The sequence below is a fragment of the Myzus persicae genome, unplaced genomic scaffold, assembly GCF_001856785.1.
Source record: "Myzus persicae strain clone G006 unplaced genomic scaffold, MPER_G0061.0, whole genome shotgun sequence".
Classification (NCBI taxonomy): Eukaryota; Metazoa; Arthropoda; class Insecta; order Hemiptera; family Aphididae; genus Myzus; species Myzus persicae.
Window position 1 is genome coordinate 47,801 of NW_019103892.1, and position 72,089 is coordinate 119,889.

At 30.2% G+C, this 72,089-nt stretch overlaps 4 protein-coding genes across 7 annotated transcripts; 1 reads left to right on the plus strand and 3 right to left on the minus strand.

The window, feature by feature from the left end:
* Nucleotides 1-13,767: 13,767 nt before the first annotated feature.
* On the minus strand, nucleotides 13,768-15,026 carry LOC111036007. Its single transcript, XM_022317872.1, has 2 exons — nucleotides 14,618-15,026; nucleotides 13,768-14,381 (listed from the first exon to the last, which is right to left on the minus strand). Exons 1-2 carry the CDS (start codon nucleotides 14,773-14,775, stop codon nucleotides 13,871-13,873), a joined length of 669 nt encoding a protein of 222 aa, XP_022173564.1. The 5' UTR covers nucleotides 14,776-15,026; the 3' UTR covers nucleotides 13,768-13,870.
* A 4,643-nt stretch (nucleotides 15,027-19,669) lies between these two features.
* Nucleotides 19,670-23,507, minus strand: LOC111036005 (NADPH:adrenodoxin oxidoreductase, mitochondrial). Its single transcript, XM_022317867.1, has 9 exons — nucleotides 23,234-23,507; nucleotides 21,853-21,972; nucleotides 21,578-21,796; nucleotides 21,266-21,481; nucleotides 21,004-21,196; nucleotides 20,768-20,932; nucleotides 20,568-20,705; nucleotides 19,972-20,139; nucleotides 19,670-19,889 (listed from the first exon to the last, which is right to left on the minus strand). Exons 2-9 carry the CDS (start codon nucleotides 21,970-21,972, stop codon nucleotides 19,753-19,755), a joined length of 1,356 nt encoding a protein of 451 aa, XP_022173559.1. The 5' UTR covers nucleotides 23,234-23,507; the 3' UTR covers nucleotides 19,670-19,752.
* Nucleotides 23,508-23,782: 275 nt separating this feature from the next.
* Nucleotides 23,783-25,777, plus strand: LOC111036004 (tyrosine-protein kinase RYK-like). The gene has a single exon (XM_022317866.1). It carries the CDS (start codon nucleotides 24,017-24,019, stop codon nucleotides 25,613-25,615), a length of 1,599 nt encoding a protein of 532 aa, XP_022173558.1. The 5' UTR covers nucleotides 23,783-24,016; the 3' UTR covers nucleotides 25,616-25,777.
* LOC111036006 (phosphomannomutase) lies at nucleotides 25,630-27,506 on the minus strand. Of its 4 annotated transcripts, none has more exons than XM_022317868.1 (6): nucleotides 27,335-27,506; nucleotides 27,168-27,219; nucleotides 26,975-27,092; nucleotides 26,815-26,891; nucleotides 26,033-26,300; nucleotides 25,630-25,966 (listed from the first exon to the last, which is right to left on the minus strand). In XM_022317868.1, the coding sequence occupies exons 1-6, from the start codon at nucleotides 27,391-27,393 to the stop codon at nucleotides 25,746-25,748; spliced, it is 795 nt and encodes a 264-aa protein (XP_022173560.1). In that variant the 5' UTR covers nucleotides 27,394-27,506; the 3' UTR covers nucleotides 25,630-25,745. The 4 variants fall into 4 exon arrangements, with proteins under 4 accessions (XP_022173560.1, XP_022173563.1, XP_022173561.1 ...); XM_022317871.1 differs by having other exon boundaries at nucleotides 27,168-27,259; nucleotides 27,335-27,485; XM_022317869.1 differs by having other exon boundaries at nucleotides 27,168-27,280; nucleotides 27,335-27,476.
* Nucleotides 27,507-72,089: the final 44,583 nt, after the last annotated feature.

The window sequence follows — 72,089 nt, forward strand, 5'->3', positions numbered from 1 at the left end:
TTGTCGTTATTTAATTGATTATAAAATTATGTTCATTATTTACGTTGAAATATTATTGATGATGTTTTATTAAAATTCGTCAAAACCTAATTGTATGATTTCATGTAGGTTTTATGTTATGCATAAAATAGTTCACAGGGGCAGTGTATATTAGATAGTTGGGTATACTACGGACTTATTAAATATTGATATTTAATGATGTTTAGGAATTTCAGAGTATAATTATTATGAGATTTATTTTATTAATTTATCTCTCTGTGTCTACTATAGAAAATTGTGGATTTAAAAAATTCAAAGAAAAAGTTATTTTATACTAACAAAAGTTATATTGCATCTGGTAGATAAACATACGTTTTTTTTCTCAAAACTAAAGCAATGTATTATGCAAGTAGTAGTATAGGTAACTTGTATACCTTGTAGATGTATTCTACAAGACGTGGCTATAGGTAATGAAAAAAAAATAACTAAAGAGAACATAAAAATGGTCTATTTACTCCAATTATAGCTACACCTTATAAAGTAATAAAACGTTATTAATCGGGCGAAATTACATTTATTTTAGTTTTACACGTTTTTATTCTCATTCTTACATTTTAATATAAACAAATAAAAAATGGTATTAAAAAAGAAACTAAATGAAATAAAAAAAATAGTAGTCGCCCGAGGCTTAAATATAGAATACGTATTCTTTTTTTTAATAAATTAAATATTATGCATTACATTTTTATACATAGATGTTATTATAGGCTTAAACATATAATTCTAAATTTTTTTTTATTAGTATTTGGAATTATACTTAGACATTACTGTTAATATAGTCAACTGATATTTTTTTAACGAACAAATAAAAAATGTTCAACAAACATAGTAATCTAAGTCTTGTGTACCTACTCCAAAAAAACCTACAGTCGTGCATTTTTTCACGTTGTTGTTATCACAGAAATCGAGATGTATGTTTTTTTTTATTTCCACTTTCATCAAATTTATATGACTTAGGAGCAAAATTGATGAAAACCATATATTAAATATTATCATTGGAATTTAACTTTCTTTACAAACATCATACATAATACATAGGCAGGTATAGGTCTTTATTGTAACTACGAGATGTGCGATTATAACTCTGTCCCAGGAAAAAAAATGTTCAAAAGGTCTATATAGTAAGCTTGCCCCGTTTTTTCAGGTAAAAAATGATTGATATGTATACTCGGTCCGGATAAAAAATAATACGCACAGATCTACTCGTATGTGATTAATAATTACCGTATAATATTTTTGAAACCATTTAGCATTACCCAGACGCAATTGGGCACAACGAGGAGGCGATGATTCTCATTATCCTCCAAAAATTATTTCATTTTATTTTCATTTTCACGGGTACCTATTATTGAAGTATATATGCAAATTCGTTATAGCTGCGAAATGTAATTATATACCTGACTGATTGTGTACAATTCACATACATACCTATACTTTATAACGTTACCTGTTTATTTTTCTGCTCAGATTAAATGATGTCGTGCTTATTAATGATTTTTATCGATAAAAATTACTATCGGGCCGAGTCTACGATAGACTCCTTTCATCTGCACCCGAAATTTCCGGACCGAGGTTAGGACAAAAAAAAGGTAATCCCGGTTATATTTGACCTATACGAGACTGTGTTTGCGTTTAAGCTGCATTATTTTTATTTCCTATGTGTGCACAATACACGCGGTTTCGTTATTCGTATTAAGGTACGCCTTGGGTACACATTGTAAAGATCCCAGTGCACACTGTGTATACACACTCACCCTCGCAAACTGGCACACACCTCTTTATATACATTGGTATATCATTGCGGGAAATTAGATGAGGAATAATTTAAGGTTTGGCCATGCATTACCGGCGTGAGATTGCGCATTAATAATTTTATACACAATTCGGCAGAGTATTTCAAAAGGGTTATGAATATTTCATAAACGATGAGCCCTTAGCACACACACACACACACACACACACACACACACGCGCCACTTGCAATCGGAAGACATCTCAAAGTGTATAAATATATATATATTCATATATATATGCGCGTAGTACTTACCTACTTTTCTCCTTCGCAGATCATAGTTTTTGCGCCACTTAAATAATCTAAACGCTATCACTTATTTAGACTTTACACTTTACACGCGTTCCGCAGCCCTTAAATGGCATTCAGCGAAGGTATATTTATCAGAGGAACCTACAGTCAATAAATATGTAGAATTATAGCCTATAACCCGTCCAATGAGTGTAATAGTCATCACTATAATTGTGTATAAATTGTTACCAAAATCATTTCTGAAATAACATTTGTTGAGGCTTTAAAGATGTACGACTAGAGGTATAAAATAAACGCAAGACGATTTTTGTCATACCTATATAGTATATATGTATGTACAACCCAAAAAATTTTTATTTTTATTTTTTCGATGAAATTTAAATTCTAAAGGAATAATATTACAAACCCCCCCAGGTAAAATATTAAAAGGATAGGATCAACATATACATGTATAATATGTACAAGCAGGTACCTAATAAAATTCTGTCGAAATTAATTTCATATAAAATGTCCCCGGGAGATAAAAAGAGAGTTGAACCCGTGCCATGTATGCAAAGAAATAAAGAATTAATTTTTTTAAGACATTTTTGAAGGAACAAAAAAACACGAATATCACAATAGTCCTTCTATATGTAAAGTAAAAAGGTATTTAGTTGGATATTTCGGTATATGAATGCGTTATTAGACTAGATAAAAAAAATCGTGGCTTCGTTACTTTATGCGGGTGATTTTACATATTATTTTAATCAACTAATATGCATCGCCATTAATATAATATTGCACACAAATTAAAAATAGACAAACAAATTATATTCATAATAGCAGTAAATAAACAAATACAAAAAACGCCTGTATAAGTATAGCGACTAACGTTGTGTACATTAAGTTTGTGTACAGTCACTTTGGGCAGATAAATTAAAACGCCACAAACAGTCTGTGTACATACACAACATTTAATAAATAGTAATAGGTATAAAACATTAATAAAACATATTATATTGTTATAAAATTGTATACCAAAATATTTAAGTGATTATTCGGCCTAAATACACAACGTGAAATCCAACAATTTCTCGGCAAACATCATCAGCCAGCACACAACACGCTTGGCTAGAGTTCCTTCCGAGTATAGGATTACATCTACCTATAAATAATTTTAGTGTTCTACCATAATATTGTAACATTATGAAACTTTTTCGGAGAATTAATCGCGATTCGTGATAATATTGTATTTTAGTGGATTTTTAAAAACACATAAAAAATAATCCGTCTGACATTTTCTTCGACACTGTGCAAAATATAATATTACAGTATGTATACCTACCTATTACACAGCAATATAAGGTATTGTAAAATCGGTATTAGCCGATTTTTCGATTCCTGGTAATTTCTCGTCATTGAAGTTTGACTGAATATATTGATACCTAATTGATATGTTTAATTTAAATAACTGCGAAAGTTATTTTGATCACTTCTTTCAGTTATTATAGTTTTCAACCACGGTGTGTGTCAATTCTTAAATCCTAAAATGACTTTTAAACCTACTTTATTAGTAAAGTACTTTATGGTTACTTTAGGAATACAGTTGATATTTTTGTTTAAATAACCAAAATTTAATATTTACTATAAAAATCGTAATAGGTTATGGTGTCTATTGCTTTTTTACTATGTAAATAGGTACATTATAGGGTATTGTATTCTCTTTAATTCGTCTACCAACACTTACTACTAAAACCTAAAAAATCAATAAACTTAATACTTACGTGTGAGACAATATAGCATAGTAAATTAACTTTGGAATCTGAAAAAAAATATCAAACGTAATGTATATAATTATTCAAATAACATAAAATATATTTCTTCGAAGTTAGTCTTTTAATAGTTTCATACTTTATATCTTAAAAACTTGTCTAACTCCGCAATGATTTTTTCTGCTAACTTTAAAAGATTATAAACTGTTATATAGAGATATACTTTCCTGTTAGTCATCCTGACCATTCAATAGAGCTAACTATCTTAAATCTAAAAAAAACCAAACTTATTAAATCCTTTCGTGACTTGCATCAAAATAAAATATATGATATTCATTATTTCCAAGCTATGGAACAATAAGTTTACTTTACAATAATCTCCTGCTTGTAATGTTAACTGACCAATATCATAGAAAATAATTTAAAGGCAAACATAAATTATTAAATTATTATGTTATAATTTAAGCTTTGAACTAACACATATTTAATCCGTCAAAAATCAGTTGATTTTTTAGTACATTACTAGATAACTAACCTAGATAACTAACCTAAATGTGTTAAAAATAATAATAAAAGTTCAATTTAAACAATTGTCTATTTTTAAAAATTGAGGTATGCCTATTTCATTATTCTATTTAAGTATTAAGATAATTGAAATCAATAAACCATATATATTGGATAAAAATGTATTAAAAAATACGAGGAAAATTAAAAAAGTACGTAGATAATTATTATTCAATCTTAAGTAAATAAGTATTTTTAAGAAAAAATCATAGAAACACAATCTGTGCTGTTATCAATATTTATATATATATATGTTTTTTTTATCGATCTTTAAATAAAACTCGGTAGAAAGGGACATTAGTTAAAGATAAATGTTTATCGTAACAAATATAACACTTAATTTTTTATTGATCTAAATAACACTGGCATATAACGTCATCTATGGCGTTTATAGTTTTAGTCGTATTTACACCGTTGTATTATATTATTTACAATTTATTTTTAATATATTATTACCCAATTAAGTTGTATAACTTTTTTTCTTTTAAAAAGTTGACTAAGCATAATATTTTTTATTTGATAGTACCTATAGATTTGGCTGTAGACTGCAGTAGTACTTCTCCTGCCTGTTATGCTATGTCTGTTGTGGTATCAATCATTAAATTATTCGTTTTAATAACTGTAAAGAATTGTTTTCATACATTTCACATAATTGATTTTATTTTTATTAATTTTATTGATTTTATTTATACTTTTTTTTTTGTTACGTGCTGTACGGTATGTTAAAAAATTTAAAACACTGTTTTTCAAAGTCTGTCTACACTATTCAAAATCCATTTGTTCGTTGTAATTATTATGATATGAATGCAATGGGATTGTTCTTCGTTTAATTTAATGATTGCATATTATTATACAATTGTTATACATCGACAGACTTAAAAATGGAAAACTACGAGATGTATAAATAGAATGATTCTTCAAGCATGTCCACCCCTATATTATCTGGTGCTTGGAATGTTTAATTAAGTGTACTGAAAGACAATATTTTCAAATATTTAGTTTTGTTATACCAATTTAAGTGTGCTGAAGTGATACAGACTTAATTTTATCAAACTTGCGCAGCTCTTTTTTACCGTAAATTATTAAGCAGATGAATATTTTGAAAATATTGACACTTCTTATCCAATATTTTAACAACTAATTTCTATGCAAAGAAAGAAATAAAGTATATTTTGCTTAAAAATGAATAATAATATTGCATAGAAGTCTGCATAATGTAGTATAATACTATAATAGATATATTATTATATTGTTTTGTATTAATGTAAGTATAATAGGTACTTGCATATTAACATATTGTTAGAAATATAGACTCGTATTTTTGAACAGTAAAATATCATATTTTAATTTTTTTTTTTATATGCACTTAAAAACTACTTTTAAAAACGGAACAGAATAAAATATAATAATGTAAATAGTTTTGCAATTATGAATCAACTAGAAGACATTAAAACGAGTATATCCATACGCCGTGTATAGAATTTTAAGTTAATTTCGCATACTTACTTCTCTATGGTTTTTAAGTAACCTAACTCTAACTTTTACGTGATGTGTATGTATATACTATATATGTATATTGTATATGTGTATTGCGTGATATGATATACGAACACCATTATTGTATATATCATGTATGTGTGTATGTGTAGCGAATAAAAGTATAAGATGACAATTGGAATACAACAAAAAGTAAAAAGATTATATATATATTGCATATATATCATGCCTATCATATTATGTAATATGTATGTAAGTATGTATGTAAGTGTGTATGTATGTATGTATGTATGTATGTATGTATGTATGTATGTATGTATGTATGTATGTATGTATGTATGTATGTATGTATGTAAGTGTGTACGTATGTACGTATGTATGCGTGCATGTATGGATATGTATATATGTATGTTTACTTGAAACATATTGTTACATTTAGTTTTATTTCGTGTGTTATTTTCAATTTACAATTTTATTCAGAATATTATACTGCTCTGTCTCTTGAATCATATTAAAAATAAAACAATAAGCATTTTTTAGTGAAACACTAAAAAGTAAAAACTATCTTCATGAAAAATATTCTGTGCGTCAAGTTGACAAAAGTAATTGAATCGTTTATATATTTATAAATATATATTAAGCTCAAAAGTCGAAATCGGGAAAACCTCAGAAATTTCCAGGCAAATCTCAAACTTCCCTTTAGTACTTGACGTCATATTTCTACTTTTGCCCGGACAAACCTATAGTTGTAGCCAATTTCATTTGCAAAAACCCGTAGCAATTATACGTTTGAATATTTCACAATAGACACCATGTTTTTTTAATATTCGTTACACACATAAATAACTATAAAATAAAATATATAATTACGCGGTTTGGTGCAATGTCACATTTGGACGGAATTGAGATTATTTGACCAATGGCATTAATGTTTGATCAAGTAACATAATTTATTTATGTTAGGTGTGTTTTAAGGCCAATGTCTCTGATATCGATTTGGTATGACCAAATTAATTCAGACATTTCGAAAGTAATCGATACAAATATATACAGCATATGTAATATTATGGGCCTATCTCGACATTGGTCATTTCGAAATCAATAAAGCTTATAAATATATAAATTACTATTAGTATGTGCAAATGTTCGATTGACTATTATTATTAGATTTTAATAGAAAAGTTAAGTTGTTATTAATTATTTTAAAAGTGTTTATTATATATTTTAATTTTGGTCCAAAGTCTGCAGATTTTAGTAATATTTATTAACAATAAAGAAGGCCAATGTGAAAATAAAATAAATACATTTTCTGATTTCACATAATACAAATATTTCAAAAGTTTAAGAATGGAAAACAATTGTATTCATCGAAATTCCAAAACTTTAATTTTAATCGAATAATTATTGTTATAATTTTATTTTTGTAATTGACATATTTCAAAATTCAATTTCTCAACAATGTTTTTCCTTTGACACTGACCATATTCTTGCATCAAGCCACAAAACTATTATATTATACTATGTAACGGTAATGGTGAAATGGTTAATATGAATAGTAGTTTTTTAAACTCAGGTAATTTTAAAAATTAAAAAACGATCGTAAAAAATACACAAACTAATTATTATAGAATAAATTGACCAAATAAAATAGTACATAGATAATAGTATGTTTAATAAATGTAGGTATAGTGATCATAATTATTAGTTTGTATAACACTTGTATAGAAAAATTATAAAAAATGTTTTCCCTCCTAAGAAAAAAAAAATATTTTATGATGTTATGATGACAATGATTTAGAATGATTATTTTAGTGAACTAAGATTTTCCGAAATGAAAAAATGGGAGATTTTTAAATAAAATTATGAGAACACGGAGGCCTAATTATTTGTATATGAGTGCAGAAATGGTGGGTAGGAACTCGCCAGTAAGTGCCAAAGTATGTAATTAGTTTGGGGACGAGTGTATACAAGAGGAAATAATGTACATCAAAATAAGGGGAGATTATGAAACCGAGGATGTTTTTGGGGTCGAGGGTGCGTGATCTCTTACTTTTAATGAAACCATGAGGGAGTTGCGCTGCACGTCTGCACCCATTGGTTGCTACAGAATAGACTAATTGAGTTGCTTGGAAATGGTATGAAATTGGAGTACATAACTCAATATAAGACGCCGTGGGTGCAGAGGAAATTTACAATTAAATACATGTTGGGTTTGTAACTATGTACAGAGGTTGGTACTTTTTTTTTTTTTCAATCGACTTCTTGGTTGTGGTATACCAGATACCAACTATTGTAGTATAGGTACTATAGTATACTGTAATGCGGTATAGTATATAGGTACTATAGTATAATATAGAACAGTCTAGTGCAGTACCGTACGGTATAGGGGGTACAGTATTATCATATATTAATATTATGAACACAATATTATAATGTTAAAAATTGAAAATTTTTTCTTTTTTTTTTATTGATTTTCAGTTTATAATAATTCAGAATAAACAATATTAGTGTACGCGTTTTTCTAGTCATAATATAACAACAATTTACAGTATCTGAACCCCTTTTCATAGTTATCTCGCACGCGTGTCTGCAGCCTGCATTTACGCCATACTATAATAATACACCATATTATAGGCATAACCGTACTCAGCACTTGATAATAATATTATAATCAACAATGCACTCAAATGCAAGATGCACCGCTGGGTTGGCTCCGCATTCGACGACGACAATAATAATAATAATAATAATAATAATGAACAAACCTATAACCGATATGTGTACTTTATAGTATGGCGGCTGAGAACCTATATTATATATTACCGCGCTCGTGCCAAAGTTCCATTTTGGAATTTGGATGAATAATTTTAGTGGCACTCGAAAATATTTGTATTTCGTGCTGTTAAATCTTGCATTTAATGAAAAAAACAGTGAAAAAATCTTAATTATTTATAAATAACACTTATAAAATGTCGAAGGTTTACAACTCACTTCCCGACACAGGCACTTTGTAACAAATGGCTCGTTTTATATAATAATATGTTCACTGGTTATTTGCGTTGACAACATAACGCAGTGCAGTTGTGAATAAAGTCTTTTGAAAGTCAACTTTTCCTCGGCGAATGCAATCAAATCAAAGAATATTACACTGTACAAATAAATGTATAATTAGTATATTAAATACCTGCAGTACTATGTATAATATTTTTTTATTCTTGTGGTTTGTTTGGCGGATAATTAGGTACTGCCTGTATTTGTGCCCACGCCGTTGATGAACACGATTGTCCATTTTCGTCGTCGCCGTAGTATTGTCACAATATTATAATGTGATGCACTCGTGGCTTCTGCCCGTAGTCCATATACCTGCCCTATGGTCTCTTCAAACAATAATAGGCAGGTACAATATTATTATACCATCATCATTATTATTATTATTATTATTATTATTATTGTATTGATATATGATGACGAACAAAAAACCGAGCCCATCGTGTCAAGTCATCACCTCTCCGCAAATGCATAATATATTTCATAAGTGCAAACTGCGATTCGTTGCAAACTGTCGGTCTTCGTAGTATTCGCACATTATTATTTTATCTGTTCTGTGCGGTTTCCGTAAATTATGCACTGCCACAGGCATCGAAGTTATCACCAAATGGGCACTTGCGTAGTTCTTTGCATAGACTTGACCAGTGATTTCGACCAGTTTAAGCTACACTAACGTCGCTGGCCCAACCAGCTGTGTAATATGTATAGCTCATAAGTGACGATATTTCTAAAAAAAATTTAATTCGTTACACTAACATCGAATCGTTATTCTCGGTAAACCGACCTACGACTGTAAAAATAAAATTAAACTTTTTCATTCTTCGGCGCTCTTATTTAATATTCTGTACCGCTGTGACCTGTGCAGCGGCACACGAATATATAGACCCAGACATACTAATAATAATGTGTAACGTTGGAGAAAACTTTTTTATTTTATATTTTTTTTATTCGTGCCAATTCATCTAATAATTTATGTACGATCCGAATATGTGCAGAAGCCCATCAAACATATGCACCCTTTATATTATATATTATACGGTAGATACCTACCATAACGTGGTAACCATTAACGGCCGCGTATACTTGTGTTGTTCTTTCTTTATAGCAGCAGTAGTAGTAGTAGTAGTAATAGTAGTAGTAGTAGTAGAGTGTGTAAGAAAATATTTAAAGTGAACAGTATCAACTGCAAAAAAATCATGTTCAGCGAGTATTCAATTCTTTTTTCTTCAAAGTTTTATTTTGAATATTTTTAAATAGGTACCTATAAGAAAAAGTTTAACTATTATTATTTTAATGATGTGTTCTCATTTGTCCAACCGTACATTATTTTCTACAAAATTAAGTAAAATATTTAATTTATGTTTTTCTACAGAATACAGATACCAAATAATATTATTTAAACACCTGATCGTATTAAACTAGAAAATATTTCATTCAATGGTTGCAAAAACGAAATCGAATGACGATAACCTAAGCACGTCAACGTCATCATTGAGGAGAACATTTATTTGTCTTCAGATGACGAAAATGGCTATGATCTACATAAAATCAAAGAAAATAAGACATTACTTAATTTAGTTAGTTTTTTCTTCTTTTTAGTATAGAAACATTATTGTTATTTTATATTGTTGTATACTGTTATACTATGACGTTATATGATATACGTTATACTTATGACATAGTGTTACCAAAGTATACAGTTTAACAAAAACATTACCTATTTTAATTATATTTTATGGGTTTATGTATAATTGTATAAATAGTAAATACCCCCTAGGGTACCTATGGTCTGTGGTCAATGTGAGTAGCAATAACAATGATGTAATTTTAGATTCTGAGCGGTGCGCTGAATGTATTGATTTTACAATTGTGTGTATTTTTTTCTGGTAAATTTGAAATAGAAAAAATGTTATGATTTTCAACTTCAATATCTTTCTTGGTATTAAAGTGAGAATCGATAGTTGGTACATTTTGGGAGTCAAAATTGAAAATTCTCAAAATATTCTCTAAAACCTAAAAATATTAAAGCCCAATAAGTTTTCGTAGTTTCTTATAATTGGACAACGAATAATTGTAGATAGGTACTTTTGATGTTCGCCAAATATGTATAGCAGCGTTTTCTACATAGTACAATTTTCAAAATATTTTGATTTACAGGTATTTGACATAGGTATTTGATTTTTATATTTATTATTTATTATTTTTTTTTTCTATTGTTTTTAATTTTCCTGCCATTTCCATCTACACTTATAATTGTTGGTGCGTATCTTTTTTGCATTTGGAAAAATAGATATTAATAAATAATAATATAAGTCGATAAAAGATAATAACCTTTACAATAGTTCACCGTAGTTAAGAATATAATAATAATAAACAATATAATATACATTTATAATACAAATACGGTTTAATATATTTACAATTATTAGAAGACAATAATATTATAATTCATATTAAAAGAAGCCCACTACGCTTATAAGAAGGATTGCGCACAAGGTGAATCATAGAATTGTGTACTGCTATAACAGAATTTATGGGGTTAAAACGTTGATTACTATTTTTCGTGTACGTACCAACTCAATTATTGTGGCTAGCTGGAAGCCTTTGTGAACTGTGACATTACGAATAGACCGTGGAGCATTCGATATTGTCCTCAGAACTTTAGATTGATGTTTATTAATGGGTACCACAAACCCATTCACTGCGTTCCACGGCCAGTCGGCACTGACTCAAAAGTTCATAACGATAATCACACAATAATATAGGAAGGCAAATATGTTGATTATAATATCGGTATGTACCATTATGACCAAAGTTAGACAACCGTGGTTACAACCATTGATGTGTGTACGTTTTTTTTTATTTTTTCGCGATTTGAACAACCATGAAAGTTCTGACATCATACAGCCGTAACCGACGACATCGATATTCTATATAATATTATTATTTACTATCTTTGTGTATTGGTCGTGTTATTAAATACTTTAATGAATTATTACACACAATATAGGTTAAATAGGTGCCTATCGAGATTATCGGTCAGTCTTGACACAGATTCTCGGCGGAGAGGTATCTTCGAATCCATAAAAAAAAACCTTTGGGCTATAATATTATAGCACTGTGCTGCGTTGTCTGTGACTGACATTCAGATGCGAACCGTAAAACAGAAACGTGTATTAAAAAAAAAGAAAAAAATGTACACCACCGCATCAGTTATGAAAATGGTATGTAAAACAAATGTAAATCGCATCACACTGCCGGGGCGGTAGGAAGAACAAAGCGACAATATATAATATATAATATATAGGTGGGGTATAGGCGTATATATAGTCTAATTATTATAAAATAAAAAAGAATATCGATCCCATCGGTTTTATGAACCGAATTGCCTGTCTACGTGTACACGATACACATAACAATATATATAGGTAGGTAGGTGTTTTATAAATTTACCATCGTTTCGCGTATAATACAGAGATAGTATAGGTATGGGCGATTCTTTTAACAGTAAATACTGATTACCCGTCTCGGAAAGTATTAACGTTTTTGAAAATAGTTTTTAACCCAACTCAGTCGTTGTACAATTTTATTCTTGCAAAAAAATCAAATGTATTTTCTATCATACCTACCGTTGTCTTTAAAATATTTTTGCTCTCGAATTCGGTTAGGCATGCGCATTTTCGATTTCAAGTCCCGAAACATGATATTCATTTTCGACTGCTATTTTCATAAATAACAGTCGAATTTACAACGAGTATTTAACTTTTTTTTTCAATTCATTTTCATTACGCCGGCTCCTATTAGTTTTGATTTACAATTGTATAACATAATAATGTACAGTTTACGTTATAGTTTATGCTTAAATTAAATTGTATATTTGTATATGCAACTCGATTTCTTTTAAGGAGTTGATGATGTTTGTAATTAATTGGATGTCGGGTTGTATAATGGCTTCCCTCAGTATAGATGTGGTACCTATGTGGTGTTTGTTTCTTGAGTCTTCGAACTTTAGCCTTTAGGTATTTGTTATTGAGAGGAGGAGAAGGACTAAGGAGGATTGACCGCCGAAAAGGACTTTATCCAGAAGAGCATTACAAAGTCTTGTCAGTCTGTTTTTAATTCTTAAATTATTGATTTTAGGTTATAAGATAATAATAATTATTTCATTGCATGTTATGTTGTTTGATTCTTATAAAAGCACAGCCGTACAGATTCGGGAGTATTTAACTACTTAATGTCTTATACTGTACACCTAATTGTACTTGTTAAATGTTAAAATGAATGTACTAGGGGTAAAGGTCCCCCCAAAAATGTTTGATCAGTCCTCTAATCAAAAATTTAAATACTATGTAGTTGGTAACTAATTAACCATTCGTTGGAAATTCAATTTGTATAGGCATCGTGCAGATAATAGTCAATCGACACTAGCGCGCATAGTAGACAAAAATATAAGTTTTGGAGGGCTATTATTTGTTGTTGTTTAGTACCTACAATGCTATTTTTATTACTATTTTTTGTATTTGGATGCAATTATTTTTAATAAAATATCGAAATATAATAACTTTTAATTATGAACGGTGATATAATAATTTATTCGGGATTTAAAAATATTAATATTGGTGAATTTTCGGAAAACGTCAAATTCAAAGGGAAAAAATTGGTTGAAAGTAATCACGTTTTCAATGTTAAAGAAATCACTTCAGAAAACATTTGCTTAATTAGTAGTTATGTCATAAGACAAACGTCTGTTACACTAGATCCATATCTGGTTAAATTAGAGGTAAGTTAACTATTATAATACTTATAAATAATATTATAGCAATATTGCAATACAATGACAACATGTTATATTTTAAAACTATTCTCGTAATAGGTAAATGCTACTAACAGAAATGTTGTAAGTGCATCTTGTCAATGCCCTGCTGGTCTAGGAGAAAAGTGTAAACATTTCAACTGACTGGTAACCACAAAAATATTCTAAAGCTGAATCTACACAACCTACACTAGCATCTACCATTACAGGTTTAAAGTATAAAGTTTCAACATTTACAATATTTGCTTGGGTACTAACACTGTTGTTAAAAAATTCACAACTAAATTCAAAAGTATCACTCACAATAACTGATGAACATTGAATAGCTACATTTTTACATAAACTATTACTATTACTTTGTGATTCTGTGAAATCGTCTGATTCATGTAAAATATTTGTATCTATGGTTGATACTGCAGATGTACTGCAGTTGTGGATAGATCTCTTTATATGACGATCAAAACGGTCAACACTCTTTTTTGATAAATTGCTTTGTTTGTAAATAACAGGAAATAATGTAGGACTGTATGCTGGACTCTGAGGATGTTTGGAATATTGACCACCAATAAAATGAGCACTACATATTCTGGAATAGGGAGTAGGCTCCCATTGTTTATTATCAGCACTGAAAAAATTAGAATATCAACTTGTTATTAAAATAAATCATATTATCTACCTAATATCTATTAAATAAATTCAGTTGAAGCATTACTAAACTGTTTACACAAACAATTATGGCTATTTCACAATATTTTTGGTAAACCTACTGCCTATATAACAAAGATTATTCTGATTGTTGACATTCAAATGTAATAGAACAATCGAAGTTACTGTGAACTTACTTTCTTTCTAGTTACTTACTTTTTTCGTTTGATAGCATGTATCCATTTTCTTCTTTGTTCAATGTCATGAGGCTTAGACGGAAATCGAAATAATTTAATTGATTCCGTTTTACTCTGAGTATTTGTGCAATTAACTACACAGCACATCTGGTGACTTTTACCTCTGATTTTCGACATTACCTCGACAGAAGGTTGAATGCAAAAATAGGTTGAAATAATAAACACCTAGTACTACCTAATTAATGTTTAGAATTATAGTTTTGATATAAATTTTAAATTTTATTTTAATTTAATTTAATTTTACTACGCTAGTACGCTACTACAACCATTGTACCATAGTGATTGCTATGATAAATGATAATAGTATTACCCTCCAAAACTTATAGAATAGTCCACGGGGCGCGCTGCATTACAACTTGCACGATGCCTATAGCCACATAAAAAATCGAAGAAAAATAATCCACTCGGAATATAATAATATGTAGGCCATTAAAAATGGTAAAAAATTATAAAATATGCTAACGACAAAATATAGCAAAACTAATATAACTATTATGAATGGTACAATTTTTTTAACAATTTTAATTTGTAATAATAAATGTGAAAAAAATATTTTCAAATACCATAACACTTTTATAGATATAATGAAACAATACTGTTTACTGTTAAAATAAACACCCTGAATAGCCAGAGACAAAAATTTCATTTTTACGCAGTAAAATAATATTATACATTTTTATTGATTAGGCTATTTTTTACAATGACATAGAAATTTTTATTCAGTTGGTCATACTATTATTGTTATGATGATAATAACAAAACATAAATTTAATTTAATTAAGTCATTAAGATTTAATATAACTGATTCAAAATTATAGTCCTTACCCAGTTGTATTAGTTTTTTTTATTCTGCCTAAGCCATACCAAACGTAAATATTTATTAAATTCTTAATGTGAATAATTTTTTTGTAAAGATTCTCGATACCAATATAAAGTAATTAATAATAAGTTAACTACATATATTTAATAACATTAAATTAAACTAATGAAAAAGTAAAGTTTTAATTTTCTGAAGTCTGAATTAAAAATGTGAAAGATAAGAATCTTGTTCATTAAATTTATTTATTAATATTAAAGTTTACAACAAGAATTATTATAAATTAAAATTCTCCATTCCATAAAAAACTGAGCTATGTGTTTATTATCGGTAGTCAGAAAAATATAAAACGTTTAAAACTAATGCGATTTATGTAAGAATCATATTAGGTACCTATTATTTTATAAGTTATTAAGTTCCTACAATTAATAATTAATAGTTATTATTATTACCGTTGGGGTAAAGTTATTGGACGAGGCTCCACTTAAGCCGCCAAGTCTTGTACATTTTTATATAAACTACCCATTGTAATTTAATTTGATGATACTCGAACATTTTGACTATATTACTGACGATAATATAGTGACGGTTACCTGGAGAATACAAATTTGATGCGATTGAAGAAATATTTGACATTTTCGTAGGTTAGGTTAGCGTATGTTTAGGGTAAAATGCAAAAAAAGACTTAGGCACCTACTTCTTATTACTCAATCACAGACTGATACAAAATTAAATGTTGTACTTAGGTAACTTTCCATCACAGTCCCCGCCAAAAAACCTTTGCTATAAAATCGCATAGCCTTAGTTATAAGGCTAGGGCAGAGTACTTTTAATACTTAGCATTTGAATATATGTTTTGCACGATCACAAAAAAGCAGAGTAAGAAACAAATGCGTTGCATGCTGAAACAATTAACCTAGTTTTGAAATTTTATTTTGCATATAAATGCATATTTCGAGTTTTTTTTTAGTTTTTGTGCATATTTCTTCGATTCCATACGTTAAGATATGCATATTTTCAATATTTTTAAAGTTTTTATTTGATTTAAATATTTAATATACAACCAAAATAATGTTGAATTTAAAATTATTTTAAATTTTGATCATATTAATATGGTTGTTGACTGTTCCCACATGCATGTTTTTCCTAGAGACACTTCTCCGGTTATTAATTTTATTTACGTACCTACAGGTATTGTTCACTGCATATGATATTATCAATACGAGCCACGGGGACGTCGGTCACAGACATCAAAATTTAAATAAAATATACTCATACAAATAATCTTATTTTTTAATGCTTTATAACATGCATAATAATTTTAAAATGCATATTTTATACATTTTAGTGCATATTTAGTGATTTTTTAGAGCTACAAGTCCTCTGCGATAGCTATTACTAATTAACATTTTTATAGATATAGCCAAGGCATTTGTTACGGTTGATCACGATATTCTATTTGGAATAAATAAGTGTAGTCTAACCTGGTTTAAAAGCTATTTAACTAATAGAAAACAAACAGTTAAAATTAATGGAGTCAATGGTAACATGTATGAAATTAAATATGGAGTACCTCAGGGTAGTGTATTGGGCCCTATTTTATTCATTTTATATATTAATGAAATTTGTGATATTAACTTTGAGGGTTCAATAGTAACATATGCAGATGATACCTGTCTGCTCTTCTCACATAATACATGGGAAGGTGTTTATGAAAAATCGGTAACTGGCTTTCGTAAAGTATTAAAAATATTGAAAGAAAGAAATCTATCCTTAAACATAGAAAAAACAGTGTTTATACCGTTCTCTATTAATAAATTCGATTCTACTATTAGCTCCATTTCATTACATGAATGTTCTAATAACAAAAACTGTAACTCAAGTAACTGCAAGCAAATTAATAAGGTTACAAAAATAAGATATCTAGGATTAATTATTGATAATTACTTGAAATTGAACCTACATGTTAACAATCTATTAGGGAAACTACGCTTTATAACTTATAATATGTTCAAACTAAAAAAAATAGTCCCAAAGAAAACAATGAGATTAGTTTACTTTGCTCTATACCAATCCAATTTTCAATACGGTTTATTGCCTTATTGGTATGGGGTGGCCTTCGAAACAATATTTTAAATCACCTGATTATAAATCAGAATAACATTGTTAGAATTTGCCTAAATAAGCTGTCATTACAAGGATCAACAATTGATAATTATAAGGAATTAGGGGTCTTGCCAGTAAAACAATTATATAAACAAAATAGCAATTATGTTCATTATTAAACAACTTGATATTGAGCAGTTACATAATGACAATAGTCACATAAGATAAATTAGAAAATATGATTTCCCAGTTAAATATACCAATAAATCTTTTGGTCAAACATTTATAGATTACCTTGGCCCAACTTACTACAATTCTATGCCTCTGGACTTTAAAAAAAATATTATTTCATGTAAAAAAATTAATAAAAAAGGATTATTATACCTATAAATATATGTTTTTAGAATTGAATAATAATGTGTATTAGTTTTATTCTCTATTGTAAATTATTGCTAAATTATATGTTATTTATATACATAACAGTATATTATTTTGATTGTTAAAATGCTGTATCAACTAAATGTATTATTAATCTATTTTTAAACTTTGTATCACTTTGTCTTTTCTTTACCTTATTATATTTTTTGCAAGTGATAGTATCATGAATCAATAATGTACGTAATATTATAAGAAATTACCTAATTAATTTATTAATTGTTTTATTTTGTCGGTAAATGTAGTAACTCCCCACCTCCAACACAAGCTATTAGCTTACAGGAGGTAGGTAATCAAAACTGTACCTATTTGTTAAACTTGTTTAAATTTGTAACCATATATTTTGATTTCTAAATAAAAAAAATAAAAATAAAAATATTCGATATTTTTATAAAATAATTATTATACAATATCCAATAAATACAAATCATTTAATTTTTTATAAAACATTGATCATTACCTTAGTCACTGGTCTTAATTCCTTTTCTTTAAAATAAGCCATACACACATTTTGAAACTCTTTATTCTAATTTCTAGGTATAGATTTTTATTAATAGGTACCTATGTCATTTGGCAAAACTTGCAAACTAATTTCCATTTATACAATTTTATCCCAAAACAATAATTATTATCATCTTACAATTTACATAAATTTATATCTAAGCACAAATAACATCCTACATTTTTGTGGAGACGTGGGGCTTCTAAATAAGTATTGCAATATAGGAACCTAAATGGCATCATTTTAAATTTATTTAGAGGGGCTAAAACTAACTTAAAAATTACATTCACCACTCCACTGTAGATATTTACCCACCTATCCATTTACAAAAATAACGATATTGAATTTAATTATTTTGTATGGTGGTAATTGGTAACACACTGAACAAATTTAATTAGAATATTAAATTTAATACATCACTATTTAAAACTATAAGGTAAATAAAAAGTGAAAATATTAAAGAGGTCAATAGTTTGATGCAGATAGATGCTATCACCTAATTTATCTATGACATATTATGACGCCATAGTTGATTTTTTAGATGGGGGAGCCTAACGTAAGGTACTGTAAGGGCCCAGCTATGGATTCAGAATTTTATTTACAAAGAATTTAAACTGCATATTTCAAGATAATAAAAACAATGTATGTATGATTAGCTAGGAACAGCTGCTATTTTACATAATAATATATTTTAGTCTATATTTTTTTAGATTTTTTGGTTACAGTATCAACAATATTTTAAAATAATTTACAACAAAATAACTAAAATTGTTATTCTTTACTTAATTATCCAATTTCGTCCAAATTTTAACTTAAAGTATCAATAAAATAAACTTTTGTAGAGGTTTATTGCTTTATTTTAAGTGCTTTTCATTAGTTTTTTATTGCTTCGAAATCCATACACTTGTTATAATAATCAATGATGTTGTAAGATAATAAACATTTTATAACACAATTAAAAGTTTTTGGGAAAATTTCGAAATACACTATGCTTTTTAAATAAGCAATGAATTAAAACATTTTAAAAATAAATTTCTGTATTAACATTTAAAATCAAATACAAATGGTAAAATTAGTAAAAAACAATTGACAACTAAAAAGTAATTAATTTTACCTAAATTTATTATACTTATCACTGATTCAACATTTCATATTTTTATTTTGAAGCATTTATAATATTTTATTATCTAAACTTTTCTCCAATAAATTAGATTTTGATTATGATTACAAAATATTATTTTAGTATCCCTCCAATTTGTAACATTTCATCAACATCGACAATTTTTTCTCTAGGTTTACCACATTTTATTCCTCTTTCTACTTCAACTTTGTCAATTTTTGTCCATCCATTCCAATCGACAGTAATTATACCTAAAAAAATATTTGGTTTTAAATTTTTTCTTTTTCTATTGACTATTTGGAAACTATAATAATTAAGCTAATATGATGATACCTTTATCTTCTAATACTTTTGAAATATAATTAAACCCTGGCTTTCGCTCACCAAGCAAGCCTTCATCAAAATGTTGACCGATTAATGAAGCTGCTTGAAAAGCATTACTCATAGTCGACAATATCACTCCCACAGGTCCCGATGACAACCAACCAACACTGTAAACACCTTTGAAAGTAAAATATGTTTAGTTACAAACAATTTTTAAAAAGAACGTCGTTCATGAATTCAAGTTCACACATTTATGTTCATACTTAGTGAAGAATTGTCGAACATCACTAGTTTTTATTGAATTGAATGTGAACAATGTTTATATTTCAACGATTTTTTAGACTCAATTTATTTGCTGATTAATAAATGTATGTTTAAGATATATTTATCAATTATATTATATAATAATGTTTTCTTATTATAATTCCTAATACAAGAAATTTAAAAAAATTAAATGAACGACCTAGTGAAAGCAATCCTTTTTCTCAATGAACATGAACGTGAATGAGTTCTCTTTTTAAAGACTAAACATGCACATGAAAGAATTCATTTTTTAAGTGATTGTTTCGAACACTGGTTCTATTTGATCAAAACAATTACCATACCTATACTTTGAGGTACTGTTGAAGATATTTTATCAAAAGGTACATCAGGATCTGCTTGGACACTCCGATATCCAATACTGCGAAAAGCCAAATCACATTTTAGTGCATACTTTTCATTCGTAACCACTGCTCTTTCACCTAAAAATATTTTTGTTTGTCAAAAATTATTATGTTTATAAATTACATTACAATTTGTGTACCTTCTAAATGGTTTACAGCCAGTTCAATTCCTTCTATTTTTGTTGTACCTAATATTGAGATAGGTGTTCGCAAGAACAATATGTCAAACAATTTATCTTGAACTTCTGTTTTTAAGGATGCATCATACATGAGTTGTATTAACCGCTTACGAGGTCTTGGTAAATCTGTAATAGTATTCATCAATACAAAATAGGTAATTTTTAATTTATTGAAAATAACTTATTAAAAAAATTACCGCTAATGACTTTATCGATATTATTCATCTGATTTTCAAAAAAATGTGTGCTTACTCCAGGTAATTTCAACATTTCTCTTAGTTCTTTAATTGTAAATGCTACTTGTAAAGGACCTCGTCGACCCACAAGAGTGACTTTCTTTACTTTACTTTGTGCCAAAGCCTCTAAACTATATTCTGTGATGTCCGTTTTCTGAAGAAAAAAAACAATATTTAATTTCAATCATCAAAGGCTATAATTATAAACATCAACTGTACCAACTCTAAGTTCATCAACAGGTGTTAATAATATTCTAGCAACATCCAAAGCAACATTTCCTTGTCCTACAATAACAGCATGTTTGACATCCAAATCTACTTTGACATTTTTATCTGCTGGCAAACCATTATACCATCCTATAAATTTTGTTGCTGATACAACGTTGGATAAATTTTCACCAGCTATTTTTAATTTTCTGTCTTCATCAGCTCCATAAGCCTAAATAAATAAAAAAACATTATTTCACATTAATATATAAAATATAAATTTATTATTTAACTACCACATGACTTATCATACTAATACAGAACTTACTAATACTACGGCATTATAGGAATGTTTAAGTTGGGCCAAAGAAATATCATGGCCAAGTGAGACATTGCCTATAAATCTAACATTTTCATTTGATGCAGTTTTAGTAAATGTGTTTATAACATTTTTGACTTCTGGATGATCAGGAGCTACTCCATAACGTACAAGACCAAATGGAACTGGTAATCTTTCATATATATCAATCTGACAGCCAGGTATTTTCTAAAATATAATGAGTTAAAAAAATTATTTAAATATTAAAGGGAGTTTTATATTACTTTTAGTAACTGTTGCGCACAATAAAATCCTGCAGGGCCAGCACCTACAATGCCGACATGAAATCCGTTGGCGTCTTTTGAATACTTCCTTATTGCATGACTTAAGTATCTCCATCGCATCTGTAAGCCAAATTTAAGTTGTTATTTGTATAATATAATACATTACTAATGGTTTGGTAACTGAAACTAGATTATCACATCATCCAATTAATGTAATTATAAACAAATTAAAATTATTTTCAAACAACATAAAATAAACTTAAATCAACAGTATAATATTATACTAAATATCAATCAATTTTTCAAATTGAATGATAAAATTTACTGAAATAATAGTATAGGTCAAAGAATGAAAACTTAATTATTTTCATAATTTCTATTAAATTGTTTGCAATTATAAGGTTTATTATGCTTAATAACTAGGGCAGAGGACTTGTATCATTTGCATATTTGTTTTGCACAATCACAAAAATAGCAGAGTAAGAAGGAAATACGTTTTATGCTGAAACAAAGCTAGTTTTGAAATTGTATTTTGCATATAAATGCATATTTTGAGTTTTCTTTGATTTTGGTGCATATTTCTTCGATTCTATACGTTAAGATGCATATTTTCAATAATTTATTGCGTTATTTATAAAGTTTTTATTTGTTTTAAATATTTAATATACAACCAAAATAATGTTGAATTTAAAATTATTTAAAATTTTGATCATATTAATATGGTTGTTGACTGTTCCCACACGCATGTCATCAAGATTTAAATAAAATATATTCAAATACATAATCTTATTTTTAATGAATTATAATATGCATAGTAATTTTAAAATGCATATTTTATACATTTTAGTGCATATTTGGTGATTTGTTAGAGCTACAAGTCCTCTGACCTATTAATAACTAAATCTTTTGTAAATATGTTTATAATAAAAAAAAGAAATCTTAATACATCCAACATGGTAGCACTAAGTTTCTTTGGGAGAGTTTAGGATATTTATTTTTAAACAAATAAAATATAAATAGGTATCAAAAATGTTTTTGCTTTTCAAATGATTTAATCTTAAACAACTTATAGGTAAGTATCATGTTATTATTATGTACAAAAGTAGAGTTTTTTTACTTTTGTACCATATTACGTCACTCAACATTACATGCAGTAGAACATATATATTATAATCTTTAAAAAATAAAACTTAACAATATTTAGAGACTTCTAGTTTTTGACTGATTATGATGTGGGATCAATAATGTATTTTTTCCAAAACACTCAATAAGATCCAAAAAATTACAAGTTTATGGAAGTAATACAAACAATTTATTTTTTTTAAAGAGTTTCACTGCAGTAAAAATGATTGTAAACAATAGTGAAATAGTTTTTACTTACAATTTGTTGATTTAAAATTCTACGTATATAAAATCAATGTTTTCTTTAAGATTCAAATGAATATTATATTAATTTTTGTACATCAAGTGTGCAAGAAATGATTATGGTAATGAGATGAGGATCGCACTGTTGGCACAAAATACAAATACAAATGTGACTGTCGAATATCCAGTACTCCAGAGTCCAGAGTCTCAAATTCCAGTGTCACAGAATACTAAACAGGAACACAACCGTTCTGATCTCTGCCCTCTGGAGTCTGTGCACGTCTGTGATAGTGTGATGTCGATGTGTTGTCGTGTAATCTCAGTGCAGTCCGTGTCGAAGTTCGTTATAGATAACGTTGGATTGATAAAAGAGATCAGCCGCTGCCGGGGGGACGCCGGGACTTTGATGGTTAGGAAGCTGTACCAACTTAACATTATAATCTATTCTGTGGTAAGCAAAAGTTTTTTTCAAATGTGGGCAGACTGTTCAGATGCTATCAAATGTTTGACAGTAATTTGTTTTTGTTTACACTGAAATGTGAATGCACTTCCGTCGCTTGCGATAATCGTAACACTCGTAACTGCATTTTAATTAGTATTTTTTTATTTATTATTATTATTTCTTAAATATGGTTTTATTATTGATTTTTGTAATGTGAAAAACCGCAATGGGACCACTCACACGTCTCCGCGACGTTCTCGTAACGCCCAAACGATGTAAATTACAGTTCACGATAGTTCCTAATGTCTACTACACTTTTATGGTCTCCGTGACCACTCAATAAACGAATCGAATAATATGGAACATCTATTGATACTACCACTGTTGCTGACCATCGTCGATTGCAAACAATTTGATTTGTATTTCGATGCCAACGACGTGGAACCGTTGATGGGCTTGGCTGCTCGACTGTATTATGTGCGCGGCGGCCAACTCAACGTCAATGCTGTGCAATATGCCTTGGAAGTACCATCGTTTGTCAACACTTTGAACTTAACTTGGAGCTCCAAGAGTACTCTGTTGTACAAAATGTCTATACAGGCTGATGAGGATATTGTGGTTCCAAAACTCAATATCGCTCAAGAGGGTACTGTGCCTGACTTGCCATCCGTATTCTCCGTGTCTTTGCCTTGTGCAGTGAAGTCTGGCAATGCTGACGTTAGTCTGTCAATTCAAACTTCAGAAAACTGGCAAAATGATGTTACAGATGTCAACCTTGTGTTTAAAAAATTTTGCATAGATCAACATCCCAACGAAACAACAATTGTTCCTGAAAAAGACTCTTCCATACCACCTTACTACGAACCATCATTTTTCTACCATATGATTGCTGCTGCGTCCTCATTAGTGGCACTAGCCATAATTTGTTGTTTGGCCACCACTTTCCACCGTGATAAAGCACGAGATCTCATGATTATTAAAGGTTTCCAGAACAATGAAGTAAATATGTTTTTAAAATCAGCACTAAATTCAAGCAACAAGTTCAACCAAAAATCACTACCAGGGTCAAAAACCAAAGTAAAAGATTTACATGAATGCATTGTAGAGCTAAGTGTGCAGAGGCAACGAGTTAGATTACAGAGCATTGAACTAGAAGGTACATTTGGACGAGTTTACAAAGGCCTGTACACAGATGTGAATGGAAAAGATGAAGACGTGTTTGTCAAGACTGTAACCGATCAAGCAAGCGCTGTACAAATATCTGTGCTATTACATGAAGGACTGAGTATGTATGGACTTAATCATAAAAACATATTAACAATTCAAGCCGTGTCTGTTGAACAGCACGTAGAACCTTTCCTTTTATACGAATACAACAATAATAAAAATTTAAAGAAATTTTTACAAAACTGTAAAACGTCTGAAAGCATTTCATACACTTTAACTACTAGAGAAATAATCGACATGACACTACAAATAATAACCGGCATGCAATATTTACATAAAAATAGACATTTACACAAAGATGTTGCAGCAAGAAATTGTCTCGTCAACCAAGAATTGAAAATTCAGATAGCTGATAATGCTCTATCAAGAGATCTATTTCCCAGTGACTATCACTGTCTAGGAGATAATAAGAACAGACCAATAAAATGGATGGCTATTGAAAGTTTGGAGCACAAGAAATTTAGTACTGCCTCAGATATTTGGTCTTTTGGAGTTCTACTCTGGGAACTCTTGACTTTGTGCCAGCAACCATATGCCGACATTGATCCATTTGAAATGTCGGCTTACCTTCAAGATGGTTTCAGATTAACTCAGCCAGTCAACTGTCCCGATGAACTGTTCACAGTGATGGCATGCTGCTGGGCACTATCCCCTAATGAAAGGCCAACATTTTCCCAACTATCTATATTTATGAATGAATTCAACAATCAACTTGTTAAATTTGTATAAAATTTACTATTGACTTATGTTTTGTATTGCAGTTGTGATAATTTTTTGTTTTATTTATTTATTTTTATTTGCTCCTACATAAGAGCCAAATTGTACAGATAAATTATTTCTAATGCTTTAAATTTTATTATTATTTATTAAACAGATTGTTTAATTGCGAAATGGTGTCTTCTGGATTAATAACTGTATGTCCAATCACTCTTGGGTCATTGAAAATTTCATGATCGTTTCCTCCGACAAATGTTTTATCTCCAAAAAAATATATGTTGTCTTTAAACTCATCCTCAACATAGCGTAGACAAAATCGTTTATCCCATCCTATAGGAAAACAGTCAAAACTTATTTGGCCACCTAAACAGAAACAATTGTGTTATAGAACATATGAATAATGCTACATCAATATAATTCAGTACTAACCAATACTGTAAGTCAACCCAATATCTGGTAAGTTTTCTTTAATGCTTTCAATAAATTTCTTTCTAATGTTATGAACATTATCATATTCTTCAAAATTGTCACGTTCAATTTTTGAGCATGACCTACCAACAGGACTGATATTGATCATGCCAGTTCTAAATTCTACAAAATTACCACGTTTCACTGGCAATTGTATTTTTGACATGTAGCCCAATGCAAAGTTAATAAATGTCTGCAGTTTTTCTTCGCCCAAATAATCAACAATTGTCTGTAGAAAAAAAACCATTGAATATTATTCTACACATTTTTTAAAACAACATTTAATACTGAATTTAAGTACTAGAGAACTAGTGCATAAGTATTTTGGTATTTGATTGCTTATGTTTATAAGAAATTGAATACTTAAATTGTATAAATTTGTATAAATTATTTTCAAAAAGTGTAGGTAGTAATTTATAATTTTCACTAGTTGCCTCGATGCCTACTACATAGTAAAAAATGATGTGTCTAAATAAATGGCAATCATTCCAATCACTTGGAATCACAAATAATACAATTCACAAACAAAGTTATAATAATTACCCTATTACTTATTTTGCGTCTACTATCCACAATATTTAGTTTAATCCATTTTTTCCTGTTTATAATATTTAATCATGTTATAGTAGTTAAATGAATTGAAATTATAATACATACACCAAAAAATAGACTAGTACAAAAGTATTTAAAATATGAATCAATTTCTTCAAAAGGTTGTGACTTATAATAATAGATTAACATACTTGTTTTTTTAAAACTGCACCATTCTTGAATGCAACTAGGCCGTTTTCTGCGAACACATAGTCGAATTGGGCTGTGTCTGAACAGATAAAAAACAAGTTTATTTTGGTGAAATTAATTTTCAAAAATGGAACAGTAACCAGACATGAAATTAAGTCTTACATTCTGGGCCTCCTAGCTGTTCTTCTATCTTTGATATATCTGAACCACTCACCAACCCAATGAGTGTTTTTTTCTTGAGCTCGTCAATCATATAAGACCTCACGGACGGATCAATTGGCTTCAAAAAGTTTGAAACGTTAAGAAACTACGACTATATCTACGTAACACAAGGGATAATTGGGGGATATCATACCTGTCTAGGATCTGTGACCGTTCCGTCAACATCGAACAGGCAAATCGTGCTTCTATTCATCGTTAGAAATTCAAAACCTTGATTACTAATCGCTTCTAACCACATACACAATCCTATTATTATTAATATTTAATAATAATGTGTGTGTACAAGGTATAAATATTTACCTGCTGCACGCCCGTTTGATCGTTCCGCTAAATAATCTATTGACAGTGATTGATGCCATTCCAGTTGTAATCTTATGATTTATAACTTGAAAATAATTGAATGATTTGTAAAAAAATATCAACTAAAAAGTCCACATATTCAAAATTCACGTCACGACGCGGCGGTTTTATCAGGAAATAATTGTTGTTATTTGTTTGTTATCAACGAAAACCGCAAAAAAAGTCCAATAGAGCGCGCTAGATAACCCATCTTAACCCTATTCGTTTGTATTAGTTGGACACTTTTGATCAGACAATTATTAAAAATTTAAAACTGAAATAATAACCAGGTACCCGTTCGAAATTGGACTAAATAAAATTGTAAAATCTTTACATTAAAATTGAGTTTTCAAATTAAAAAAAATTTTTTTTCATGTTGTTCTGCAATAACGTCAAATAAAGTGACAACATTATTTTCAAAAATATTAATAAGTACTATATTTTTCGAAATAATTATTGTTTGCTGTAAATGAAGGTAACACTGCAGTTCAGTTTCAAGTAGGCTAAAAAAGTAATTGTGTTTAATTATTTTTTGATATTTTATAGGAATTGACAAAAAATGACCTCGTGAAAATAAAAAATATTTAATGCTTATGGGTAAGTACATACTTGCGTGATAGGTATTATTAAAGTTACCTATAGAGTATAGGTATATAGGTTTCCGCAAAGTACTGTTGTTATTTATTATTTACTTGATAGTTTTAACTTAAAATATATGTTTATTTAGCAAAGTCCTTTTCTTATAACTTATGTTTTAACAATATACTATATACATAGACTCGAGCTGATCCTTGACGACTAACGGAGTAAAATTTAATGCTTTGATAGTTAGACAGCCACCGGTTACCAATTTATAGGTCGAGCTTTGGCACACATGAGTGGGTGCCAGGGGGTGCTAAGCACCGCCAGGTCTTCAATTAGCCCCCCCCCCCGACTTATTTCGAGGTAAAAATATTGTTTTAAGTGTCATTTTGCGAATAATGAATATATATTCCAGTTTGTATTGGTAACGCACTAATTCCACGGATGACGTAGGTACATACTTAATAATAACATGATATGAACTTAATAATAACATGATATGGGTATACAATATTATTTGGGAAAATGGTTTGGCACTTATGGTCCCATATTGAATGGCCAGCAAGATCTCCAGACTCCACTCGATTGATTTTTTTTATTTGGACATTTGAAAAGAATAGTCCACGCGATCAACCTGCAGTCAACATAGAAGATTTAAAAAATTAAATCGTGGTTGCGGGGAATGTCTTTACTAAAAATCAAATAATGTCGGAAACTAATAGAGGATGTCTACAACATTTTCAATAATATAGGCATCGACAATCACGTAGCACAAACTTTGAACAATTTACTTAATCCATTGCGTAATTATAAAATAACTGTTGTGTGTTGTAATCGATTTTTTATAAATAATTGTATACCCATATTACCTTAATCTTGTTTGTAACTCTTAAACAAGTACGTAAAAATATTCAAAAAGTAACCAATAATAAATAATTATAATAAATGGTTTTATACATTTTCATGAATCGTAAAAATATATTATTTATAAAAATTTAAATGGCTCTTGTTCGGTGAATTTTGGTTTTAGAGTCATTATGGTTAATAGATCAAAATGACTTTAAAAAAATGTAGTCTATCCGAATTTGGTATTCAAAATTGTATTGTGCATGCTCATACCGACCGAGAGGGTAAAAAATTTGAAATTTATCTGAAAAAGTGTATTTATATATCACTAGCGTTAAAAAAAAATTATTTATTCCAATATAACCCGGTCTAGAAATTCAGAGTTCCCTAAATTGGTGAACACACTGTATACAGCGTGTAACAGAAAGATATGACAAATGAAACAACTTGTGTTCTAATCAATATTTTTCATTTAAATTATGTAAATGATGCAATTATTGTAGTACAAGCGTCTATTAATTAAATGGAAAACAAAAAAAATTACAAATATTGATTGGAACACGAGTTATTTCATTTATCATATCTGTCTGTTATGCCTTGCACATACAGAATGGGGTATTTGGGTTTGTGACGTTAGTACAATAGTACGTTACCTATTTATAACGCATAAAATATGTTATCTTATCGGCTGTTCTAACTCAAGTTTATTTTTAGTTTTTATCACTGGAATACTGAATAGGATTTTGTTATTGTATATTGTCTACCGGTATGATGGCTTATTTTTATGAAAATAATGATATTTAATTATTATCATTAAGTTTGTAAACATAGACATTTTGAACCATCTATTCTTATTTCTTATAAGCAGCAACTAGCAAAGAACTTGTACCTACCATGAATCAAAGGTAGTCGATTCCTTTTTTTGTTCAATTGTGTACTCGAGTCAGTGACAATAATAGTGTACCTACTGATATTGGCTGATTTCATTGTATTATCATTTATTCATTTCCATTTTTCTGCATAAATTATAAATATCAATAATTTATGTGACAAAAATAAGCCAAAATATAGGGGGGGATGACAGTATGACACCCTCATCGCCACCGGTGAGCACCTTATCACGTCTTGTGAATTGTCCATGAAAATAGATGGAAAACAACTGTGGAAATAATAAAATTATTCTATTTTGTAAAACTATCTTCGCAGAGACGCTCCAGTAGAAAAATGTTTTTGAAAACAAAATTATCGACCAGGTAAATTAGTGCAGTGGCCGCTACAGCAGGTACCTATAATATGTGTATGATGGCTTGCATTTAAATGGATCACCCCATCACCCCAGCGGTCAACAAAAAATTCAATAATAATAATAATAATAATAATAAAGGTGTAGTATTATAACGGTGGTCCAAGTCCGAGTGTAATAAAGTTATTAAAAAAAAAAATAAAAATAAAAATCGTTAAAACACTGTCGTAATTCCCGAATTGCGTGGCAATGTGCTCATACGTACCACCAGCCATCATATCATAATAATAACAATAATAACAGTAACATACATGCTGCAGTATATTATATTATTATTATTATTATTATGATTATTATGTATACCGGGTTATTAGTTGTGAGTACTTCATTATATCAGTATAATAATAATATACGTCCTAATATAATAATGCGGGTTCGTGTGCGCAGCAGTGTTTACGACCATGTCTATAATAATAATACATAAAATATAATATAGGACATAGATGAGTATGCATATATATATATATGTTATGATATATATTATTATATTATCATAGGCAGGAACGCATTTTCGTCCGTCCACCTAAAGTATCAGGTACTAATCGGGTTGGTTTATTAATTTTATTATTTCTCTGCCGTTACAATAATTTTGTTACTATTGTGGACATCACAATCCACATCATAATATCAGATTTTCATTCTGCGTAGTGCGTTTTACACGTGTATGTTATTAATTGTTACCTATATTATATTATTATGTCGTTATCGTAATCATCAAATAGTTGGGTACCTATCTGCAGCTATTATAGCCGGACTAATTATACCATCTCCGTGGTCATAGCTGTACGATATTATTATTATCGTTATTGTCTATATTGTGTTTGTTTATACTTGTTTAGACAATCGCAATAAACTTTGCTGCATTTATTGTATAATCACTTAATTGGCTGTCGCAACTCGCAGCCGAGTGTACACGAACGATAGCACTTATACCACCTACCATATAATATTATATAGGCACTAGGCATTAGGCACCTAGGGGCAAAGGGTGCCTATAGTACAGAATAATATTAAGTACCTATGCGATGTATCTATTTAGGAATTATAAATTATGTACAATGTAAATTCATGTTTCGCACTTATACTAGCATGTACTAACTTTTTAATACCGCCGAATAAAATGCGTTCCCGCCACACCAATTACAATATAGCTCCTCGCTATAGTATAAGTCTAAATATTAAATTTGTATCGTAAACTTTGTAATAATAATAAAACCACGATTAACTTGCTAATTATGTAAGCAGTTCACTAGTTGACTAATAAATTGCTGACATAGGTACCTATAGTTATTTATTCACGATTACTACAATTTAAAATTTATATTTAAGTGTTATGAAAAACATATGAGAACTGTTAACTATTTATTGCAATTAAAAATCATTTTATTGCGAGACTACAAAAATGAAAAAAATATCTAATCGTCCAGGACTTGGCGCCATTTTATAATTAATTGCATCCACATTGAGAGGTATATAAGTATATTCCGATGAATATAATAAATTTAATAAATTTAATACATCAATGGAAGTCCAAATTAGCCTACCCTAAATACAAAACAAATTAAAAATATGCCGTATAGCTTGGTTATAACTTTTTTAATAAACATGTCCTAAATAACTTCATTCATAGTTGACCGAAGATAAGTTTTCAACTTATAAGGTTGAAAAACATATTTTTGGGGTAGCTGCAAATACTGGTATTGTAAATTGATAAAAAAAATCACGATATTAATTAAACATTTTTTACAAAATCCTTTGTATCATATGATTAAACTTGAGTTTCTTAATCATGTTAAAACACAAAATTTAACATGTACGAGATACGAGTCAAAGTGAGGGGTCCGACCCCCCCCCCGTAAATACGCCACTGCATGATTCATAAGCCTGACAGCATAATTGCTAAAGGAAAAATGTTTGACTTCATCACAAACTTCTTCGGAAACCGAACTTTTCAAGTTAAAACATCAAACACCATCTTGGATATTTGTTTATTTGAATAAGCGCCCTTGGGGGCTCAAATACAGCAGGGCAATGCAATCTTATCTTAACATTAAATATATTAAAATATATATTTTACCTAGAAAACGGGGTCTCTAAACCTAAAGGTTCCAATATATCAGTAACAAGACTTTTACTGATCTGAATTGATTAAAATCAAAGTAGCGTATGTTTAAAAAAATTTATTAAAGACCGAAAGAAATATGAATATAATAATATGATAGTAATGAATAATGTTACATGCACGCCCATTAAAATAATCAAAACTTTTTATTGACCAGTAAAGATGCAGTTTTATCAGCCCTTGACTTATAGATATAAACGTACTTAGGTATAATCAGCGAGGCTTGGTGAATGACGTTCACATAATGCAATTGCTTAGCCCTAGAAATTAATGATATTTTTTTAAAAATTACAATTCGTGCGGATGAATGTAGTATAATTGTTATAGTATTTTTTTTTTTATACTAAATAATTATTGTCGTCCTTAAATTGACGTCCCATATAACAAAAATTCTAAATTAGCATGGATTTGAAATATGCTCGCGACACCACTGCTTATAATACATTATCTACGACTACTGGAGCTCTGAAAAAATAAGCGAGGGTTCCGGACAAATTTTGATTTATTTTGGCGGAAAACGGAATCGGCGATAAACTATTAACGGTCGAGGGCCACGCCCTAAGAATCTGCATAAGTATGCACATTTTTATTTACACAGTCCGATTTTCGGATTTCCAAACAATCCGGACGTGTTCCCATATCACGAAATCAGGAGAAAAGTGCAGTGTTTTTGCACAGGGACACCTGTTTCTGCTGCGGTGAAACGACATCGACACATGCAGGAACAATGTGCGTACACGTGCGTATTAGTACTGTATGACTCGTATTAGCGCACATCCGCCTCGATATTTATCAAACATTTTGTGCACCTATATACCGTATACCTGTACAGTTATACCACGCGTATTATTCATTATTGCAGTACCTATGGCCTAAACATATTATTCCGCATTAGACGTGTAAACGTTTTAAACCTGCAATGATTGAGTGTGTAGCGTAGTTTTTAGCGGCTCGGCAGCATTTATTCTGCACCTCTTAACAAGTCGTCGCCGTATAATACCAATTTAAAAATCACACGCCTCTATAATATTATGGTCTGTGTTATAAGGTTAATTAAATATATTATACATGGGTGATTATTCTTTCAGCGGCGTATAAATTAACATTTATTATCACGATAAACTTGTGTTTTATACAAAAACATATATTATATACCTACTTGTATTGTACATCGCTTAAATAATTGCTATAAATAGGTACCGACTGTATGCTTTAGATTTTAATATAATATTATACCCACCTGCAGGTACATATAATATATAATTATTCAAAATAGTAAATACCTACCATGTTTGTTGAACAATTTTAATAACAGCAGACAGAATCTTTGGAAAAGTATTACATTATGTAGTTTGCATTAGATTTGGAGAATAACTAATAACTATATATGGATATAGGTATACAATAAGCTCAGAATTGTGATTTTTTTAAGCCTCTTTTGTTATAAATATGTGTGTGTGTCTAAAATAAGCTTCAGAGTACGAACAAAAATAACAGAGATAAAGCTTAAATAAGTCATTTACTAATAATCCCGCTCTTCGCTATTCAACCGTCACATACCTAAATGGTTATAAATTATAATATACCTGGTATTATACGCCTAGGACCTGGGTGGCTAGGTATACGATGTGCAGTGGTCAATATATAGTTACATATTATATTTTATAAACAGGGTAGTAACCAGGGGGTTTCGGGTTATTAAATTACCTAAATAACCTATATATCTTACGTATTTAAACATTGTTACAATGTAACAAATGTTAACGTATCGAAATCAAAATTCGAACGAGTGGTTTTTGAGTTATTTAACTTTTTACAATGTGGCCTTATGTACTGAGGAAAAATGATGATAGGCCAATTTTAATGAGTTTGAATGATATTATGAGGCTAAAAAAAAAATTATCCACTAAATAATTAACATTAAAAAGGGGATCTCTTCCGAAAGCAGGAATTATTGTTTAGTCTATCGCTACAGAACGCTCCACAAGCAGTACAAAAAAAAAAATCAAAGATTTAATAAAACATGGCCTTCAAAATTCCAAAATTCGGAGTTTGAACAAATCACAAATTCACCATTAAACGAAAAATGGGATTGAGCGTGCAAGGAGAATCTCTCTGTTATTTTTATATAACATGACAGAATATCCAATACACGGAACACGGGACGAGCTGGCAATGCTGGCATCTAATTCTCCTGCAAGCGCTGGGTAGGTACCTATAACGAAATATACCTATATGTCATTGTGAATTATTGTGAGTTGCGATTAATCGACTAATCGACCGTAGATCCACGAGGGTGGAGGAGCCTGCATCGATCTGTCGTATACGAGCAGTGTAATAGCATAATAATATACTAAGTATATATGGACATAATGTTTGTTATAAAATGATAATTCTTCGGTTTTATCGGTTATTTATTGCATATTGTTGCGATGATACACATCGTACAATACGCTGCACATACAATATGTACCTACGTACATTTTTTTTTTTTTTTTTACTTTTACAAACAATAATTGTGCACGACGTGTACATATATACAGATATATAATATGATGGACAGGTATATACGAATAATCACCGCATGTGTTGTATAACATCACGTGAGTCGGCGGAGGTCTATTGATCCGCCGAACACAATATAATATAATAATGTATGATATAAACGCGCATTATAATATATGATATACCCGTGCTTGATAATCGATAACGAGAGTACAATATTGTGATGATCCGATAAAACGCGCGCGGGTATATTATACGCGCCTATATGTACAATACATATTATATTATATACGTTTTTTATGTTATATTATTATTATTATTATATTAAAATATAGCGATCGGGTCTGTGCGCGGCGGGGCGAACAGCAAAACGGTTTGAATTTATTTTATTTTTCGGACACGTGTATTATTATTATTAATACACGCAGTCATTTCATTTTTCCACGTCACTATACATATATGTATACACACAAGCATATTACAATATATACACGACGACGTTATAATGTACATAGCTATAGGTAGGTATATACGCTCGTTTCGGGGGTTGATCTGTCGGCAGAGATAACGACAAGCCGACGATGACTTTGTGTATATCGTGTAAGGTACCTATATATAATATGTGCGTAGAAAATAATTAAGTTATATACGAGCGTGATGATAAACACATGGCGTGCCCTTAAGCTACAATAATTGCTTTATTAGTTTAAATATTATGTTTCCATCTCGTACGTATAGTATGATGCATTGATAGGTAGGTATATAATATATATTATATACATGGGTACTACCGCGGACAGGCCCCCGATGGGTGCCAGTCAAAAATAAATAAAAAGGGTTTATTATTTTGTATACAATTTTTTATACGATCCAACAATATGATATAATTAGTTTACATGTACGGTCTTTAAGCATTATTATACATTATTACCCGTGTACGGCATTATATTGGTATTTATATAGGTAGTTCTTATACGATTATAGGTATATTTTAATGGCAAGGAATCGACCTACGTCGATTTGTGCTCAAAAACAAAATTTTTAAATACATTTTCCTTGGGATAATATTAAACCTACGTCATAGTTTACACTTTCAACTTATGAGTAGGTATACAGTGATAATATAACCAAAACAATTGTTCGTGACAGTAAATCTTAAGTGCATCCCAGGTTGCATGAACTATCACTACATGAATCAATAATGAGCTAATAATGGTCCCTTAAACATGTTTTAGTGGGCCACGATATGTCCATTCACATTTATTCAATCGTTAAATTAATCAATTTTTCATGCAGTTCGGAAAATAAAATATAGGTACTAGTATAATTATAATGTATGATTATAGTAGACTGTGGAGAGAGGAGACGGTGAAAACTAAAATATTGTTCAATCGTTGCTATTATTACCTATGTATCGCCTGTATTGTGCCTATTATAGTCATAGGTAGAATTTCATACAAGTGTATGATACGCATATATATATAATATATATATATAGGTAAGGTGCTAACTATTTATGTCGATTAGTTGAGAATTTAACGTTTATTATATATCTTAAACGTCATAATACAGTTCAATATTAAATACTTCTACACTATACATATAGGTAAGTATAAACGCCAGGAGATGTAGCCATGCAGGTATACTAAACTATTTTATTAGTTTAGGTTTCTCTTATATTATAGACCAATTCGTGAAATAACTGTCGATGACGTACGTACCTATATATGTGAAGAACAATAAATGACGGTAACTGTACGAGTAGGTATAAGGTATATACTAAGTAGGTCGTAAGTACTGGCAAAATAGGTAGATGCAATAATGATAATTTATAATTATAATTAATCGACGAAAGCGCATTACTAAAATCACATAATATAATATAATATTATTATTTTATAATATTCCTATAATATGTGCGTGTACACGAAAACCTAAACTAAAGCCTCACGCAAAAGTTGTTTTCTATACGGTGCGATTCGCCACTTAGGTACATAAATATATGGTACATCGTACATAATAATATTTAATTTATATGAATAATCAGTAAGTACTATAAGGTCGGATATAAATTCCCTAAAAACTATTAAAAAATGTTCTAAAAAATAACCAATTATAATGCCCTTTCGTCCACGAAATAAATAATAATGGCTTTCCAAAATAATCAAAATTTTTTTATAGGCTCTCGACTACGCATGCCATAGTTTAACTTTTGGCGTTTTTAACACTTGTTTACCTTAATTAAACTAGACACAAAGACAAAATGCTAAACTTCAGCACATAAATAAACAGTATACAGGAAAAAAAATTCCAAAATTTACTTAAAAAAGAAAGGGTTTTAAGTTTGAAATCTTAAGCGGAGACATCAAATGTCGGTGTAACGTAGAATGGTTGACTCGCTTGTATTTCTTCTTTTGCACCTTGTAGAAGAAGAAATGACATATTTAAAAAACAATTTATCAGAAAATATCATGGATCTATTACATTATTTTGATGCATACTGCGCAAATGGCAATAATAATGAAGAATTGGAAATGATGAAAATAATATTAGATTTCGATTGTTGAAGGATTGAACAATAAATAGGTTCTCAAAACTCGTTGGTCAAAAACATCCCGCAATGTAGAAACTGATTAGAAAAATTAAAAACGAAAGCCGATCGAGCCAAGTTAGCATAGGATGCTTTTGGTGAACCCGAAAAGAGTAGTACAAAAATAGGCCTCAATAAAAATGTCAACATCCGACTAAAAGAGTTGTTAAAAGACATAATGAAAATAACCTAACTATTGGTGATAATAATAATAACATAAGTAAACATACTGATTAACTTGTAAAATATGTTCTAAGGTCTAATGTTTTTTATTTTATGCAGAATTGAAGTCTAACTTATATAATATTATAATAATTATCATTCAAATTTTATATATTTTTATTATTATTCATTATTATTTTTGACGGCTATCCCCAACATTTATTTACAGTTTTAAGGATTTTTCACCCGGAGACTTTATTTCCGGGGATTTTTTTCCGATTGCCGGAAAATAAATGCGATTGTGGTGATACGTGCCTAAATCTAACCGACCACAATCAGTTATTATTTGTTCGAGTCCCACTCATTTGTAAAACACCACATTCGACCATTATCACAGGAGATAGATAAATACCATATAGCATAAACAATTTATAACTATCACTGACATATTATTAAATAGTAGGTACATAACACGCGGATGAAAAATACCTAACAACTATTATGAAACAATATTTCTTGACATAATATTTTGAATGTCCTACTTTAAATTCGTACAGTATATTAATATATGCACTAAAATTGAATAAAATTACCCGAAAATACTCGAGAAATGCAAAATAAAAGTTTCACCCTCGAAGTGTCTGTTCGGTGAAACAAATTATATGCTTAGAATGCATTGTCTTATAGACTCTATAGAGCACCCAAAAAATAATGCACTTTCTCTGCAGTCACTTATAATAAGTATATAAAGGACGAAGTAGAGCTAAGCACAACTCCTAGTATATATAGGGCGAGAGATGATATAGTTACATATATTGATTTTATTATATTATCATTTCGAAACCTTTTTCTCACTCTCGCCGCTCGACAGACACGACCAATCAACACCTGCAGAAACGTCGCAGTGGCAATATATACGCCAAGTCGATCCATTCGCAGTCGTCCGTGGTATACTAATGTCCATATATAACTGTATTATTGTTCAAAGTTCATCAATCATTTTATTACTCGTTATGATAGTAATCATATACATCACGTTCTAGGCGCAGTGCTGAGAACTCAATAATCACAGTAATATTGTAAACTAAGTTGACGTAAACCTTCACGTGGTATATGTGTTGAAACGAGGTCTGTCGCCATGGAACACGTCTTGCAGTCCAAAACAATATAATAAATAAGAATGGCGTTTAGCCGGGCGAATTTGGAAACAAACGCATATAATGACGTATTATCTATTGAACTTAGCTACGCATTCGTGCCAATCATAATATGTGCATGCATATATTATATAGGTAGGTTTGAGTACACTCGGCATAAAGTATACCTAATTACGTTACCCAATAATTTTCGAATCTCAAACATAATATATCCATTATAACCCACATATTATTATAATATGATATTATATGCGTGCAGCATATTTTGTAAAATTATGTGCTTGGCACGAATTAATAATAATATATATTATTATACTTACATCTAACTCGTGATATATTATGGGTGAATGCTATATATTATAAAAATGAGGGGAAACAATTTTTTTGTTGTATTCATATAACGGAGTTCGAGTTTTTCTCCCCCTCACATTTTCTCCCTCTCTCTCCCTCGCTTATACACGTCACACATCTCTTATTCTCGGGCGCCTCTCGTTAGAAGCTCATTAATATTTCGGACGCTCGTAAATCGTTATTTACCACCGTTTGGAAACTTTTATTAGGTTGTCTCCGGAGTTACACAATAATATATATTTTTCATTTTCGTTTTATTTGTATGCACTCGGGTATACGTAAATTCCAATAAAGAACGTTCCAAAGGTGCATACATAATATATAATAACGTACCGGGGCAAAGAAAATAATATGTCAAACGCGGTTAATTTATATATTATATACGTCGTAATAATAATGAAATTATCGTGTTATGGAGAAAAAAAGAGGAAAGAAGGTAAATTATAATTGTATATATACAGAGTGTGACAAAATACACTTGTCGTGAGCATATAATATTTATATATATTATAAATATAAATGTTAAAATGTGTGCGCATGTGTGTGTGTGTGTGTGTGTGTGTGTGTGTGTGCGTGTGCGCGCAAGGGTCGGAGATTCGAGTCGTGTGACAATGTTTTATGATAAATGCGCTTATATACATATTATAATACGCTGCAGTGTTTCACCTCAAACTATATAACATACACAGATTGTAATTGTAATTTATAGTCTGCGAGTTAATAAAGCAAAAGTCGATACTGGTTCTATATTATAATAATATAATAAACGCTATATACGGTATGTAATACTATTATATTATAGGTACTAAACGTCATTCTGTTCTGATGTTTGATTCGGTGCGAAATATTCAAATGCCTACGTATCATATAAATTAATTTCGAAATATAGACTGTACATTAAGTGCACTAAAGCACTGTTATAAAGTATATTGTGTACAAGCACTTGTTAGTGAAAAATGTCGCAATACGTTTAAACCCCAAATAAATCATTATTAATTATTATTCATAATTAATTGTTTTAAATATTGTTTTTATATTTAATTATAATATAGATGATAAAATTATGAAATAAAATAATTTTAATAAGCCTCTGTCGAGATTACTTTTGTTATTTTATACAGCTAAATATGACGTATATTATTTTGAGTACATATTGATGACACTGCGTACCTATATTTTGTATTGTAATTCTGTTTCAATAGTCTTAATGATCAACAGCAGTATCTGGATAATTAATTGTAGTTATAGAAGGAAGTACCAGCCACTAAGTACCTATATACTACGGGTAAAATGGTTGGGTGATAATCTACCAGCTTCCGTTAAAATAATGTACACAGTTTTCGCCACGGCCCGTTTCCGTCTAATATTAAAAAGGTTTGATTCCCGTTCATATTACTTCCTAACAAGAAATGTTTGGAAACCAATGATTTGAATATTATCGGGCAATATGTCAACGCCGAGTAACTATATTATGTACTTACTAGTTCTATAATATTACAATTTGTAGTAATACATTACAACTTACAAGTAATAGTGTTTACTTACTGGCCTACGCGAAGACGGTATAAGTACAAACAAGTTGAATAAAACGTTTTCTCTTGCCCGGCCGCCAAAGGTGCTTAATGCGTTCACAATTGGCCGCGCCGTGTAAAGTTGAATTTATTAGTTAACGTTCAACGTTTTATTGAACTTGTCGGTGGAAGAATTTTGACGAACTCACCTGAACTCAAAAGACCGAATAAATAAAAATAGGAAGCGTAATAATAAGTAAAATTAGAGTTTATAGAAATTTAGATGATATAAGTTCTATATATTATATTATACGAGTAGAGTTAATGCACTCGTTCCCAGTGGTGCAAATAGGAATTTTCATCGGGGGAAAAACATTTATTATTATTTCTCAGATTAATCGCAAGATGGTGCCCCCGAACTAATATAAAAAAGAATGTCATTGGGGGGGATCCGTCCCCCATGTCTTCTTCCACACGAATACAATCCTGCTCATTCCGATCATTACACATCAACTACAGGTATGCAGTGTATCCAGTTTATATTATGCGATCAAAGAGCCTAATACAATTATTCACAGTTTATAAAAATTATTGGAGTTATTATTGAACACAAAAAAAAGAATTTATGAGAATCAAAATTATGCGGTATGCAACCATATAAGAAAAATTATGGTCTGGGACGCTTATTTAGTAACTCCTGCACATAGTTTGCCCCTACGAGTTTTTCCCACTTTAACCGCTGCCCACACGTAGCTGGTTTACATATTATAATATTGTATTGTCCCCCCGCAACACATAATAATAATAATAATAGCGATAATAGCCATATTATTATTATTATATGGATTTCGCGGCGTTTACACGGTAATAATATAGCGGTGGCTGTGCGTACAAATACACATAATAATATAATAATAAAAATAATAATAATAATAATATATAGACTGAGACAGAGCGATCGAACGGCGGCGGCGTCGGAGGTTGCACGCGGGACGCCTGCGGTTTCCGCTACGCTCGCGATAATTTACGTCCCCGGTAATTCAGTCGGACGTCTTTATTGCCCTCCGTCGCGGCTTCTTCCACTCGGCAGAGGAGAAAAAAATTATTATTATTATTATTATTATTATTATTATATTATAATACGCGCACCGCAGCGGCGGCGGCGAATAACAGCCGCGCTCATGCGACCGCAATATAATAATTATTATTATTGTTATTAATGGCGACCCGTGCGACGTATTTATATAATACGATATATATATATATATATGTACATAATGGTATTATATATAATATATATATATATATATAGTAGGTAAGTACTGCACGAGGCTGTATATACGGCGCACACGATATAATATCATGTAGGTATATATACACACACAATACGATTTTTCTCTAAACGCCATTTATTATTTTATTGATTTAAATTTATTCCCTCGCAGCAGTTCCGCGACCGCAGCAGGACTTGTAATAATAATATTTGTATGGGTATAGTTAGGTGCCTACCATGTGCTTACCTATATACCTGTACAACTGCTGCTCGAGAGCCGCACGAATTACGCTACGGATTTACCCGGCAGGTCGCCTGAATTATTTTTTGTGTAATAAATAACAATTATATTGTATGTACTTTATATAATATATACGAATACGAGTCAGATGTCGAACAAATAATTGACGTGTTCAGTGTTGATATACGAAAGGGGTGAGAACCTATTATCCATGATTAAAATATATAATATTGTTTGACTCGATACTTTTTTTTTTGTTGGACATGGTTTCAGATTTGTTTTACGATGTAGCCCGATTTAGGTATTAGTAAGAGAAAATGTATGGCGGGTGTGGGCTTCATTATATTACGCTTTACCTACACAAAAATTATTCGTAGTTTAGCACCATTCGATATTTTATTCTTAATCTTCATCGTTCGACCACTTAAAAATAAAACAAGATAAAAAACGAGGGATGTGCCAATTGCTGGGAGAAAGAAATGGTACTTATACATCGATTACGTTTAAAATCAAAAAATGTAAATCTCTTCTGTGGCAAGTCGATAGTAATGTAATTATATGTAGGTATAAATAATAATGAATAGTATTATGTCACCGGCAATATGAATAATTGAGGCATTTTGAAAAATGCCTAGGCATTATGTATACTGCCGACCCATTTTAGGTAATGTAAATAAAACATAGGATTTTCAATATTATTTTATATATAACCTAGGTATTTTATGGAATACCTAGGCGTTATGTAAAATACCAATTTTTTTTTAGGCAAAGTAAAAAAACAATTTATCATAATATGTTATAATAGTATATTATTATTACTCATATTACAAAATCTAATTTTTATCTATACTATTACATTTTTATAAATAGGTAATGCTATGTTATTAATATTATTGTTATATTAAGTACTATTATTTAAACATTTTACTTACTATACTATCTACTTATTACTACATGTTGTAGAAAAATGGCATTTTGAAGTGCAAAAAAACATTATTTTTAAGGCATATGCACTTTTTATTTTGATACTTGATCATGCAAACACATTTAAAAAATCATTGGCTAGTTCCTGTCGACTGTTCCTTTGCGACTGTTCTTAACGCCACTTTTGTGCCTGTTGGAACATTGTAAATTTGTAGTAGCTATTTTTGACATACAGTGAACTGACTTCTGGCGTATCACTGCTTCAGAACTTCAGAATTTCAATCTTCATTGCACCAAATCGTGCACACGCGGACACGGTGCGTGCATTCACGATAAACTATAACTTGTAAGTAATGTCGCTGGTATTAGGCGATACCCAATTTTGTTTATTTTTATCATATTTCCTACTCCACCTTGGGCATTATGCATAATATCTAGGCAAAGCTTGTGTTATGTATATTTCGAATGATTTTTGGCATTTTATGTAATTCCTAGGTATTTTGTAAAATACCCGATTCTCCATATTGCCGGTAACAGATACATATATAATACAAGTGTCCTCACCCTGTAAGTATACCGACTTCGGACTTATGGGTCATATTTTTAATTGTTAAGATTTTTCATACCATTTAAGGAGTGGTCTGTCGAATGTCGCCACATAACATTTTTTTCAAATATCAATCAACCTTTTGCTGTACACTGTAAATGATATTATCAAGCAAATCATATTTTTATAAATTTCTACATAACTAAGTCCAAATTCAAACGAGTGGTTTTTGAGTTATTAAAATGTATATCATGCCTAGTAAGGATAATATAGTCTTTAAAGATGTTTTCACAAAAATATAAAATTGTTGTAAAGGATAAATGGTATTTATTATACCCTGACATTTTTTACAAGTCATAAAATTATGATAGGTTATTGTTTAGTATTAATAATAACTATAATTTTAAAACCATCACAGCCCCTTAGTATCATATCCACAGTACCTACAAAAATTCCAATAAATCAAAAACTGTAATCGTTTGAATTTCGATTTGGGTACATCAATATTTTTAAAAATATCATCTTCTAAGCAATTTACAGAAAAAGGGCGATGTGGCATACAAAATTCAAGCATCTTATAATTTGATCCTTAAATATACTTAAAAGTTACTAAAATCGTTAATTTCGATGTGCAAGTAAACTGAGCTCGTTTGAAACGTTTTTATTCTTAGTTATTATATTCCTACCAAACGTCTTAGCAGCATTGATCACAAGTTAAACCAAAAATATTGCCAGTACCTATTGCATTATATTACAAATCATAGTAGGCACATAATATAACAGATTAATAGAAAATAATATTGTTTTAAAGTAACTCGGGAGTTGCAATATTTTAACAGATGAGGGTTATTATATTTAAGTATAATAATTAATAACTGATAATGTGGTAAGTACGCCTTGTACCTACCAATACACAATATTCCAAGTAGTTTCGTAGGTACTTGAGTTATTTGATTGCAAACGATTTCGACACTACCGAATGAGCGCATTTCATCACGTAGAACATTGATATTAAATTATTAACAGGATCACAGACATATGCTTGAAATTAACATTGCTCGTCATGTGTACCTATATCCGTATAATAATATATGAATTCAATTATCCTTGTATTATACAAGTACAATCATCAACGTTGATGGGTATTGAAAAAATGTATTTATATTTTCTGCGGCGTGTAATAGTTAACAGGAAGTTTCTGTTTGTACAATTATACAATTATTATTGTAAAGTTACGGATTACCGAAGTTAAAAAAGTTTGATTAAGTTTGATTAGAAGGCTATTTAGGCTATAAAACTTTTTAAATTGGAGAGAGATGGTTTTTTCTACAACTGAGTATACGGTATACTAAAAATATGATATATATTTTTAGGTATTACAGATAATAGAGATTTTAATCACATTCTATATAATTTAGTCACCTACATCATTATTTATTACAATATTAAGTTTACCTATACTATTATTGAATTCTTCGAACACATCATCTTTAAAGCCCTATATTATTATTAACGTGAATATTTTATTATAATTTATGTATAAATCATTTCAATCACTCCGAGACCCTATTTATTGCACTCTGCATAATCCTTATTACTAGGCATATACGACTGAATAAATAAAATAATGTCTATAAAACTCGATATTGTAATTATTTAAACATATTTTTTTGGAATTTATGCGTATAAGTACTTTCATATTATCTCGTAATCTATTAGTAACCGTAGGCTAAATACTTAATATATGGTTCACTACATTACCTATTACCTAATATAATAATAATCGAAAATGGAATAAATCTAAATCTAAATTTATAATATCATTAATTATTACTATCAAAAACAAATTGTAGTATAACATGGAATACAGATGAATAAGTCTTCCCTGACATAGTTTACGCTATAAATCACATATTATACAAAATCAATAATGTAAATAACTATATTTTAAAATTGTATCAGTCAACGTCGTTTTGGTATATTATTATTTATATTTGTATACGTCCCTACCTACCTATAGTACCTCATAACTGCCAATACTTAAAAGTTGTATTAGGTAAACACAAAAACACATTATATTTATTAAAAAATATAATATATATATATATATATATATATACATACTTACGACACTGTATGCATTGTAGGACGATATAGTATTTATACTATTTTTTTTTTTTATTGATCTTGAGCCCGGCAACTGTGGGCCCATTAGCTGAAGAGTAGGTATTGTAGGTTTGTGTTGTATAGGTTTGTATTGTAGGTTTTTGGGACGGTAGGGGGGAACACGTGTGTGTTTGATTTGGCAGAATTTCGAATGGGGCACCCGAAGGTTTCTGCCATGCCCCGGGGGTGGGGGATGGCAGCACTTGTTCTCCGGTCACCGCGACTTGTCCGGAGAAAAATGCCGCCCGGTGGCCGAGGATCGAACCGCGACCGGCTGCGTCGCAGCGGACGCGTCAGATCACTCAGTCACCTAGTCCTCCCATATTATTTTTTTATTAATTTGGTAATTAGTAGATATAATATCGAACAAAGTGCTGTTTAAAAACAATACAGAGCCCTGATAAAAAAATAGTTTGGACCCTTTTGCCACATATAAATGCAAATAAGGCATTGCCATCATAAGCGACTTCATTTGAAATTTAGTCTCTCAAATATTGGGCGCCACAAACACAGTTACCCTTTAAATTGTTTGTGGATTTGTTCAACAATTTTTGGCTCCAGCGTCCTTCGACTTTTTTTATTTACGCGCCTGTTATAATGTGAGGGCTATACCGTTAAAATCTACCATGTATTACTGTTCACTTTTCATTATCACACAAAATGCACAGCCCAATATGGCAATACCATCACTCTTCCCGTAGCAGGTGTAAATTGAATTAACAACACAATGAATATGCCATAAGCCCATAATGTAAATTAATTAATAGAAATTTTTAAAACTGTTTTATTAACACTAAGTTAATAAAAAACAACATGGGTATTTTTTTTATATACATATAGGTAGGTACAGACATAATTACAAGAGTAACAAAATGTACAGTAAATTTATTTAAATTGACTCATTATATTTTACTTGCTATTCTATATTAATTATAGATTAAATCAAAACATTAATTAGTTATTTTCTGTATGTTTATTGTATTTATGTATTTTCTTTCACAGTCAAATAAAATAAGGTACCACATGACGTATAATATAGGTATAGAGTCAAAAGTCTTTTGTATAACACGCTACACGCCTTGCCCAAGGCATGGCATCTGCAGGTGAGAGGTGTGACATGAATTCGATTAAAATTATTTTTTGACATTGATAATTATTGTTATTTTGTCGTTTTTTACGGTTATGGAAAATTTTATTGTGATTACTACAGGAATATAATTTTTTAATTGTACTGTCCGTATCAAGGTTCCAAAAATAATTTTTTGTATAAACATACAGGGTGATATTTAAGATTGCAAAACCTCTTCTTATACATAAATTAATAATTATATACACATTTTGATTAACTCGATTTTGTATGACAAATCCTCTAAAATCGATGGATCGCTCATATAACGAGACAAAGGTTTAACTATTAAATTCTACAAAATATATAACAAATAGGTTTATAATTTAAGTCATGAATGACAATCAAAAATAATCTTTTGCATTTATGATATATTATTCTAAAAGTCATCATACGTGACTATTTTACCGGGGTTTAACCTGTAACCAATAACCACAACAACCATAAATATACCTTATAGACAGGTACTATAGTATAATATAAGGTAAAGACGACTTCACACTTCTCCGCGAACAGGAAAAAAATCAGACTGGATCGGCTGAAACTTGTGGTTATGTAGTGGATAACCTCAATGTTTATAAGTAAATACCATATTATATTGCAGATAACAGAAAGTAGACCGAATTCTACTCAAGTCAAATGTTAACAGTTTTGTGGTTACTGGTTATAAAAATAACTATCATATACAAATTTAAAATGATATGTCATATGTGATTGCTTAGATCATATACACTGGATAGAGCTATAGCGTATATCACGCGTAGTCCGTGTTTGAAGCAGACCTGTTCATGCCCGAAGTGCTTATTGCGCATGCGTAAGAAATGAAATATATCGCGAGGGACGGGGATGGAACAATAATGTGTTATAGTGATAAGGACGATTAGTTACTGAATGCTTAGATCATATATTCATATTCAAGATTTTCAAGAAAGAATTTGGAGTGTATGGGTACGTATCGGGTCAATTTTGAGCGTTCAAGATGTTACACGTGCAATATACAAGTGATCCGTACCGACCCGTATCGGACTCGGACTTCGATACGAGGTGGTACGTAACTATTCCGTATCGATACGTATCGAATTTTTCTTCTTGAAAATCTTGATACTTAGCTCATGCGCAGTGATGACTTCGGGCACGAACAGCTATGCTTCAAGATTTTAAACCATAGCTCTATCCAGTGTATATGATCTAAGTGTGATTGTGTCATTGTGATAACAAGAAACCTGCAGTTTCCATCTTCCGATTATGTTCACAACTAAACCATAAAAATGAAAAAATATATAATTTTGAAAAATCACTGATCAATTTCTTCAGGGAGCATGGTTCATAGAGCAGTGTGAAGTTGCCTTTAATGCTGCATAAAACACGTCAAAATATATCAATATGCAAATATCATCATTGACTCAGTGCAATTAGAATGGTCGTCGAAATGAAGGTTAGCTGACTTCTAGCTGTTTAGGATATTAGGATCCCTACAAAAAACCTGAGAATAAAATACGTAGGTATGTGACATGATGTGCGTTTTGCCCTCTTACCTTGACGCGTCGCCCTCGGCTCGTATTAATAGATACCATTCAACTATCACCATCGCCCATCGGGTTACTGTTATTCCGTAGTTGTACCGTCGATATTCACCAAATTAAATAAAATTGTTTAGGTAAAACGATTTCAGTACTTCACTAGCCATCGTCATTAATAACCATGCCTTACCACACTGTGAAGTAATCTAATATTTTCAACTATTTAGTGTACCGCGGTAAGCAGACAAGTTGTGACGTGTTAAACTGTTAACCACAGCGCGGTTTACTCTGAACAATGGTGGAACGGCATCTTATAATCCTCGGAAAACGGGCAAAGCGTTTCTTTTCAATGGAACCCGAAATCAAGAGACGTACACATATGCGTACAAGATTCGTGGAATTTCGTTGCACTGCACAACCACTATTTTAAGTACGCACTCACGAATTATGTCGCCTAAAACGGTTCGACAATTTATAATGGCGTGACGAGCCCGATGAAGACAACAGCGTCAACCGCTTTTTCACAACAAACTGATAAGGACTGACAAATTCACGAAATAGATAGCTGCATGCAGTCGCAGAGTTTATGCCGCAGTCGAGGTGACCACCAGTTATTCTTACGTTATACTCATGGTAACTGCAGTATTTCTATTGGGCAGTGCTTGTCAATAATTTAGATGTACAGCCCATCAATAATCTGCAGTGAATGATGCAATCTAAAGGTGGTTTCACTACTCGTATCGTGTCGTGTATGGTGTTCCGTACATTTAATATATAGGTAACAAAATGTTGGTCACACGTTACCTACAAGTCGAATATATTCAACTCTACACGACACGGCGAGTTGTGATTTTGTGAACCCCTCTTTCTGCAGTAATATAGTTGCTGACCTACGGTGTATTGCAGGTTGAACCCCATGTTAACGTTGATTGCGTTTTGCAATTGCAATTTGTTTTAAGTTCACCTTTATTTCTAGTTTATTGTCATACTGGCTGTTTATATTGTTACACGACTGTGTGTGTGTGTCATAACTCACACAATAATAGTGTACGATGGGTGCAATGATAGACATATAAATAATCAGTTAAAAGCTTCATTACATATTATATGTTACTTGCAATGATTGTTATAAAACAAAAAACAAAAATCAAATATAAAGTCTCAAAACGTAGGTAGATATGAATGTGAGATATTACACACCACATTATACCTAGATATTAGGTAATATGATCTTTGTAGTATATATGCACCTATTTATATTGTATAATATTTGTATAGCTACATTATATTTTACATAAATTAATACATTTAACCTATTTATTTTTCACTATTGAATATTTCAGACGGTGGCAAGACTATGAAAAAAAAGTTACAAAAACCAAAAAACATTCGGCCTTGTATAACAATTATTAATAGGTAACAGATATAATGTAATGATTTTTTTATTTCAATTTCAAAAGATTTAAAGTGTGATACAAAATTTGAATATATTATATTCAGAACAAATAATCCACTTACCTATATTAAACATTCTATTTCCATGTCGGGTGTAAAAATATTCAAACCCGGGGAACATAATATATTACGCGTGTATTTATGATGTGTATGTATATAAAACATATTATGTACATTATTATTATTGTCTTTAATTTGTTTTAAACACGTTTAAAAACACGCACGCTACAATATTGTGATACAATGCAAGCGAAAAAATAATGTAATCCGGTCTAACTATGACTAGACATATAAATGGCTGTTGTAATAGCATAATGATATGTACCTATGTCCTATATGTATAATATATACTAGATGAAGTTTGCGGGTACGTTCGTTGAAATTATAGACCTCGCAGCTTATATATACCGCCGCTACTATATTATATATTATATACACGCGAGTGTGTAAAAAAATGGTGATTATCATTTATTATTTTTAAATATAACGGACGGTAATAATAAAACTAATATAGAGGCGGATATGAAATTCAAATGAATCATTCCGTTTTTTTTTTTTTCGGAAAACAGATATTCCGTGTTTTCTGTGGTTCTTGTATTATAATATAATTATAATAAGTGTGCTCGCGCATAACGTGGAATTGATGATAGCATACGTCATAATGTAGGTACCTATTTTAAACTATTATTAAAGTACTTGCCTACATACAGGGTGATTTCACCAATCGCTCTCCTTAATGGTTTTAATAATGCATATTTTATTTTTTGAATTTTGAAGCAAGACATATTTTAGATACTTAAGCTTTTTTATACCATTCAAGAAGAATCCTGTTGTTGAAAAAAAAATGCTGACGAGTTCAAATATTGATTAGAACGAGTAATTTTTGAGTAATTAAACTATCTTAATTTCTGTACTAATAATGGCTCTACATCAAGTATGAAATAGATGTAACACCTATTTGTCCTATTCAGCCTAGTACTTATTATTACCATACATTCAAGTTTCAGCCGGTTTTTATACAAACGCATTAAATGGTATTTTATTTATATACCTGAATAATATTAATTAGGTCCTTTTATAACTATATAAGACGAACGCCTATATAAATTATATGTAGCTTACAAATCTTGATATTCACTTATCTTTAAGCCTATTATGATTCATTATGGACTTCTATCCTCATTATTGTTTTTTTATTGATCTCAAAGTTAGCTTCTACGGCTAGTAGTTATAATAAATAAGTTATTTACAATTTATGTATAAATATCTTATATCGTAAAGAATACATTAAGAAATCAATTAATAAACTAATTCTATGTGCTAAATGCTAATTGTATGTTTTGCATTTATTTTTAAAATAAAATTGTGTCATCTTCTGCATTTTCCTCGATTTCAGGTCCCAGTGCACATTTGTCGAAACTTACTTCCATTTCAATCCGATATCGATCCCGCTCATATTTCAGGCATTCGATAACAATGTGTTTCACTGTTAGTCCAATACTACAGACTTCACAAATATAGAAGCTACCATTAAATAATCATATGCGTTTGTACTTCTAATTCGCATGCAGTTTAATACTGATTATTTTTTCTTTTTATATTTTTAATTATTTATTTATTTCATACGGACTATGAAGTCAAGTATCTATCGGAATTGTTTAATTAATATTGTAGGTATGTTTAAAAATTACAATAAAAAAGGGAAACTTATAATAGTTCTCATATGAAAAAAGTGTACTATCGACCACACTAAGTATTTGAAAATATGATGTTTATGACTTGTGCATAATTAGGTACCTACTTCAATATTTAAAAAATCAAAAAAAAAAATGAATTCGTTCATATTCGTGTGAATCACCCTGTACCTACCTACGTTAATATCGCTTTTTTAATTCCACGAAATGATGTGAAAGCTATAAAAATACGTAGGTACAACTACGGCTTGGATGTATAGGATATATATTATATAGTGGATACCTAATAATTAATATAACAGCTCACGGTCAATAAGCACGTTCACATTTATTATCGTTATGAAAATATTGATTAAAAACAACCAAAAAAAAGTTTAGAAAAACGAGTGTAAATACCTACCGATTTTATGAGCGAGGGACCTAAATTAAATGATTTACACGACAGCACTACATCAGTGTATAGATAATATAAGCTTGTAATATATGGCCAGAGTTTTTGACACGGAGGGCGCCCGATGTTTAAAACCGTCGCTTTGAATTGCATGCATGATTACGATGTAGCAATAACCACAGCCACTGTTGTCGGTTATGTATATATAAAAAAAAAAAACATTAACGTTTTATTAAATCAAATTATTTAACATTTTGTTAACTATTTTTAAATCATAAAAAGAAAAAGAATTACATTTTTAAGGACAGTACATGATTATTATCATTGCGATAGTACCTATTGGTCTACGACTAATGACTATATAATATTATATAGTTAGTACCTATTCTGAAGTATATATGTGTACTTTGTCCCAAAATATAATGTACATGTCTAATGTATATTAGTAATGCATATCTATCTATAATATTGTATGATTAAAAACATAGAAACACGATAATTAATCGAAATATCGAGTCAAACTGAATACAGATTACAGAGCATTATACAGGAGCAATACCTAGTGCAATAGCAACCTTCAACAGTGTCGTATGTATAATTAATAACCACAATAACACATATCATTGATATTTTAATATTTTTTTCAAGTAATGCATTACCAAGCAAGTTAATAAAAAAACAATGAGAGTACACAGATTAGATGTCATTTATATTTTTGAGACGTTGCTTTTATTCGCTTTCCTACATATTAGATTATATACCCATATTATATACTACATAATATGGGTAGGTATTATTAAATTTGTGTGACGTGTCTGTATGTTGATGATAATATGACCAGGTTACCTCCGTGGATTGTTTAAATCATATATAATATGTACATATAAAAAATCTGGTGGATGAGTTTTATATTAATCGACTGAAATCAGCAGTAAGAAAACTTTATTAAAAGGCTCAGATTTAAAGACACTTAAAAAAAAATTAATTTATGACCTAACAACTCTAAAACGCATCTTGAAAAAATTCACTGGAATTGACCCCAGCATATTTCTTCAGAAATTAAGATTCAGAATTCAGAATTTGTAAATCACTTGATTTAAAAAACAAATTACCTTATGCTATTTTAGTACCTACAAGATGTGTATTTCTATATTATAATATTTTTTATTTTTAAATAATTTTAAAAATGACCTAAACAAATAAATACAGCATACAAAAATGTTTAAAAATGCACTTGAATGTTAAAAACCTATCGAAAAATGTAAAAATGCCCCGAAAAAAATTCGTTGTTATTATAGTGAGTACTCGAAACACATTTGAATGTTGGAAAGATAGAAAGCATCGTGTCAAGCATTCCAGAAAAAAGACAACAATAATGCATTGAAATCGGAACCCTTAAGTTATTAGTTACCTAGTTTACGTTTTCACACATTGATGTAATTTAATATCGACGTGTTACGATGTATAGTAACGTAATATATTTGTGAATTTTTCCACGAACCGTGCACAATTTACTTACATTTGGAATTAATTGAAACTGTCTACTTCAATGATGATATAAAATAAATAAGAGTATTACCATCATCGCTTATAGTTTGAGTTCAAGTTTCAAGCGTGCATGTGTCATCTTTACGTCCAAACTTGCACAAAGCCCCGCGCCAGCATGTATAGGTACTTATGTAATATATACAGTGTACACCTATTATATTATATGCATAATATATTATAATTCATATTATATAGGAACCCGAGACGCAGCAACACCCGTCTTATGATTAAGCCGTAACAAATCACTCGCACATATAACTACAGCAGCTATAAAATATACGTGAACGACAAACAATGGACGAGTGAAAAATAAATCATAAAATATTCCTTGAAGCGTGTTCAATAAATCACACGAAAATATAATTTTCGTTAACACGAGGTTTAAAAAAAAAAAAATTGTTTTTATTCTTGTGGCTACTTTGGACAAAAAATATATATACATAGAAGTACAACACGAGTCCAATTCCAAGTTACATTATTATATAATATTATGTTTAGAGGTATTGCGTACATGTAGCATAGGTGTACCTTTACCAACAGAGAACGTGAAGATTTCTGATGGACGACTAAAAACCTGCAGAAACCTGTTGCGCGCAATGTTTGACAAAACAAGTCGGTGGCGGAACGACGTGGGTATATGGTTGCTTACGAAAAGTGTACAAGTGTGACGGGTGGTTATCCAAAAGTATATAATTGAATTTTCGAGTTAAGCGCATTATACTTAGTCTTTGACACCGAGACATGTAGAAATATACCTACTATATATGTATATATTTATCATTATACACCGACGGTCGTAAAAATCCTGTGAATACGTTTTTATTGAACAGGGGTGTTAACGGTTCATATGACACACACACATATTATTATATTATAAATACGGCGTTAATACATTTATATATAGTTTATCTTTTCGTATAAATTTGGTAAGACTTATAGAAATGATATAAGTACTTACCTATACCCACTATTTCATTACATTTAAGACGTTTCGTGTGAATTTGCACCGCCCCTACTCCTATACATTCACTAATTCGTTCAGAATCTATTATCTTATTTCAAGATTTCAACGGAATTTTTTTAAATACCTATAATCTATTTATTCTACCATCAAAGTATCAACACAAACGATTAAAATGTTTCTTAGGTATCTTGCACGACATTAGAATCGATACGTGCTTATACCAGCTACCTTCTTTATAATTTTGTGATCACTGAACTCGAATAAACAAATTTCAATACCATTAAATCAATTTCATAATGGTGCTTTTATCAAACTATGTGGTAATTAAAATAATATGTTTCAATATACAATTCATAATATATTTATGGGTATTTAATATATTTTTTATCTTATAATTATAGATTTTTACAGCATCATTTTTAATTTTTAGGGCAATAATGTATTTTATATGACATTTACTTATAGTTTCTTTGTTCGAATCCTCGACCCTAATTAATACATACTTCCACGATTACTGGACTGTATAGGACCGATGATCGGTACCCAAATAAAGCGCTTATCATCATATCCGTTACCGACGACTGCGTATTACTTTAATTTAACTTTCGTAAATAATAGAAGACCAATGAAATAGATAGACCAATGGGTTAAAGTAAGAAATAGAAAATAACACGTTTTGATTGGTGTGAGAATAGCTGACGGTTTTAGGTTGCAGCCTGCAGGGTACATATTTATATTTATAATTTGAGATACGTATACACACCTATTACCTATAAGTATGTTTAATTACTTATGTGTATTATACCTGTAATATTATAGAAATCAATTTTTTTAAAACAAAACAAATTAAATATGTTCGATTGTTAGTCCAATAAAAATTAGCGAACCATTAAAACATAATCAACAATGCAAATTTGTTTAAAATGTACATTCTTTGCACTACAAACAAATAACTAGCGTAATAAACTATTTAATAATAAATTACTCCATTGATTATAAATACTAATGATATAATAATTGTATTTAAAATCACTGACTATACATATAATAACCGGGTAATATTTATTACAAAATAATTATTTATATTATGGTGCACTTACACGAACTGAAAATATCGTGTGGACTTTGTTTTCTAGAAATATTGAAACATTTTTAAATTCATACGGACACATTTAGTATGCAGTTACCAATTATATAATATATTTATATAAAATTCTAAACTGTATATTTTATTATTCATAACCGTTAATGCTAATGTGCATACTGTATAATAGCGTAAACGCTTAATGTCTAGAGTAGCCTATGTCAAGAAGTATGCCTATCGAAATCTGGGAAAAAATAGATTATACAATGTATATTCAACTTACAAGGAAAAAAATAATAAAATATTCAAGTAAAAATCCAAAAGGCTAGGTAGTAATTTGAAGTTCAGTTGAAAAAAATATGTTTACAAGTTCCAACAAATTTGTATGGACATAATCTAAAAATAGTTAATTTACAGAAGGCACAAACGTCAGCGAAAAGCGTGTTTGTAAAATAAATAATATAATGTTTACTGCACGCTAGTATTTATTATACTCGTATAGGTATGTGTATACCTGTACTGACTACTGGCTACACTATTACTAAAAAATGTTTCTTTAATAATTCTACTTCTTAAAAAACGAACGAAAGCTATTATTTATTATAACTTTTGATGGTATCTTTAACATTTTCAAAAACATTACCCAACTAGCATCTGGTTTTTTTTTTGTTGCAGTTCAACACTACTGCTCGGTAAAATTAATACATTTAATACAATTCTAAACAAATTATACGTCATATATAATTATTATATCATATCACATAATATATATATGTATATAATATATATATAAAATTCTATGTATTCCCACTACACGAACCGATCTTGTGAACCGGGTTGTTGAAGTGGTACAAATAAAGTTGTCTAAGTTATATTTTACAGGTCCCAGAAACTCATGACCAGCGTTCATAAACTAACGCAATTGAACACGATATAGCAACGTATACAAGGCTTATTAAATATTTGAATAGTACTAATATTATACAGTACACTATCACCCGAGTAACCCTGTTCTTAAGGGTAGTATATTGAAGATCACAGGAGTAGCGGCGTACGAGTTGAAACAATTAAATTATTATGTTTTATCTATAAGGTAGCTAGGTTATTATACCCATAGTAAAACAATTTAATTATGTTACTTAAAAAATTTAGTGGTGACTGTTGTCTCTATTTCACGATTCAAACTCGACTGATTGTCAATGATTTATATTATCGTACTCTACGTTCCTGTGTTCTGTCTACCTAAGCAAATCCATCAAGCGGGACATAAATGACGCGTCAGTAATCTGTAAATCGTTACAATATATGATATATTATATTTAATCTGGGCCGCATATAGTTGCATATTCGCATAGTGCGCAAGAGCGAAAATATAATATCTAAAAGTATATGAGTTACACATTTCAAAATTTGAATACAATATTGTGGTGTACCATTATATCATTATTATAGCTATACGACTATAATACGCCTATACGTCATTACGTCAAAGCCCGTAGCTTCAGCTACGAATTACGATTAAATTACATTATAAAGACTCGTTATGTTAATTAGAACATTATTTCAATTATAACAAAGTACCTACCCATATATGCTAGATATATTATTAACTAATAACTATGTTTGGATAATACGTTAAACATATTAAAATATTATATTATGCTGTGCGCGATGAATTAAACGCGCGTGTTCGTCAGCGTCCCAGCGAGTGTGGATGGCGCATTCCACCACCTACGGTATTTCGAACATTTTTTAAAAATATATTATTATTATTTTGTTTTTTATGATTTATGACTTTTATCCTGTCCGAGGGCGATTCGTTTAACTTGCCCAAGATTTTTGTCACCCATCAGAAAAATTTAAGTCAATATCATCCCGACGATAGTATACCTACCTATATTATAATCCCGACGACTAGAAAATTAAAAATAATAAAATTATAATAAAGCTGTCGTTGTAGGCGTTTCCCTCTGTGATGATGTCGGCGGTGTTCCGTAACGTTGTACTGTACAATAATTAAAACGTCACGTTATACATATATAAGCCTCGCGGCTTATAGTATTTACAGTTTTCCTATAATATGTATTATGTATAATGTGTATATATATATTGAACGATCGGTCTACAGCAAGCAAGGTTGAGTATGTAAATACTCGCATGTGTGTTTTGAAGAAAGTTAATCCAAAATATAACTCTTTGTCTATGTATTGCATATTATTATTACATATACACGTGTTGCTGAGCGGCGTATACTGCCGTCGCTGCAGATACCATTTTATGGAAAACTCGACTTTTCGAATAAAATATGCGAACTCAACCTCTAGACGGCAGGCTGCAGCAGCTTCGTCAGATACCAATATCATACTAGGTATAATCTGAAGGTAGGCACCATATATATAATATATTTTAATATCCTTAGAACTATGTTCTAACAGGTTAGAACTGAATTGGTTAGAACTATGCTAGGGTATACAGGATATAATCTATGCGTTGAAACAATTACGTCGATGTATACCTTTGTGGTGTGTATAGCAATGGTGAATTCTCAACATTTTTCTAGGTTGATGGGTTCCTGAAAAATAATATAATATGTTTAGTTTTGAACGTTTATGAACGTTTTCAGAACTTTAACGTTATTCTTCCGTGGTTTCTCAAGTACATAAATACTATATATGGGGATCGAATGGTTATCGAACGCGTTGTTTTGCGTGAAAAATATTTTGAGTCGTGACAAAAATCAATTTCATCGATTAATATCACGAAACGACTATATTATTGTATAGCCTGTGCATAGATGAATATAGTAATTGATTTTGTTTTTTATTATTATTAAATCAGGCAGGTCGCTTTGTTTATTATTAATCATTGTATACAATATAGGTGGGTTAGGTTTAATGTGTTTAACACAAAGCATAACTCCACGCCAGGAATTCTCGATTATACGCGATGCTCACTGAGGTGCTTATTAAATGCCAATTATTCGAATACAATTGTTTTTTTTTTTTTTACAATTATGTGAAAGCTGTACAGTGGCGTATTATAATGACGCACAACAGTATAACATTGTAATATATATATATATAGGACATAGGTACACAGTGTCTATTGCGTAATTGAGTGTTACAGGATTAAATAATTGTATCGCTTATATTATTTTGGTATTTACATAGGTTTTTATGTAAAATAATGCATAACAATAATTAACAATATCAATATTGTCTTTACGATGATGTATTATTTGAAGCCTGAAGTGGTCATTACTGCATCATATTATGTATTATGTATGAACTGCCGTCTGCCTACGAAAAAGTTTCCGATATTTCGACAGTCAAACGATTATGTTTTTGGATAAAGTCTCGATCATATCACATTACCTATGTATGTGTACAAATATTATACTTGACTACTTATCCAAACATTTTTAACGAAATAATTTGTACATTTATAAGTACATTACCTATACAGAGATCGAGTAATTATTATTGACAAATTACAATCCTATAATTCGGTTCAGTTTACACCTAACAGAATTATACTATGTAAAATGTATATTATTATATGCTCGATAACCGTGTATAATACAACCCCAACATAGTACTTATCGTCACCTGTGTGTTCTCATAACGCAACGTTGTGCAATAATAATTAAAATGTCAAATGTATCATACAACAAACCGTAAACTTCTGAAGCTTATACATTTAAACAATTTTTTTTTACCGTCCGCGCCTTTTTGGTCTCGTTCTCCTGTTTTAAAAAATAATAACGATACCTACCTTATATTATGCGTTTTATGTATAGTCACTGCTGCGGCGAAACGGAAAAACGTAGTGTAGGTAGGTACGGCGCAAACACATTACACGACTGTTCGGTGCAAATTAAAAATTAAAAATTCATCGTAAAACAGGCTAATTAAATACAGCTTTCCCCGTACAATATTATTAATTTCGACTGTTGGCGATTCTTATCACACGCATATCGCGCGAACACCCCCTCGCCAAGCGTTTGTTGGTCACCATAATATATTATAATACAGTTACATGTGTAGACTTGTGTATGTGTGTATACAGGGTGTGTCTCATCGATAACTTTTTCACCAGGTAACTGATATATTTTTTGAAACATGATTTTTAACAGATAGCCTTTAGATACTATGGTATCATATTATATAGGTATAGTACGTAGTAGACATCATACCAACACGTGGGTCAGTTTTTATAGGTTTATTTAAACTATAAATACGAACAAATTAATGTTTTTCTTCTCCTAATTTTCAACACTCAAATGTGCTTAAATATTTAAAAAAAAGGTATTACTAATGATTTTCATCGAGCAATCAAGTTCAAGCTGTAGGAAGTTAAGGTTCTTACTTTCTTGGGTAAGTTAATTTAATAATAGGTAATATAATTTGGGTGAGCGAGTAGAATGTAATGTAGACTTATATGTTGTACGGGGAAATTCAAAGCTTGGCAGCCTATATATACCGGCGGTGATCCATTTACCATAGGGCATTTATGTGACATTTAGAACATTTATTTCAAAAACTATTAACGTTTATTCAAATATTTTTTTTACACAACATTAAATCGGTAAAACCCCTCATTTTTATCAAAAAAAATTCATTTTTTGTTTTTGTATCGTTATCATTTTTAATGTTTTTAATTTTTTTTTATGGAAAGATGCATTTGTAATTCCTCATTTCAAAGCTGAATATTTTTTGTGGTACTTTGATGCATAAAAATCGAATTTAGGATAAGTAGTTTTTACAGTAGTTTTACCTTGGTTAAATAAAGTATAGATGGGTGGAGTGGTGCAGGGGTATCTCGCCGAATGTCGGTCCACTACCCCTCTCATCTTAACTTCAAATACTATTATAACTTATGAACAGTGTTAGCCTGGATTTCTTAATTTTTATGGATCGAAATATCCCGTGCAAATATTATGCTTCGGCAAGTGAAATAATAAATGTGTGTTACTTAAAAAAACGATAACGATAAACAATATCAAAAAATATAGGTAGTTTTTTTTATTCCAAAAATGTTGTTTTGTAACGACCGAAAATAATGTAGGCAAGAGAATTACGTTTTGAAAAACGTTATTGCTTCACGAAATAATGAGTGTCTTATGTTAAATGGATCACCCCGTATACATACAATACACGTGTATTACACGCACACACGTTCACACAAACACACATTATATCCATTAGTCAGAAAAAAACCAAATGACTGGAATTAGCCGTTTCGACGTCCGGTCGTCGAGTGGCCCACGCGAACCTTTATATCTTATTTCAATAATAATCTCTTAAATCTTTTTACAGGAGCGGCGGGGGAAACCGAAAGGGTGTTCAGTTGTATAGGTACATATATATACATGAATTATATACTACAATAATTCCTACCGTAGGTACATAGCTCCCGTCCGCCCCTCACGCCATAAACATATTATACTATATACGTATATATATATATATATATTATTTCGAAATTAAATAGTAATAAAAACGTACTTGAATCGTAAAATCTCACGCAGTGGGGACGGTTTATGAAGTGTGCCGCCTTCTTGAAAATTAAGACGTTAGTTTTGATAATTTATTATACTGTACGTTCCAAATTACAGTCGACACAACCGACAAACGTCATATTATTCTAAAACACAATTTATTTTAATAAACACATCATAGGTACAAATAATACACATGCACCTGTTACGTTATCGCGTACATTATGTATACATTATTATATATCATCATAATAATAAACTGCTTTACTGAAATATATATGTATATTGTATACAGTACCTATATACAACATACCTACGAATAATAATCGGTTAAAATTATAAAATGTTTAGTATTTTTGGTGTATATTTTATTTTTTAACAAAAAGGTAAGTATATTATTATGAAAATGTATAATTTCGTTTTAAAATAATTTCTAGAACCTGTATATTATTATTATACTATATTATTGTTGATAAATTATACTACCATATATCAGCTAACTATATATGTATAAAATATAAATGCAATACCTACATTATAATGAATGATTTATTTTTGTTGTATAGGTTTACGTTTTGAGCATATAGTTTTCTGAAATACAAGTTATCAATACGATTTGATAATACTCATACCAATAAACCAACCGTATTTAATTTTCCATTGTGTTTCATAATGTATCTTATTTTTTTTTTTATTTTACAAGCAAATTATCGAAATGATTTAAAAAATGTGAAGTTTCGTCATGAACCTAGCGCGGAAAGTGTAGGAATAATCTCACTGTTTTTAATTCATCATTATTTATTTTAATGAGTGTAATGAAATGAAGTACACATTTTAAACTCAACAGTTTAAAACAAAACGAAATTACAAACTCGTAAATTAAATAAGTAATAAAACGTTTTAGTATTAATTGAAATTTGAATGACAGATCTTTAAAACATCACCGTATATTAGCTTTCTAAATTCTTTTTATGCGCATAAATTATACACTTAATTACCCAACAAACAAAACATCACATACACATAGATTCAATTTTTTGACGAACAAAAGGCTGAATTCAATAAAAGTTACTAATTATTAACATTTTTGAGACCTCATGACACGAATACACGAATAAACTATAGAGTATCTATATTGATGTTCAAGAAAAATTGAAATTAAAAGGTGTTTTTGTAAGAATTCTTTAGGTAGGTGTGTACGTATAAATTCTACAATAACTCATTTATCAAAAAACATTAATAATATCTACTTATATTATATCTTCTATCTTATAGAGTTATTAAAGCCGGTATATTCAATTAAATTATTTTCAAATCATTTAGTTTTGATTGTTAATAAAATATTTAATTAACCGAAGACACAAATAAAATATCTGTTTGTCACTTGCAGGACATGATACGCGTATTAGGTATAACACCACACGGTATGCAGCGGAAAACAAGCGTACAAATTTGAAAAATGTCGCTGACCTTCACAACCGCAAAATTTTGATTTTTGCAGTCTCCGCTGCGTTAAAGTCCGCGTTAAAATCCTCATAAAATGTATTCGAACTGCAAATATTTATGTGGAAAAGTGACATGTCACACGATGCACAAATCACTGCTGCACGCGTACAATACGGTCCCCCGTGCGGAACCAATAGAGCGGCTAATTTAGACATCATAATATCATTATTATTATTATTATTATTATTATTACTATTATTATCGTACCATTCGGGTTCCCCGGTGGAATGTGGTGAATTATGACCGCCTGCCGTTAGTTACGTGTAAGGTTTCCCGCTGTGACCAACAGCCCACAAATCAATTTTTTACCGCTTTATTATAATCTGTTTCTCCGCGTACACCTATTTGTAGGATATATACCTGTTTAATTAATAGTACGATTTTTTTTTTTTCAATGATCACGTCAGAAGTAATTTTTCAAAAACTTGTTTTCTTGTCTCGGCGATGGCGGCGGTGGCGGTGGCGGCGGCGACCCAGAGCGAAACCCTTTCCAAGAGTAATGATATTCAAGATAAATAAAACACTGTCGACTGTCGTTCGTACATAATATCATTTACTAAACAAAATGCGTGCCTATACATAAACACAAACGGGTAGGTTGGTAGTTTAGGTGCCTAACGGCTATACGTAGGTCGTATGTATACCTAGGTATGCAATTCGTGCAGTAATAGTTACCCAAACTATCATTATTTGCATTATATACGTCAAAAAGCGAAACAATGTCGTCCGCGCGGATTTCAAGCGAAATGTGTAATGGAATATTATTATATATTATCCATCGATCCATAATCAAAAACAAAATATATAACACGGTTAGTATAACATACCTATATATATATATATAGTATATTATACACAAATATCTACATAAATATATATGTGAAGACGCGAAACACGTTCTTATGATATATATATATACACATAAACTAGTTTGACCGACCGACATCGGTAAATCATAATAATAATTATCGCTGCTACAGAAAAAAAAAAAAACATAATTTGCATTGTTAATTTCATACGAATTCCGTCTGTGCATATCATAAGTGGGTTGTTAAAATCAACCGCGGAATTTAAATATCAATAAAACGTGTGCGTTAAAAAGCTGTTTATTATTCGTACCAACCTATATATATTTGTATAATATCAAATGTACACCCATTATACGCCGCGGTAATGAATACCTAAACCTGCATGTGATGTTAGTATAATTTTCAATTGCCACTCTTAGCAAATTATTATTGTTATTATAACATTAAAATAAAGCGTTTTGTAAACAAAATAAATATACACATTATTATAAACAAATTTAAACGCACCAATACACACATGGTTGTTGTGTATTATTATAAATTATATAATACAATATAATATAGTTGCATAGTTAATCAATTCTCGAGTACGCTGCAACAGTTGGCGGCTTTGATGCATATTTAACCACTGCAGTTTAACTGTTTGATATTGTATGCGCAATAATGCAAATCGTGTACAAACACGGCACTTATGCATTAGGCGTATTGTTCTCGCAGAATAAAGACGATTTATAATTAAACACGTACAACTATATGTCTATATTGTACAAGGGAAGTTGGGCGACATGTTTGCACCGGAGTTTCAAAAAGTCGAGAAAATAATTAGATTGTACACAACGTAATTAAAACATTTCAAATGGCACCGCATAATATCTGTGCGTCTACTTTATGTTTATAGTGCGTACAAAAGCCGTCGGTATAACAACAGATACTTAGAGAAAAACTTAAATTAACTGTAACGGGTTAGTCGTAAAAAACAAACGCCGTCTGGTGTAAGGTAATTGCGAGGCATTTCACTGCTTGTTAGTTGTTTTATTACATGGATTGTATATTACAGGGAGTACGTACATTATACCACGTGCTTGATATCAAAAGGATGACTGTTCGGCTGAGAAATCATTATCGGGTAAATAACAATCGGGAAATGTGTTAAACTTAAGACGTATGGCTTATGTATTCGTAGCTTTTATATACATAAACTATGCGACAGAGTTATCTACAAGTACAAGTCTTGTATATAAATCTCCCTAATGATTCATAATGATACATTCCTAATGATCTTTCTTATAATCTTCCTACGGTGTTTATAACACACCATTAGGAAAACTTAACAGTGGATTTTCTGAACTTTTAATTTTTGTAGAGGTTGTATGGTTAAAGCTCAATAATGAACGTCAGGGAATTTGAATGTCCCCACCCTGAACGAAGTAAATAACCACCTTGATTCAGCAACAACATGCATAATCTAGCTAGTTAAGTTAAGTCAAAATTTAATTTTGAATGAGGTAGGAAGGTACATCATTTTTATTAAAAAAGTTATCCACTTTTTCATTTTCATTAAAAAGTGGAGTTCTAGTTTGAAAAACAGAAGTTTGTACACCGCCGGGCACTCCTTAAATAGGAAGAACAAAAAATCTCAAGAATTTCAAAATGTAGTCTTTAAGTAGGTATATTTAAAAATTCCAAAAATAAGAATTTGAATAAATTAATTACTAAAGGAAAAAAATGCTCGACTAATCACCTTGTTACTTTCATGTAATCTCGTATAAAAATGCATTTATGTAGTAAGTACCTAGCCTATAAGTTACCAAAAAGTAATTGAACGTTCTAAAGGAATTTAATTTCGGAATCTGAAGAAAAAATAGTTTTCATTCAACAAGCCTTTATATAACCTTGAGTATTTTTTTCTATACACCTCATATTATGATATTGTGTACACATTATTTCTACGGTTTTATTGATAATAATTACATATAAAATAAAAATAATGACCTGACTCGACGATGAAACTCGTTATTAATTTAAAAGTTATATATGTATATTGTATACAGGTATAATATAGACAGTTAACCCTATAATAATATATTAATCTATATAGAACCAAAAAATAAAAATTGATTGTTCTTTTGGAGCAAAAAAACTATGTATGCTTAGCAGCCATAATCGATAATTATGTTTAGGGTTTTCAACATACCATAATACTATATGAACTATAATTTCCAACCTAATGAAAATAGTAATACGTTTTATACCTAACACTTAGTTGTAATAAATTAAAAACAAAAATCAATTTATCCTTAAAATGTTTGTGGGACAATTTCGAAGCTTGAAGGTAGCACACCGCATTAACGTTTTAAAGTGAAATAGTAATTATGCTACGGGAGCGCTTAATAACTGCTAACACCTGTATGCATATATATGAAATATGAGGTTAGTTAACATTTTTTTTACTGAAATAATTAGATACGAAAATAAACAGATTCAGATGGGTGTGTATAGGTTGATTTTAATTGAAAACAATACCACCTCATTTTATTTTTGGATCTTTCACTTTTGATATAGGGTCATTATATATTTGGTATATTAAGAAAAAATGTATTATTTCTTAAATCAAAATACAATTATTTATATCTAAACCAACTACGAACGCTAAAAGAATAAGTGAATGACTAACTACAATAAAAACATAAAAAAAAAGCATCAACAATATTAACTGCATATAAAGGCAGGTACTATAATTTATACAGACAGCTCGTAGAAAAAAGTGCATTTTCTGAACTAATATTATCCACTAATCTGTTTCTATTCTATTCTGTGAATACACTTTAAAAGTTACAAATTTTCGTAAATACATTTGTGGTTTCTACTTCATATTTTTTATAGTATATTTTTCTTCAAACAAATTAAATATTATCTGAAAACACATCGCGCTCACTATATAATTATTGCGTTTTCCATATGTTACTATATGTTGATTTTTAGTTTTTACGATACAATTGTGGATATGTAGGTATACTATAAAATAAAAAATAATATATTATATTAATATTGTGAATATTAATAATTGAAAGAGTCACAAATTCTTTCCAGTTGACAGGCGATATCTATTGTACTTATATAGTCTAGAACCTATGTACAATATAATTATCACACGAGGTCACATACTTTAATTTAGGGGCGTTTTTCGAGAAATGTGTACTTTATAAAGATCGAGATTCGGTGCACTTAAATTTTCAAACAAATTAGTATGTCACCATAGATGACTCTAGTACCACTGCAAATACCATTTCAAACAATTAAATGTCTAATGTATATACGTTGTATAGAGGAAAGATCTATAATAATATTAATATAATATACATATACTAACAATAGGGTATACAGTGATCGACTGTTCCGAATACGCCGAGTCCAGCAAAATCCTAAAAACATTAACCAACCTTCATTACACCAAGCCCTGAACGAAGAGACCACTGTAGCAATCTGTACATTTTTCCATTTATGATAAATCAAGTCCAAAAATGTTAAATTTTACCAACATTACTATGTTACTTTATATATTTTATATTTATTTTTAGCTATCTACTAAGTTGATGTAAGCTAGAAACCATGGCTTAAATATACAAGGTTATTGCAATAGTACCCCCACTATATCATTTTATCACGTTAAGGAATTAAAATGGCAGCGTAAGGGGACGACGTATACTGGCTATATTATGATATTATATGCTATGATATGGACCGTAACCTTACGCTGCCATTTCATTTTTATTCGATAACAATTTGGCTATGTGCAATAACCTTGTATAGTTGTATATTTAAGCCATGCTAGAAACCATTGTATAACTAAATCCTTTATCAAATATACATACAATTATGCACACAGACACAGTGTATCTAGGAGATTTGACGATACGACGCTGAAATTACATTTAAATACGTCCCCTAGCTTTACCCTGTGCAGCAATTCATAATGACGTTAAAATATATTATAAAGACTCTAAAGACTCAAAATGTCAGCAAACACACATAATATTATAATATGTGTTGGGATACGATTCGTGTTGCAGAAAATAACCGTAGTGCCGCACATAATATCGTGATCGAATACAAAATTCCCATCGATGTGATGTATGTCGCGGGTACAGCGGTGTAAAGCGAAGCGCAGATATAGGTACCGATCGATAGGTGTTGTGGGCATACCGTGTACGTGTCCGAGAAATCGTTACAAAAAAATTTTTAAAAAAAATCCCGCCGGGCCGTCGACAATAATTATTATAGGTACCTCGTTCGCGTGCACCCGGGCAGACCCAAGAGCCGGAGTGGGGGGGGGAGCGCAGTGGTACGCGCGGCAAAAACAACAACACGACATTCGGATACCTGGTCGAAAAAAATTGTTTACCAAAATAACAATATTATAATAATATAATATATGGTGTATAATTATTATCATACCATTAGTTGGGTATACACTCCGTGGTGTAAGGTAGCGCTCGGACTGAACAATTTTTAATATTTTAATATTATTATACTCTCCGTATAGTTGTACACAACGCGCAGTTTGAGAGAAAAAAAATAATACCGGTTATTCTGTTTGGCCGTTGTACCCGCGTAGCCTACCAAAAAAAAAAAAAAAAACATAAAAAAAGAATACTCGAGATAATATTATTGTATAAATATGTGTGTGTGTGTGTGTGTGTGTGTGTGTGTGTATAATATATTTTTACTAGAAAATTATTATTACCCGGTTTGGATCGCCTGTAAATAAGTCATTATATCGTATTAAGTCATTACTGTCGGCCTGCATGGGTTGTAATTATGATGCACACGTACAACACGAAGGGGCCCCACGGCCGGGCGGGGTACGGCGTCGGAGGAGGTTTGGGAGTGCGAGCGAGAGGGTTCGAGGGAAAAGCATATGCGTGCGTGTGCGCGTGCGACGGAGACCGAGTGGGCGAGCTAGAAAGAGTGTGAGCGAGAGAGCATTTCTGTTTAGTCTTACGGCTCCGATGGCCACAGGGTAGAAGGTGGAGCTCTTTGTTATACACGTGTGTGTGCGTGTGTGCGTGTGTGTGTTTGTATTTTTTTTTTCCCTCCGATGTAAGTGAAATATAATGATACGGTGCGCAACAACACGGCTATATGGCCTGTAAATTGGTGCGGTTCTTGTCGATGACCCGCAGACCGGTAGGGGCACCGTCGAAACTCGTCGTTTTCGGAACTTTGGCCGTCGGTCGGTCGACTGCAGTTATGTGTCGGTTGAGCTATTGTTTTAGCGATGAGGTTAATCACATAACATTACATAATATTATGCTCCGTTCGAATCAATTATTAGAAAGTACCATTGTACATATAGGTACCATCGTACCTATGGATAACGTGCGCACATTGATATATATATATTATGATTATTATTTAATCACTCCAGACGGGTTTCAGCCGGTTTATTTTTTTAAAAACAACACAAGCCATGTGAACTGTCAATTATTATTATTATAACCAGCGTTAATATACACGTACATATAATATACGTGTGAGCGTGTGTATAAATATTATTCCGATTTTTAATGGGACCGCGTGAGATAGGATTAAGAAATTTATTGATTTCGGATCAACTTTTCAAAACATTAATAACCGTAAACCGTGCTACCTAAAATTAACCGCTGAAACTATACACCTAGTTATAAACACATAATTACATGGTTTTCAATACATTATCTGTAATATTTTTTAAGAACCATCGCCTTCTATATATACATAAAATGAAAATAAATACAACTCTGTCCTACTCTGAACTCAAGCAACCTAATTATAAAGTTACGATTTACACCATACTATCATGGTTTATAATTTAATTTAAACAATTATCTAATTATTGCTTCATTTATTTATTCAGTTGTTAGTTTTTAGAGGTTTATATAATTCATAGACGATGTTATGGCGCTAAAATAAAATTAGAATTTTAAGTTAAACATTTTATCCGTATTGTAAAATTATAGAGTACGATATTGCAAGACGCATTAATTGTGTTTAAAAAAATATTGTGAGTTTGGTGACATATGCGAAAAAAACCATACTCGTGACAAATAATAATTTCTCGCGAAATCTGCAATCGTCACAAATCATAACAACTCTATTATATTGTTGCCATAAATTATAATAATAATATACGATTGTATACAAAAGTTACGCACCCGACATACATACTAATGTTATATTATATACCTGATACCTATATTGTATAATATGATTAGTTATTAAACGAAATCATTCTGGTGGCTGCTGTGGTGTACTTGCAGAAACAAAATCGATAGTTTTATATTAAACACGATTCCGTCGTGAATCGGTGTATATATTATACGAGATACGTGTCTGTTGAATTAATTAAGGCCGTTCGATTGCCGTTAAGAGGAATTAAATGAGCTGTAAAATTAACCCGGACAAATTTTATTATACAAACTGTGGAACAAATGTAATTAAACTTGTTCAAGATGCAACCCGCCACCGGTCGCTCCAATTTATATTACCTATTTACAACGTTGTTTAATCCTCCCCCTCGGTTTTTTCCTTCGCTTTTTTTTCTCCATCTCGTTGGTGGCTGAACTTTTTTTTCCAATTAAACAGTCCAATGAACACTTGAAATTCTTCCAAGCCCGTCTCGAACAATACATAATATATCAATACCTATCTGTTTTTACCGCCCACAGCAGCAATATTAAACACAATTAATAATAAACATAAAAGAAAAATGTTTGCACCTGACATTTATTTATATTTATTCAGTAGAGGTCAATAATTATTCATATTTCATAGAAAGCCGAGAGGAATTTTTAAACACGAATATTAGTAATTTGGCCGTTTGATTTTATTGACAACAATTACTATCTAAAATTGTAAATAAAAATAATACTATCGATTTACCGTAGTTTTAATAAAAAATAAATTTAAAACGTTACTGTTTCCAACATACACTCACGCTGAATTTATCGAAATTAAAAAAAAACCTATTTTTTTTAATAAAAATAATATTATATACTAATAACACATTTAAAAAATGTGAGTCATTTCATTCATCTATTTTTCCCATTTATGTTTCACTACTCAAAAGCTTTAGATCAATATCTGCATATTTAAACAAATATTAAACGATATATGAGCAAAAAAAATACTAAATAATATTAACTTCATCATTCAAAACAAACATGTAATCAAAAGTTGTCCATAGATAAAATATACATAACCACCTATAGCACCTATTTCATAGCTATTTATATGCGTATACAAATTTAAAACTATTTTAAATATATAAACAATTTCTAAACAAATATATAGATAGGTATGATAATTACAGTAATAATTATTAATGTTTTTATAATAATTTCTTTTAATATTTTATCACATGAATATGTATTATTTATTATTTTATAATTTAAATATCAGGAGTATAAATTATATTTTATTATTGCTATACTTATAATATACATAGAGATATTTGATATTTTGATATCCTTGTTTTCTTATGTATTCATTATTTATACTTAATAGTAATTTCAGTTCTCATTAATTTTTACGATGTTAATTATTTCTCGGTTCAAATAGTTATTTAGAGTGCATGCAAATCAGGTGTATCATCAGGCTAATAATAAACTTTAATATAAGAAACTTTGACACCGTGCTTAGCCTCGGATATGTATTTTCAAAACACCATTTTTACCGCTGTCAAACTTTAGAATTTGTATTCATGACCTTAAACATCCGTGTTACGATATATTAATTAAGGACGGAGTACAATTAAACCAAAATATCAAGGACCCGGTAGTTTGTTTATTTTAACACAACATCCAAATAAAATCGTTTTAATTAATCTTAAAACGATTTGCAATAGAATACCTATACTTATATGATCTTATGCGGGAAACTGATATAAATAGGTAGAAAATGTTAATAACATAATAATAGTACAGTGTTGAATAATATTTATCGTAACAAATATTTTCATACCATATTATATTACTTATAATATTACAATAATAATTGACCATCTCAATATGTATATTCAAATGACAATTTAATACTGTTACCTATTATACGACTGCACACATTATCGATACAAATTTGAAATATAAAAATAACCTAAATTAAAAAAAAATATATTTTTTATGGGCACATAATAGCCAGTACTCATATTATACATCATATTATATAACATAATGTTATTGTGTTTGATAATAAAACAGTGAATGTATTTACTCGACCGTTCCGCGTGCAAGCTAGATTGAACCGAGATAATATCCGATACAATATCCAACACCTTTTGGGTACACATACACATAGACAGGGCATTTCAAGCCAAAGCCTTAAGTCGGGGAACCGCCTTAACGAGCTGTTAGCATGCCACCAATAAAATTAACTCGGCAAAAAACACACAAACACGCAACCCTAATTTTAAACAATTTTATTATTTTCTCTCCTTCGTTTTTTTTTTCTGTTTAGAAAACTATATTTTATACACATACCATATAATAATGATATATATGAACCCACACACACCCTTTGTCTTTTTGGCTCCCGTACGCCGGTCCCGTTATTATTAGTCGGGTAGGTAATAATTATTATTATTTATGAAATTCCGTATAGTATAGTTGATATTTTAAAATGTTTTTTTCTCCTTCGATGCATGATAAAAATGTATTAGACCGATCAAATTATATTAAGTGCGTATATTAGGTCTATATTAAGGAAACATTATTAAATTACAACACAGTTATTATATAGTAGTATGTTACATTTATATATATATAATTAGTTAATTTAATCGATCCCTGCAGTAACGAATTTA

What these genes read in the sequence shown, in the direction of transcription:
- LOC111036007 (XM_022317872.1), bottom strand. Translation starts at nt 14,775, where the DNA reads ATGTCGAAAATCAGAGGTAAAAGTCACCAGATGTGCTGTGTAGTTAAT. An exon ending in CATGCTATCAAACGAAAAAA is followed by an intron (nt 14,382 to 14,617) that starts GTAAGTAACTAG and finishes TAATTTTTTCAG; the next exon opens with TGCTGATAATAAACAATGGG.
- LOC111036006 (XM_022317868.1), bottom strand. Translation starts at nt 27,393, where the DNA reads ATGGCATCAATCACTGTCAATAGATTATTTAGCGGAACGATCAAACGG. An exon ending in CGGTCACAGATCCTAGACAG is followed by an intron (nt 27,093 to 27,167) that starts GTATGATATCCC and finishes AACTTTTTGAAG; the next exon opens with CCAATTGATCCGTCCGTGAG. An exon ending in ACAGCTAGGAGGCCCAGAAT is followed by an intron (nt 26,892 to 26,974) that starts GTAAGACTTAAT and finishes TTATCTGTTCAG; the next exon opens with ACACAGCCCAATTCGACTAT.
- LOC111036005 (XM_022317867.1), bottom strand. Translation starts at nt 21,972, where the DNA reads ATGCGATGGAGATACTTAAGTCATGCAATAAGGAAGTATTCAAAAGAC. An exon ending in GTGCGCAACAGTTACTAAAA is followed by an intron (nt 21,797 to 21,852) that starts GTAATATAAAAC and finishes ATTATATTTTAG; the next exon opens with AAAATACCTGGCTGTCAGAT. An exon ending in CACCTGTTGATGAACTTAGA is followed by an intron (nt 21,197 to 21,265) that starts GTTGGTACAGTT and finishes TTTTTTCTTCAG; the next exon opens with AAAACGGACATCACAGAATA.
- LOC111036004 (XM_022317866.1), top strand. Translation starts at nt 24,017, where the DNA reads ATGGAACATCTATTGATACTACCACTGTTGCTGACCATCGTCGATTGC.